Genomic DNA, 72,089 nt, shown 5'->3' on the forward strand with positions numbered 1-72,089 from the left:
CATAAACAAGAGTTGTTGGTGTAGGCCTCTACTTCTCAATGCTTGGAGAAGGAGATGGAGTTCTTGCTCAACACATGAGTTGTGTCTGTGTGTAGCAAAGTTGGTTAGTGTAAAATGCCAAGCTCTCTCTCTTCTTGGTCGACCCCTCTTCCCAAAAGCTCTTGCTGGCTTCCAATTGGTTCCTGCAAAGCTTAGCCAATAGGAATTAAGAAGCATAGTTGATAGCCTTGTGACATGTGTCCCCCTTTCCCCTTTTGTGAGAGCTTTAGGTAATTAGAATAATTTATTTAAACTCTCATTGGACCTTTTAGTCTTACCGCCTCTCAATACCTTGTCTTCGTGTCGAAGAATGGACTCGGGCTGTAGCACCTCTTCTTGGTCCTCAATCTCCGATGGGTCTTCAATGGTTGCGTCTTGAGGTGGCTCTCCTTTGTAAGGCTTTAGTAGGCTCACGTGGAAAGAATTGTGTATGAGCCAACGGTTGGGCAACTTGGGTTGATAGGCCATCTCATTGATGGGCCTAAGAATTTGAAAGGGACCATAGTACCTTTTTGCTAACTTAGCATAGTACTTTTGGTGTCCCGTAGGATTCTTGCCGTTGTGTGTCTTAAGCAAGCCTTGGGAAACTTAAGCAAGACCCAATCATTTTGTTTAAAGTCTAGGGCTCTTCTGTGCTTACCAGCAGCAACCTTTTGCCTTTGCTGAGAGATGGATATAACATCCTTAATCTTTTGGAGAGAGTCTTGCAGGTCTTGGATATATTCATCTGCAGCGAAGATCTTCCCATGTACCTTGAGTATCAAGGGACTTTTTTATCTTCCCTCCATCACCTCAAAAGGTGATTTTCCCATGGAAGTATGTACAATGTTATTGTAAGCATACTCCACTAAAGGTAAGTACTTCTCCCATTGGGACTTTTGATCTACTTCTGTAACATGGGCTTTTAGTAGATCGAGAATTTTCAGGTTAGCTATTTCACTTTGGCCATCCGTTTGGGGGTGATAGGCCGAAGAGAAGTTTAGCCTTGTACCTAAATTCTCAAAGAGACCCTTCCAAAAATTACTGGTCATTCTAGGATCTCTATCCGACACTATGGACATTGGCAAGCCGTGGTACTTGAAGATTTGTGATATAAAGAGGGTTGCCATTTGATGGGCCTTGATAGTCTTTTTGATAGGTATAAAATGTGCTTGTTTGCTAAACCTGTCCACTATCGTCCATATTCCTATATTCCCATGGATAAACTTGGGTAATCCAAAGATAAAATCCATGGATATGCTCTCCCATGGTGAATTGGGGATTGGCAAAGGTTGAAGCAATCAAGGTTGCTTCCCTCTATCAAACTTCATCTTTCGGCATACCTCACATTTTGAAACATACTCTTGTATGTTTATTTTCATGGCAGGCCAATAGAAGTATGTTTCTATCCCTTTTAGGGTAGACCAAATCCCTCTATGCCCCACATAAGGAGGAGCATGAGGTTCATACGTTACTTTTTCACGTAGTGAGTTAGCAATGCATAGCCTGTTGCCAGAGAGAAGATAACCATCTTGTAGGGTAAATGTTTCTTCCTTCTTCCTTAATGCAAGGACTGAAATCACATCTTTAAAATCGGTCAATAGCGTACTCATCTATCATAGAAGATAGATCATTGTGAGGTGCTATGGATACCGCATTCACTCTCAGTCATCTTGAGAGTGCATCGGCTACTTGATTATGCTTGCCAACAATGTGAGCAATATGAAAATGGAATTGCGAAAGGAAATTCGCCCACCTCATTTGTTTGTCAGAGAGCTTGGTCTGCATCATGAAGTACTTAAGACTTTGGTGATCCGTTCGTAGAATGAAAGGAGTCCCCAATAAATAGTGCTTCCATGAGTCTAAGGAATGTAGAACTGTGAGGAGTTCCTTTTCATATATGCCTAGAGCTTGCTCAACAGGGTCGAGCCTTCGACTTTCATAGGCTATGGCGTGCCCTTCTTGGAGCAAAACAACTCCAAGGCAATCACCACAGGCGTCGCATTGGACCTCAAATAGCTTTGAGAGATCCGGCATTGTAAGCACAAGTTGAGAGATAAGATTATCTTTAAGATTTTTGAAAGCATTGTTCTCCTTGGTGGACCATATATACCTAACATTTTTCTTTGTTAGGTCATGTAATGGTCCCGCCATTTGTGAGAACTTTTCTATGAAGCGTCTATAAAATGCACACATACCTATAAAGCTTCTTAGTTCATGCATATTTCTTGGATTATGCCATCCTTTTATTACCTCTAACTTTGATGGATCCATTTGGATGCCATCTTGAGAGATAATGTGACCTAAATATTGAATCTCTTGTAAGAAAAAATCACTTTTCTTTCGATTTATAAAAAGTTTATTCTCTCCTAAAACTTGAAATATTACCTGGAGGTCTTGCTTGTGTTCGTCTAATGAATTAGAGTAGATGATTATATCATCAAAGAACACTCCAGTAAAGCTTCGGTGAGGCCTAAATAGCTTCTCCATCAGATGGTTAAATGTGGTTGGTGCATTGGTCAAGCCAAAAGGCACGACAATGAACTCGTAAAGACCAAATGTAGTGCGAAATGCCGTCTTTACAATGTCTTGATCGACTATCCTTATTTGATGGTAGCCACTTTTTAGGTCAATCCTATTGAAGTAGGTCGACCCTTGTAGCTTATCAAATAGGTCTTCTACCTGTGGAACGGGAAACCTATTCTTGATAGTGATCCTATTTAGTGCTCTATAGTCGACACACATACGATATGTGCCATCTTTCTTTTGCACTAATAAAACTGGTGAACAAAATGGAGATGAGCTAGGCCTAACCATGCCTTTCTCAACCAACTCATGCACTTCCCACATAATCTCCTCATGTCGAGCTTGAGAAACTTGATAAAAGGAGGTTTACTAGGCGATGAACTTCCTGGAAGAAGTTCAATTGTATGGTCGTCATCCCCTCGTTTGGGAGGTAGCTCACAAGGGATGTCGTCAATAAAAACATCTTGGAATCCCTTGAGGAAATTGAATAACTCTAATTCCTTTTGATTGCCTATATCTTATTTTGCTAAAACATTAGGCTCATTTGGAGAATCTTTAACAAAAATCATGTACACAAAAATAGAGCTCTTTATTGACTTATTGAAAGCTTGCTTATGTACAATGGGTATGGTGCTACCCGACTCTTATCATCTATGTACATATCTTTTTTCTATGTACCTAAAGTAGATTTGTCTTTCAGGGAATTTAACATTGGTAGCCATGCAATCAAACCATGGTGCCCCTAGGATTACATCCTCATGTTTTAGAGGAGAGGTGAAGAAATCCTCCTTGTCCACATAGCTTTGGACATGGAGCCTCGATTTCCCAATTAAAGAAGTGACCGAGGCTTCTTGTCCTTGAAAGCACCATTGGTAGGTAGGACATCTCCCATCTCATAGGCTTGGATGTCTAGCTTGGTGGCCAAATCTGTGGATATGAAATTGTGAGTAGAACCAGAGTCAAAGAGAATGAAAGCATCATGTTCTCTTACTTTACCGAAGAATGACATAGAGGAGATCGTTTGTGATGAGCATCCTCTTCTTGAATTACAATCAAGGTAGCTCTAGGAGGCTCATTACGTGTATTCTTGTGGGGGCAAGCACGATAGGCATGCCCTTGCTCCCCGCACTTGAAACAATCGTTATCTTTTCGATAACGCTCTAGCTCTTCAGGAGAGAGTTTATTTTTGCCTTTATAAACTCCCTTCTCCTTGGCTTTGTTGTTGTTGGAGATGCCTTTGGGAGACTTTTGGACATTTTCCTTCCCCTTAGGCTCACTACGGTCCTTGTTTTAAATGGGCTTAAGATTTCTCTTATCCCCTTGTTGGAAGTTGATTCTTGAAGCCACCATGGTATGGTGTATGACCGCAGACATGGTGCGAGGCCTTTGGAGTTAACATACTTCTCCATATCCTCAGATAAACCCGCACAAAATTGTTGTTTTTACTCTCCAAAATCCATCTTTTTGTAGACAGTGGCTTTGAGATGTAAATCCCAAAACTTGTCTACATATTTGTGAATAGATTCATAGGGAGAGAGCTTCAAGCTTCTCCATTCGATGAGTGCTTTGTCTTTGGCATTGCGAGCCAAAAACTGCTTCATGATGAAAGCTCTTAAAGCTTTCCATGTTCATGGAGCTTCACCGTTTGCTCGTAGGCTAGACCACCATTGCCTGGCGGACTTTTGAAATGCATAGCTACATGATGTAGCTTATAGGACTCCGTGAAGCCCTCATCTCCAAACGCAGCATCAAATTGTGGATAAAGGCCAAGACTTTTTCCATAGCACCAAAGGTGCCATCGTAGGTAGAAAGAGATGTTCTTTCCTCCCTCTTTGAACTTTTTGAGCTTGGACGACCTTTTCCAGGCGGCATAGCATTTCTTATGGCCTCTTCTCTTAGGCGGTTCAAGAGCTGCACCATCACTTTCTTCAGAAGAGGAAGAGGATGAGGAGGATGGAGAAGAGGGTGACCTCTTTCTTGGCTTTTTCTTCACTTGTTCCTCCTTTTTTGCACCATCACTTTCTTCAAAAGAGGAAGAGGATGAGGAAGATGGAGAAGAGTGTGACCTCTTTCTCGCCTTTTTCTTCTCTTGTTTTCTCTCTTCCCTCTTTGAATTATGGTGAAGAGGAGTATGCGATGGTCTTCTCCATTTAGGGGGTGTTGGAGAGCGTTTTGGCCGCCGTCTTCGTGGATCCATCTCCGCCAAGGTGGCAAGAGACTCGCTTCTTTCTCGTTCTTTTGGTGGGGCCTCTATCATTGAAACTTGGGCTCTCCTTTGAGAGGGAGATGCCTCATCGAGTAGTAAGTTTTTGAGCCCTTCGTACGGATCCTCCTCTTCTTCCCTTATCGGAGAGAGTCCTCTTTTGGAAGTCTCATTAGGAGCTTTCCTAGGTACTCTCTCTTCTTGGTGGGGAGTTTGGAGAATACCATGGGTGCGTAATTGTTGTAGCACTTCACTTTGGAGGGATGGATTGCCCAGGGCTTGTTGAAGCCTAGAAACAAGATAGTTTACAAGCATAGGGGCATCATTAGTTTCTCTCTCATTAGCAAAATCAAAGCTATCAACATTCATTTCAGTCTCTTTTCCCTTGTCAGCCATACTAGAAAATTTTAGATGTAAATTTTTACTTGTACTTTGGCACTTCAAGCCCTAGTTGCTACTGAAGGAGTACGAGCGGAAGTGCGACGCGAGAGAGAGTGCGAGAAGAAGAGCACGACGATATGGTGAACTCGCTCTACTGTAATGTGTAGAGCATAGTGAGTTCTTATTAGGTTTTAACAAAAGAATATGTGTACATACCTGGCGGCCCGCCCACTTACCTGGGCGACCACATTGGGCTTTATACCCCGACAACCTCCCACTTAAAGTCCAATGTGGTACTTTAAATGTGAGAGAAGCTACTATACAAGCTAATATACAAGAGATGTAGAGAAGTGATGTACTACCCTACACCTAACTGCTTGCGAAAATGCGCAAAGCTCTCTGAGGGAAGTCCTTTTGTAAGTAGATCAGCAGGATTTTCTGTGGTGTGAACTTTGACAAGCTGAAGTTGCTTATCCTCGAGCATTTCCCTGATGAAATGATACTTCACATCCACATGCTTTGTCTTTGAGTGATAAACTGGATTGCGAGCCAATTGTATAGCACTTTGACTATCACAATATAACACAGGCATCTCTTCTTTGATTCCCAAATCTATTACTAGTCGATTAAGCCAAATTGATTCTTTGCATGCCTCTGATGCTGCAACATATTCAGCCTCTGTAGTAGACTGAGTAACACAATCTTGTAATCTAGAACGCCATGATACTGCTCCACAGCCAATGTAAAGACATACCCTGACGTAGACCTTCTATTGTCTAAGTCACCTGCATAATCTGAGTCTGTAAAACCCTTTACACTTAGCTCCTGACTCCCATAGCATATACGCATACTCTTTGTAGCTTTCAGGTATCTCAATATTCCTTTCACTGCCTCCCAATGTTTCTTGCATGGGTTTGACATGTATCGACTTACTACTCCCATTGCAAATGCAATGTCTAGGCGAGTAGCAATCATTGCATACATCAAACTACCCACTGCAGACGCATATGGAATCTTATCCATTTCAGCCCGTTCTTCCTTAGACACAGGACAATCTTGTTTGCTAAGTTTCACATATGGTGGCAATGGAACACTCAGTGCCTTTCCCTTCTCCATATTGAAATGTTGCAAAACCTTGTCAATATACTCTGTTTGAGATAACCAAATCAACTTCTTTGATCTGTCTCTCTCAATGCGCATACCAAGTATATGACTTGCCTCACCCATGTCTTTCATGTCAAACGATTTTTCCATCTTTGACTTCAAAGCTGAAATTTCTTCCAAGTGCTTGCCAGCAATCAACATGTCATCCACATACAAAATAAGGCCAACTGCCATCCTTAGCCTTATTTGTATATAGACAGTGATCGAACTCACTACGTTTGTAGCCTTGAGAAAGCATAAACTTGTGGAATTTATGGTACCATGCCCTCGGTGATTGTTTTAAGCCATAAAGACTCTTTAACAACTGGCATACCCAATCTTCCTTGCCTTTCTCAACAAACCCTTCTGGCCGCTGCATGTAAATTTCCACATCTAAATCACCATGCAAGAACGCTGTCTTGACATCCATTTGGTGCAACACCAAATCTAATATGGCAACCAATGCAAGAAAGCATCTCAATGTAGTCATCTTGACCACCAGAGAGAAGACTTCATCAAAGTCAATGCCTTGTTCTTGCTTAAAGCCCTTGGAAACAAGCCTTGCTTTGTACTTTGGCTGACTATCATGAGCGGTGATCTTATACCTGTAAACCCATTTACAAGGTAGAGCCTTTTTGCCCTGTGGTAATTTAACTAGCTTCCATGTCTTGTTTTTATGCAGAGCTGTCATCTCTGACTGCATGGCCAATTGCCAATTCCCGGAGTCCTTCATTTGCACTGCTTCCTTGTAACATGAAGGCTCATTGCAATCAGTCAACATGACATAGTTCATAGATGGAACAAACCTATCACGAGGTCATGTGATACGTCCAGATCTACGCACAATAGGTGGCTCAGGCTCAGCCACAACCTGTGGTTCCACTCTATCCTGTCCTTGCTCCTCTTGAGCCCTGACATTTTGTCTTGCACGTGCAGGTCCATCTTCTTGGAAGACAACTCTTCTAATCTCCTCAACCCTCTCTGGTTTAGAATGATATTTGGATTCATTAAAGTGAACATCATTGCTGCGGACAACCTTTCTAGATTCGGGATCCCAAAGTTTGTACCCCATCTCACCAGAATTACCATAGCCTAGAAAGATGCACTTTCTACTCTTTGGCTCAAGTTTGTTCCTAAATTCCTTTGGAACGTGAGTATATGCCTCACAGCCAAAGACTCTGAGATGCTTGTATGAGGGCATTTTGCCTGACCGTACCATCTCTGGCACTGAATCCTTCTGCAAAACCTTGCTAGGAGATCTATTTACAAGATGAACAGCTGTTGATACAGCTTCAGCCCAAAACCCATTTGGCAGCTGTGCATTAGACAACATACTTCTGACCTTCTCTTGTATGGTCCTATTCATCCTCTCAGCAACACCATTTTGAGGAGGATTGTAAGGAGCAGTAAGTTCACGTTTTATACCTTTTGACTCACAAAAGTTCTGAAAGGCCTTTGAAACATACTCTCCACCATTGTCAGTGCGTAAGCATTTAAGCTTCTTGCCACTCTGATTCTCCACAAGTGTCACAAACGTTTTGAAAACACTAAACGCTTCATCCTTGTGCTTGAGAAAGTAAACCCATACTTTCCTCGAGTAATCATCTATAAATGTCATAAAGTAAGAAGCTCCCCCTAGAGATAGGTTAGGCATAGGTCCACACAAATCACTATGAACAAGTGCCAACTGTGTATCTCTTCTACTACTTCTATGCTTATGTGGCTGCTGTGTTTGCTTACCATACAGACAATGTTCACAGAATTCAAAATCATTAAATGAAAAGCGAGGCAAATAACCAGAACGAGACAAGATTTCCATTCCCTTCTTGGACATATGTCCTAACCGGCTATGCCACAAAGAAACGTTCGGCTGCTCGGTTACATTGATTACATTTTTAGAGACATTTGATACATAAATCATGTAAAGTCCTCCAGAGTTTACTCCATGTGCTACTATCATAGAACCCTTGGATATCTTCCACATGTTCTGTCCAAAAGTGGTGACGTAGCCAGCATCATCAAGTAAACCTGTGTTGATCAAGCTCTTTGTAATTGCGGGAACATGTCTCACATTCTTCAGCGTGAAAGAAGAGCCATTCTGAAACTTCAATTGAACATCTCCAACACCTAAGATCTCACATGTCTGCCCATTGCCTAGCCGAACATGATCTTTAGTGGTCACATAAGAAGTAAACCACTCCTTGTTTGGAGACACATGAAGTGATGCCCCAGAGTCTATTATCCAGTCACTCAGTGCATTTCCATCAGATGCTGCAAGAAGAGCTGAGTCCATTGTATTCTTCAAGAAGTAGACGTCTCCTGACACCAGACTGTCATCCTCTGCAACAGTGTTTGTCACATTTATTTCTTGAATCTTTACTGAGGACTTGTTCTTCTCACCATGGTCTTCAGCTTTCTCTTTGCCTTTTTCTGCTTTCCATTCTCTGCAGTCTCTTTTCATGTGACCCTTCTTGCCACAATGGTAGCATTCTATGTCACTCTTGCCTTTAGCACTGCGGGACTTGCTACGAGACTGGTTCCTCTTTCCACCTTTGTACTTTTCTTTGGTCCTTCCCCTGACAACTAAGGCTGTTCCTTTGCCTTTGTCCATTGTCTTTCTATTGGTTTCTTCAATAAGCAGACTTCCTTCTACACCTGCTATGTTCAAACCATCTGGAGGTGCAGAATTACTCAAAGATGTGCGAAAAGTGTCCCAACTTTTCGGCAATGTGATCAACAGGAACATAGCTCTAACAGGTTCATCAAACTTGACACCTTGAGCTGACAACTGACTGTAGATTGTGTTGAATTCATTCAGATGATTGGACATAGGTGTCCCTTCTTTCATCTTCAAGTCAACAAGCTTCTTAAGCCAGTATACCTGTGAAGCTGCACTCTGCTTCTCATAAAGATCACTTTGCTTTAACCATGCTTGATAAGCCGACATCTCGTCTACTACATTGAAGTAAACGCTTTCTGCCAAAATCAGCATAATGATAGAAAGTGCCAATTCATCCATTTCGCTCCATTCATCTTCGTCCATATCTTCTGGTTTTATCCCCTTGAGCTTTATAGGTTTTATCTGCTTCTTTTGTACCAACACGTGCCAAATCTGCTTCTTCCACAATGGGAAATTGGTTCCATCCAGCTTCTTGATATTGTAAAGAGCAGTGTCCTGTGATCCAGCCATAGCTACGCTTCACAGTGGTTTACTTTCCTGGGAAAAATTCGGCAGAGTTTCCCCTGTAAACTGACCTCTGAACCAATATCAACCTGCAAATGAACCAAGAAAGCTTCAGATTCTGCATAAATTTCGGCAAAGTCTCCTTTGTAAAATGGCTCTGGTGTACTCAAAAACAGACCAAAAAACAGCTCAAAAAACATTGTCTCTCTGACACTGTAAGCTGCGGGTAAACCTGTCTTGCACCTGTACTGTCTCTCACTGTCCTGTCACTGTCCTGTAAGCATAGACTGTGACAATGTCTCAATGGCAGTAAAGCAAAGATGCAATCCCAACTGTCTAACTCACAGTCAATACATCCTAGCTGCCTATCTAAGGGTGCTCGAGGGATCGCTCCAAGACCTGTATCACCGAAAGGATCTCAACATTCGAGAATCCCCCAGCTCAATAAAACCTCACTCGACCCTCAACAAAGGCTGTAGTAAATCTGACAGTACATAGACTTCCCACAAAATCATACATCCACAAATTTCCCACTATATGCTGTAACTGCTGCGGCGGTTGTTTGCTGCGTGACTCATAGCTAGCAAACCCTCAACAAACATACATCATCTCTGACAATACATCCCATGTGGAAGTACCTGCAATGTCAGGATGAAAGCTGGAATATCAAGCAGCAAACACAAGCTACCTGATGAACTAGTGGATGTCGCCTACAGTCTGTGTGTAGATGCGCCCTTGTCGTATGTGACACGCCTCCAAGAACTGTGAGCCATCCTTCGATGTGTAGACAGCCACAAATCAACACTCTGGGAGTGTCGATATCCTCAGCACTTGCAGTCGTAGGCCGAAAACCCCAAATTTGTAGAGTCGGATTTGCACCCGCCGAGACCACGTAGTCGAAAATGGCCTGCGTAGACCTTTGTCGAAGCCGAACGGTGGCCGAGATGACCTCAGAATGAAATTCTGACAACACCAAGCCGTTCGGATTTTCCCACGAGATTTGGGGCCGTGTCTTCGCCTGTCGAATTTCACTCCAATCTGAGCTGGTGACTCTAGCCTCCTGCAGTGCTGCCCCGAGCCTTGATCTAAGCTCTGATACCAGTTGAAGGAGTACGAGCGGAAGTGCGATGCGAGAGAGAGTGCGAGAAGAAGAGCATGACGATATGGTGAACTCGCTCTACTGTAATGTGTAGAGCATAGTGAGTTCTTATTAGGTTTTAACAAAAGAATATGTGTACATACCTGGCAGCCCGCCCACTTACGTGGGCGACCACATTGGGCTTTATACCCCAACAGCTACTCCTCTTTACCTTCAAAGATAAGAACTCAAGCATCTATACCCATGGCTCCAATATTATTAAGTGCAAGGAATAGAAGAGAGGGTTTCATAGAGCCAAGACAACACCAGTTCCTGTCAAGCTTCTAATAGCTCAATAATGGTTAAGCCATAGGCAAGCCCCGTAGGACTCCATTATTAAGACCATAGCTCTCGATGGTATCCCCGTTAACTGCATAAAGCAGGCATGCTTCAAGGATAAACAAATCCTTATTCTACTTACTCTTTTGCAATAAATAATACCAACCATTTGTATCAAGCTTGAGGGCCTCTCTTCTTGAGAAAAAAAAGAGAAACCAATAGCTCTGATACCAATGTAACATTTAATGCACTAGTAACTTGTGTGTAGCGGAAAATGATAACATAGTGAGCATTTCATTAAGAACAAGTTCCTAATGAGCATAGAAAGAGTACTTAGTTTGAGAAAGCAACTTAGCAATTTACATCTAGCTAGTTTGGCATAGACAATACTTGAAAAGAGAGAGAAATAGAACAACTGACAACAGTTGAGGACCGGATTTACATGGAGCCGCCCCCCCTCCAAAAAGGCTTTGTATTATAGCTTCTCCCATCAAAGGAGACTTTTATACAATACAATATTTGTGTTCCTTGACAAAAACTTGTTGGTGCAATGAAGATGGAAGCTTCATGCACCAATTATGCTTGAAAAACACACCTAGTGGGCCTAGCCTTAGTCCCAAGACCTCACACACTTTCAAAGATGGTGAGAGCTAGCAGGGAATGAGGAAAGATTGAGAGAAAGAAGATGTATCTTACGAGAAAGAAGTATTCTCCTCACATAATCATTCTAATAGCATAGCTTAGCTTAGTAATTAGCATGATGGAGGAGATGAGCATGCTTTTGAAGCTTGGCTCTTGGTTGGATTTACATGCCATAAACAAGAGTTGTTGGTGTAGGCCTCTACTTCTCAATGCTTGGAGAAGGAGATGGAGTTCTTGCTCAACACATAAGTTGTGTCTGTGTGTAGCAAAGTTGGTTAGTGTAAAATGCCAAGCTCTCTCTCTTCTTGGTCGACCCCTCTTCCCAAAAGCTCTTGCTGGCTTCCAATTGGTTCCTGCAAAGCTTAGCCAATAGGAATTAAGAAGCATAGTTGATAGCCTTGTGACATGTGTCCCCCTTTCCCCTTTTGTGAGAGCTTTAGGTAATTAGAATAATTTATTTAAACTCTCATTGGACCTTTTAGTCTTCTAGCCAATAAGAATCAAGCAAGCCATTAGACTATTGAATGCTCATTGGACCCTTTGGTAGAGTGTCCAATAGTCTTCTAGGGAGCTTAAATTCTATTGGTTCTTTTATCAAGCATTTTTAAATTGATTAGACTAATTTTACTCTAGCCTAATTCTCATTGGTCCACCTCTATGGCCATCCAATAGGATTTGAGGGGAGATTGGGGGCATCTGGGCTAGGAGTCTTCCATGTGTCCATTATTCCCTTTGTGTAAAGGGGGAGCTTGGGAGTGTGTGTGTGTGTGTGTGTGTGTGTGTTTCTCTCTCTTCCCCTACCATTAGGGCTCGTCCCCTCCTTCCTAGGGATGTGGGAAGACTTTTTAGTCTTCCCATAACCATCCAATTTTCCCCCACTTATGGCCATTGGACAATTTAATTAAATTTAGGAACTTTAGCCTATGGAAGTCTTAATGGAACTGAACCGTAGGTCTTTTAAGCTCCATTGATGCGCATTGCTCTTTTGCAGAATGTCCCCCTTTGGATCCCTATTTTCTCTCCTTTGGATCGCTGCTAAGACCGGTATGGCAACCTTACCAATATTCTAGCTTTTACTCCCCTGGTACCTCCCCATATTAAATGATCAGTTAACATGAGAAAATCATTTGGAAGAATTAAATATTAGTTTTATGACAGAACACCTCGAAGTTCTACCTCAAGGAGTACAAAGCCTGGCAAGGTCTCACACATGATGATCTTCTTATTTCTAATGTTGACTTTTCCCCTAGGGGCTTTGTGTTGATTTGTAGGTTTTGGAAATCCTAGGGAGACAAGAAAGCTGGCCGGGAGCCCCCTTTAGGCCAGACTCTTTGCCATGCAGTGTGGTTGCAAGAATCTATTTGGTATGGCTAGTTCTCAAAGGCATATGGGTGGCACCTATCAAGGAAAGCTCACAAATATTTCAAGGCAAGTTTAAGAAACTAGAAAGATGTGTACAAGGATGGGAATTGGCTCATAGTTGAGAAAATGATGCAATAGTTCAAGATTTCTCAAGGCTATGCTGATTTGGTTTGCAGTAGAATCCTCAGAGTTAAGCAGGAGTTGCAGTGCATCTATAGGGAACACCATAACATTCTTCTAAAGTTTTGCAGAGATATCTACCACTCAAAAGTTTCAGCTCCATTAATGGACCCACAACTGGTGGTAAAGCTTAACAACAGGTGGAAGCTATCTTGGAATGCCAAACAGTGGTCCTACAGGTTCCAATGCATTTGGGCCTTCCCAATGTCTATCAAACATAGTTGTTTATTGTGGCTTATCCTACACCCAGGCCTATGGACAGGTTCCAAAGCAAAGGAACTGGGTATTGCTCATGGGAGGTGTAAAATATGTATGGCTCAAGAAGAATCATTGGCTCACTTATTCATCACATGTAAACATAACTTGTGCTTCAAAAATGTACTGCAGCAGGCTGCGGTTGTTAATAAGTCAAAACTCCCTTGGAGATCTATTCTTCTAGAAGAGTGCAGCTTACTGACATCACTTGTGGACATGCTTAAGAGGTGAATACTTATGGCAAATTTTGGTTGAAAGGAACAAATCCATATTTGGTGGTTCTTTCTCTTCTTCTACGGGTTCTCTTACTATCAGGTATAAAGCTATTATGGAGGATATGATTAGGCATGTTACCACAACTGAATCATTTGATGTAAAAGCTATACAGAAGTCCTTTAGATGGCAAAAGTGGAGAGAGACTATTTTATCTCATTACAGTCCTCAGAGAATGTATGCCATTGCCAATTTTCTATCCTTCCCTTTGTAATGTTCCCCCTTCCCTTCGGTCTCTCTTCTGTAGACTAGGATTGCTCCTATCCTCTCTCAGGAGTCTTTGTACCTTCTTTCATTTTGCTTTAATATAATTCAATTGTTTTTTTTTTTATAAAAGGGAACTACTCTAAACTAGTCACATCAGAGTCACATCTTAACATTGAATGCTAATGATGATTCCCCGTCTAGCCACGCAACCGGTTCCGTTGAGAAGGTTGGTAGGTACGCATGAGCATATGCGATCCTCGCCTATATCTCACACGAGCATGGGAGGAGATGTGATCTACGGTGGGATGATTGAGCACTATAGATCTCGGGCTTTTGTGGACAATGTAAACTCGGGTACAATGTATCCGAGTTTACAAAAATACCCGATTTTACTTTCGCGACAAGATCTACGGCGGGTGCCTAATGTGGGGGCCCAAAATTGATGGGAGCCTTTGATCCCATCTCCCATGCCCGTGTTGGCATACATCTCCCATGCCCGTGTTGGATATGCCAGTGACCTAGCCCATAAAGGACACTTCTTCATTGGATGCGATGTGTCACGTGTCCGCTAGCCGTGCCTCAGCTTTATTTGCAAACCTCGTGGCGAGCCGTAAAGGGCCAACTTTTATAAACGTTGCAGCATTGCAGATTCTAAGCCTTAGCATGTGAGTTTCTCAAAAAGCAGATGAGGCGGCTGCTGTGTAGAGCCTCTGCCTATTCGCGCTCTTTTTCCTCCAGCTCTTCTCGGCCATCTTCCCACGGTAAGTTCCCCTGTTTCTCTGCATTACGTTCGAGGTGTTGCTTGTTTTGTAAACGGGCAAAGCATCGAAAGAGTGGTAAACAAGAAGCTGGGCCAGAATTGTACACACAAATTGTAATCATTGCCTAGGAGGTTAAGACTAGAGAGCTAGCAATGCGTATTGTAAGAGGCTTTTCTTTTCGTCTAGGTTTGTGTATATGAGCTACCGTTACTGCGTGGGCATGAGAGGGTCGGATCTAGGGCCTCAAATAATATCCGGTGCCGACACCAATTGGGAGCCATAGATCTTGTTCGAAAAAGTAAATTTGGGTACTCAAGAATCAAGATTGCTTCTTGCGTATCCTGTTCACACATCAAAGGTATATATGATGGCTTACGTGGGCAATGTGGTCAACACAGAAAGCCCACGTGGTGGGCTCACGCCTTAGGGTCATAGAGAGGTGATGACAATACTCTAGTCGAATGGAGCCATCCATGGTCTTCTCATGAGCAAAATAGTGCTGTAACTCTATATGCCTGGTCTGGGTGTTGGAAAACTGGGTTCCTCGCAGTGGCTATATAACTCTGGTTGTTACAGCGGCGGGGGATGAAATTCACACCCCCTTTCAGCTCGTGTTGTTGAAACAACACAAAGAAGTTGAAAGTGTGATGACAAAATTCTTTGAGGAATAGGCTTCATGTAGATGTCTTTTGTATTGTTCACCGTAGAACGATACTCCAGTTATAGATCTCCTTCCAAAACCTGCCCTCAAACATAGCGGTGCTCAATGTGCTTCATCCGAGCATGAAACATTGGCTTCGTAAAATCTGAAGCCATATGGCTCCACATGTAGCAAAGCTACGCTAATGAAAGTGTAACCATAGGTTGCCGCTTGCTGTTCCATGACAAGAAGTAGCGTAGACTCTGATGGTCTGTAAAGACAGTAAAATCCGCTCCGAGTAGGTAGTGCTGCCACTGAGTAAGAGCATGGATAACCGCCAAAAGCTCTTTTTCATAAATCTGTGCTCTCAATTCCGGCCTTGAGAACAATCGGCTCTCGTAAGCAATGACATGGCCTTCTTGCATTAAGAGCGCACCCAGACTACGACCACAAGCATCACAATATACTTCAAATGACTTCTGCAAGTGTGACAAAGTCAAAACTGTTCCCGTAGTCAATTTCTCTTTCAAAGTCTGAAAGGTAGTCACCTCTGTGGGTCCCCACGAGAAAGGGACTCCTTTCTGTGTCAAGATATGCAAAGGGGAAGCAACCTCTGCAAAGTTTCTAATGAACCACCTATAGTACCAACACAATCTCAAGAAGCTTCTAACTTCATGGACATTCTTCAAATCCGGCCAATCACGGATAGTCTCTATCTTGGCCGGATCCATTTGCACTCCTGTTGCTGACACAATGTGTCCCAAAAAGTTATCTCTGGGAGAAAAAAATTCACTTTTCTTCGCATTAATCTCCAACTTGTGATCTCGTAATGCCTGAAAGACTTGAAGCAGATGATCTCTATGTTCTGCCTCATCCTTGGAGAAAACAATGATGTCGTCAAAGAAAGTGCCAACGAATAGTCTGTACTCTTGAAAAATCTTGTCCAATTTCCGGTTAAATGTCGTAGGAGCATTGGTTAGGCCAAACGGCATCACCAAAAACTCAAATAACCCAAAAGTCGTTCGAAAGGCTGTCTTGTAGACATCTCCCGGTGCGATTTAGATCTGATGATATCCACTTTTCATGTCAATCCTGCTAAAGCACAGGATCCCTGAAGTCTGTCAAGTATATCATCGATTCTAGGAATAGGAAATCTGTTCTTGATGGTGATTTTGTTGAGAGCTCTATAATCAATGTACATTCTCCAAGATCCATCTTTCTTCAATACCAACAACACTGGAGAGCAATACGGTGAAGTACTAGGTTGGACAAGACCCTTTTCGAAGAGGTCTTTCACTTGGTTCATAATCTCTTCGTATTGGGCTCAGCTCACATGGTAAGGCGGTGTGCTTCCAGGTATCAGATCAATGGTATGATCTTCAGGACGAGCGGGTGGTAAATCGGCTGATAGGCCTTCTGAGAAGCAATCGGCATGAGCGTGGAGAAAATCTTGGCGTTCTTTATCAAGTTCAGATATAGTTGTCCTATCTTCATCACTCAACTCTTTCAAAAAGATCGAGTAAACAAACAGATTGGATTTCGTCAACTTTGGAATGGCCGAAGCCGATACAATAGGGACAGACTCGCCCTTAAAGTTTAATGTCAAGTTCTGCCCTTCTCTGTGGTCAATGTCACTTTCCTCGCCTGATAGTCGACCACGGCGTCGTTCTTGTGGTACCAGGGAATTCCCAAGAGGACATCACAACCTTCCAAAGGCATGATGTAAAAGTCCTCATGCGCCAAATACCCCTGACAATGCAACCGAAGTTTGCCAATGACAGGCCTTTTGGCTACGTCCTTGTCGGGTGCCGCTAGAACAGCCTCCGCAAGTGATCCCATCCGATTGGGAGTGATCTCGAGCCCCGCGCCCCCAATTCTGGTGAAATGAAGTTGGCCTTTGCTCCTTCATCAAAGAAGATCAGGGCTTCTTGGTCTTTCACTTTGCCCCAAGCTCGGCAAAATTTTGTACTCTCGTCCATCGTGCTGGGATCGGTATCCACGCAATCTGGAACAAGTTGTGTTTTCATCTTGCCTTTTCATCCACTGGAATTGAAGCTGATCTCTTTAGATAGCCGATTCCAGTGTTAGAAGTTTACAGCTACTGGTGATGTGTTAGTTCAAACAGTAGACTAGACAAGGAAATAGAAACTAAACTGAAATACATCTACTGAAATGAGAAACAGACTGAAGTACTGAGAATGATGTTCAGATTCAGATTCAGATTCAGACTCAGAGAGAATGAGTACAAAGTATGTATGACTGGAGTATACTGTATTGTTGTATTTAGGATTATAGATGAAAGATTACAATAAAGATGATGTAGCTCAAGAACAGCTCAGGAGTTAAGGATTATGAATCAAAAGCTAAGCAGATGTACAGCCGACAAATGCCACCCGATTAATGCCAACCCCATTACAATGTAATGGGTCCTATTTATATGCCTTGGGAATTACTGTGGTAATCGTCGTGGTAATTACTGACTGATCCATTGTTCGTCTCACAGAAGCCGGTTCCCACCCAGTGAGACTGTCTTAGCATTCTACATCCTTCCCTCTTTTCTTGAATTTTGGCAAGATTCCAAAATTTTTGAGGAAAAATCCACCGTCTGAGTTTTTTGATATTTTGCTCATTGAGTACTGAACGTCCTTATAATTGTAATTCCAAGGGCCGTTAGCCAAATGACACCAACCCCTGAGTGGAAAAATCCATCGTCTGCTGTAAAAACTGATGGAAAAATTCACCGTCTGATTCGAGGACTCAAAGTCTGTTCCAGTTGAGAAGAAGGAAAAATCCTTGACTGACTTTTGAGATAGAACTACCAAGTATCCTTCCATTGAACCTGTTTCCGTTTACCCTTTGGCCTGGATGGCGTCTGAGAAGTTCCAGTGCCAGCATTCTCCTTCTGATTGAGCCTGTAAATGGCCTCCTGCTCAAGCTGATCCCGCCTTTCTGTGGTCATCTCAATTTCATAAGGCGTGAGAGGATGATAAGTTTTGGTGTCGGGATCATAGAGCGTGCGTTTGCCTTTGGTGATCTGAGTTCTGGCCAGTTTGTGACAATGCGAGGCTGTATGGATCCATCCTTCTGGGAGAGGCTAATTGGTTTTGATCTGAGCTTCAAAAAGAATCTGAGGCATCTCTCTGTACTGTGGTCCTAGGCCTGGTTTAGCCGTAATGTCCTTTTCAGGCAGTTTAGAGGACTCAACAGTGAGTTGCAGCAGTTGGTTGGTGATCTTAGTGAGGCCTCTGATCTGAATTTTTCACTGGTCCATACACAGTTTGATCCTCTACATCTCATCTTTCAGCTCCTGGAGATCATTCAGTTGGAGAGCATCGTTGAACAGTGTTTGCCAAGTTTTCCATTCCACAGTCGATCGCTCATACCAATCCTGAAGATCATAGTAATCTTGAAATATGTGAGTCGATCGACTGGTTCTAGATGTTGAAGGTAAAGTGCTGGAAAAAATCTTGGCAACTCTGCCTCTCATGTTGGTAAAGCATACAAGAGAACTCGAAAATCAGGCACAAATTCCAAGAAGCTAAGGACAGCCTGGTTCTCTTGCTGCATCATCTTTCTGGTTACTCTAACCAGCTGAAATAGTCGCCGGAGAGCAGTTGCGTGTTCTCCCACTGACGTTCGTGTTTGAGGTCCCTTGCTGGTGGCAGTTTGGTCTTCAAGAATGGTCCGCACCCTTTGATCCAAAACTCCCCTAGCAATCTGCATTTGCACTAAGACCTCTTTCAATTGATTCCTGACATCCTTCATGCATTTATATGTTGCCTTGTTCCCCAACAGAAGCTCTTATTCCATGGCCAGAGAGTGACAATCTGCAGTAGACTACCGTTGCCAATGTGGATTGGTTACTCTCTCTTCAGCAGTTAGTATCCATTCAGGCATCCTTTCTAACAGCTTTATTGTACTGGGATGCGCAGGTAATTGGGAGGCCTCTTAATCATGGAAAACAACTGATTTCTAATGCTCAACCATTTCCCTGGCTCCGACATACAATCGCTAAAAGGGCTCCAGATCAGAGATAAGATCATCATCCTCCAGATACCGCTTGGTTGTAGGAGCCTGCTGATGTCTCAATCTCTTGTTCAACGTGATGAGATGTAATGAATGTTGCTCATCATCTGCTGGTCCCTCAGTCACAGCTTTGCCTTTCCCTGCTGTGTTGTGACTGGTGTGCCGGTGGATTCCTAGTGTTGCTGGGTTGTTGCTCTCCTAACTTCTGATTGCTCGACCACTGCCCTTCATGCTGGTCTGGCTGGTCTGCCTATGACTGATTTCCTCCAGTTGGCCCTGTACCACCAGTACCAGGTCCTGGAGGTGGAGATGGAGGAGAGGCATCATCATCATCATCATTATGCCCTTCGTTTGGTTCATCCTTCTCCTTCTCTGCTTCTTCTTCCTCCTTATCCTCATCTTCTTCAATGGTAGTCTGCTGTTCAATGTAATCAAGGATAGCTTGATTTGTCAGAGCACTGTTATATTCAGTAAGTTTATCCTGCAAATTACTCTGTATCATTTCCATAAGAGACTTCAATATCCGTGTCGAAAACAGCATTGCCTGTTGGATTCAAGATCTTGGCCAGATTATTATAGATATATCTTTCTGTTAATGTGGCCTTTAGAGCATTGTGGCGGATCAGTAAAGAGTTGAACTCAACTCACTTCATTCTTAGCATGGTTTCGAACCTATTAGCAGCTCGTTGTGCTCCAGCCTTTTCTTCCCGCATGGTCTGCATCTCAGACTCTACCTTGGCTAGCTTACTTTGTAACTGCTGAATGGTCCTATCTGAGTGAGCCTCAAGGAGAGTGTGGCGCAAGTTCTGGGCTGCTCTCCCTTGCTCCAGTTTTTCAATCTGCTCCTCAGCCTCCCTTAATTCAGTTTTTATCTTAATTAGTTCATCTTCTGATCCTATAGCATCCAACATTTGTCCCATACAATTGACAATAGTATTCCGTGATGAGTGTATGAGTACTGAACAACCGTCATTAAGTGTTGCTGGGTTAGAATCAGTTGGCTCATAGATTGTGATAGGAGCCATATAAGTAATGCAGCATAATCAGATTTCTGCAATAGAAGACGTCCCTTGAGCAGATGAGTCTGCAGCTGTTGTAACCTGTCTTTCTTTGTTAAGTGCAGGGCTTCTTCACTGTATGGGATGGAGACTCGGCCAAGTGGATTTGGAGAAGCTGGGCCTTTGCCCTTATCAACCTGGTCTGCTGATTGCTCATGACTGGCTCTTTCTGACTGATCTTGGCCAGTATTGGTGGTTACTTAAATCTGGCCTGCTGGCTGGTTGATTCCACCAGTGGTCTGGTCAGTCTGTTGTTCAGTCTGGCTAACTGGAGTTCTTTTAGTAGACACTGTTTTGACTTGACTTTCCAGTTGCTTCAGTAGAGCAGTGCTCTTAGTTAGTGTCGTCCTTGGCTTCTTTGAATTGCCAGCTTCATCTTGTGCAGCCTTTCTTTTCAGTCCAGTGGGAGTTGACTGACTTCTGGCTCTTCTTCATCCGAGGACAAGTCTATATTTTTGGAGAGTGGAAACGGCTTCGGACTCCAAGCCATTCTCACATGATCATGGGTGTCTAGAGCAGTTGCCCAGTACAGAAACTGCCAAACATACCAAGCTTTGAATACACTTTGAGATTTCAGCGTGGCAGTTTGTTGAAGCACATTGTGCGACAATATCTGGCAGAGGTCGAGAGAGACTTTGGAATCTAGTCTTTTTGCTAAAAGCATGGCAAAAAGTTTCTCTGACACATATGTCGGGTTATTCTTCATATGTCGGGTTATTCTTCAGCTCACAGCTTCAGCCACAAATCGATAGGCAGCGGGAGCTTCCAGTCCTGCAACTGGAATCCCTTGCGCACTGGCTTTCCTTTTCCGCTTAGCATCATCCTCCTCCTTCTCCTTCAGAGCTGCATTGATTTGCTCTGCAGTTGCCACAGATGGCATGGGCCAGTTTGGCATACAGAATACGAATGCTTTCTAGTGTGACAGACACCTTCTGGCCATAAATCACAGCATTGCCATCTTCAGCATTGAAAGAATCGAGGACTTGCCTTATGATGTCTGTGTTAAACTCAATCCTCGTGGCTTGCAAAACCACATGCAAGTCCCACAGTTGGAGTAGAGCTTTAGCTTGCTCAGTAAACACAGCGCTGAATTTTGCTGCACGGGATGAGTGGAAGAATTGTCTTTGTAGCAGTAATAAGAGCTTGGGTTTCGTCGATAGTGTTCTGCATCTTTTTTGACAGTTTCCTCCTACCCATGCACCGTGAAGATGATAAAGCAGGTGAAGAAGAAGATGATTTACTTGATTCTTCGAAACCGTATCCAGGTGTGGGTGGCAAAGTCAGACGACAATCCACAGTCTCCTCAGAGGATGAGGTTTGCGGCTGCAGTGAAGAAACTTCAGAGCTCGGCGATGGCGAGTGGACAACAGGAGGTAAGCGTCGCGCAGGGGATTTGCGAGGAAAAACGCCTATTCGCCTTACTGTTATACGCGTTCGCGCCATAAAAGCTCCACCACTTACCGTTCCTAGACTTCTGTGGACCGCAATTGACGTGGCAGACATGCATTGGACAAGACTTTCACCCCTCATTGAAATGATTACCACTAATATTCCATCTGACCGTTGGTCGCCTAAAAACTGATAACTTTGTCCCCACTGTTCTGGTCCTGGTAGGTTGCACATGAAAAAGTCCCAAGATAGCTGATTCTGGAATTTCTTGGTCTCCATCGCCCAGATTTTTAGTACCCTGTTCCTGGCAAGGCTCTCTAGCTTCCAAATAGTAGAGCTTGATTTTGGCTCCATTATACACCCCTGGCAGCAGTAATCCAGACAGTAATCCAGACAGGTCTTTCAGTCTTACCGTACCGTTGGAGAAAACCCTGTCCACTTCGAATGGTCCTGCCCAGGCTATCTTTAGATTCGACTTCTTAGGCCCCAATTTGGAATGATATTGGAGTACCAGATCCCCTTTCTGAAACTCCTGGACCTTAATCCTTCGATCATGCTAGTGTTTCCTTCTTTGCTGAACAATCTCCTGTTTCAGCATAACCCTTTGTCTCAGTTCATCTAACTGGGTAAGTTCCTCCAGTCGCTTCTTAAGATTGTGATTAAAATCTAACCCATATTCTACAGCCATTCTAAGACTTGGAATAACAAACTCCATAGGTACAACAACTTCAATGTCATATACCATTCTGAATGGTGTTAATCCTGTAGTGACCTTATAAGCTTTCCTGTATGTCCATAAAGCAGTCTAAAGCTTCAAATCCCACTGGTCTGGCTTTTTCTGCACTATCTTAGTGAGAATAGTCTTAATGGTCTTGTTACTGCTTTCGGCCTGTCCATTGCATCTAGGATAATAAGGTGTGGATTTTCAATGCTTGACTGAAAGCATATCCATAAGGATCTCCATAGTATCATTGATGAAGTGTGTCCCTTGATCCGACACAATCTCCACAGGACAGCCATAGCGACAGACAATATTTTCAAATAGAAATCTTGCAGTGGATTTGGCTGTGTTGTCAGGAAGAGCCTTAGCTTCTACCCACTTGGTTACATAGCAGGTAGCCATCACTATACCTATTCTTCCTGGGAGTAACCTTCTTGAAAGGTCCCATAAAATCCAAACCCCATTTCATGAAAACACCCAGTGGTTGTACTGGTGTTAAGGGAGTCATGTCTGCAACTGTGGGTCTACCCATTCTTTGGCATATGTCACAAGTTTTGCAAAAACTTCTGACATCAGATATCAATGTTTGCCACCATAAACCAGCTTGTAGAATCTTCTTGTAAGTAACATCAGTAGAGAAGTGCACCAGATTCTCCATTATGCGCCTCTAAGATAATTTGCATTCTCTCCTCCATAGGCACACATAGGCGAAGAATACCATCAACACCTAATCTGTAGAGTAAGCCCCCAATGATGGTTAACTTTAAGCTTTTGATAACAGAGCCTTCATCTGGTTTTGCTTCCAACCATCTCGGAAACCACCCTGAGAAAGAAATTGATATACTTCATATAATTTAGGATCAACTGATTCTGTCGCTTCAAGCTGAAATAATTCAGCATCCACTGGTTCGTCTCTTAAAGACACTTCAGAATAGCCCTCCGTACTCCTAGAGAGGAAATCAGCGCCACAGTGGTTCTTGCCAGGTTTATGGAAAATCCGAAATTCAAATTCCATAAGCAACATCATTCACCGTATACCTGCCTTGAATAATGACTTTATTAATCAAGAATAATAGGGCCTGATGATCCACATAGAAATGAAACAATTTGCCTAGCAAATAATGCCTGAATTTCGTAGCACTAAAAACCATCCCTAGAGTTTCTCGTTCAGTGGTAGTATAACTTTGTTCAGCCTGGATAAATCTGCGACTGGCAAAGTATACAAGATATTCAGTTCTTCCATCTGGCTGGGCTAGTATCGCCCCCATTGCCATCCGCGAAGCATCCACATGTACATGGAAGATAACATCCCAATTTGGTTGTCAATGACTGGTTTACTAATAATGACACTTTTTAAGTTCTAGAAACTTTCCTCTCACTCAGCAGTCCAATTGAACTTACTGGTTTTCTTTGTGAGCTCATATAGTGGTAAAGCTTGGGAGGCAAATTTATGCACAAATCTTCTGTAAAAGTTAATATATCCCAAGAAAGAACTTAACTCAAATGCATTCCGGGGCGCCTTGGCCTGCTGAATGCACTGGATCTTGTCGTTGGCCATTTCTATTCCATCGCGGGATACATGATGTCCTAGTAGCTGGCCTTTCCAGACTAGGAAAACAGATTTAAATGGATTTAGACGAATCCGCTTCTCCTGACTTCGCTTAAAAACCATTTCCAGGAATAATAAATGCTGTTCCTCAGCTAAATATACAGTGAACTTGTCCATAAATATGGCGATGAACCGATGAAGAAACTCATTGAATATCTTCATCATACACCGTTGGAAAGTGGTTGGTGCATTGCATAGTCCAAATGGCATTATTAGATACATAAATGCTCCCCACTCTGTAATGAAAGTGGTGGTCTTTCCTCGATCCTTAGGAGCAATTTGTAATTGGTTGTAACCACTATATTTATCCATAAAACTGTACATCTCATACCCTGCAATCTCATCAAGCAACATATCTGTAAAGGGCAATGGAAATGGATCCTTGATGGTTTGAGCGTTGAGTTTCCTATAATACACGTACTCTCAACTTCCCATTCTTCTTGGGAACAACTACAATAGGAAACAACCAATCGCTACTAGCTACTTCAGTGATGAACCCAGCTTTGAGAAGGTTATCAATCTCTTCTTTGACCTTCTTAGCATAATTGGGATTCATTCTGTACCGCTGCAGTCTCACTGGCCTTGCATCTGGCTTGAATAGTATCCTGTGCTGGCAGACCTCTGGATCCACCCCTTTCAGATCAGTGTGTTCCCTGGCAAAAACATCTTTGTAATGCTGAAACATTTTGCGTTCTTTCTCCTTCATTGTAGGGTTGAGATGTTTGTTAACTTTGATCATTCTAGGGTTGTCTTTAGAGCCTAGGTTCCATTTCTCGATTTCTTGGTCATCTGGGAGTAACTAGTTAAGCCCGCCGCCTTTTCTCTTGATTGACTCTTCAGCGTAATCCCAAGACGGTCCTTTTGAGTTCCAAATCACTGTTTTGATTTCCGTGTCCTCAGAATGTGCTGGCTCATTTGGCGTGCTGGATTCAATTGATCCTTCCGGCCTTCCAGTTAACTGAACTGATCATTCTCCTGAATTGATTTCAGTAAACTGGTCTAGAAACTGCTTCTTCTGTTTGTCAGCTTGTTCCTTGTTCAATAGAACTGCATTAAGATCAATTTCTGCTAAGGGAAAAATATTTAGAGTTGCTAACATCCTTTCAATCTTCTTGATCTTATACTTTTGGTATAGTTCTTTAGGTCTCAGCTCCTTTCTCCAGCTTCTAGTGTTGTTTGTTTGAATCTGGATTCTGCCACTAGCTCCTTGTAGAGTCAGAGTTTGATTAGCATAGTCGTGAATAGCTTGTGCCGTTCGCAACCATGGGCGCCTCTTAGTAGCATTCCATATGCTCCTTGCACATCGAGAACTAGAAAACTGGTCTTGAACTTCTCCTTGCCCACTCGTTTTGGCATATTTTCGATCATACCAGTAGCTTGCACTACTCCATGATCTGCCATCCGCACTTTGAAAGGTGCTGGCTTCAAATTTGTGATGCCCATCCTTTGCTGAAGATGTACTCCCATGATGTTTACTCCTGCTCCTCTATCCAGAATGACACTCGAAAGTGGTTTCCATTGTTTCCGAACTTTGTAATCTATCTGAATTAGCGGCACTTCATCATCTCTAACAGTCGTCAAGTCAACTGTCCTGGTCTCCGCCTTAGCCTTTCTTCGCTGTCTGATGAATTTCGTTGCTTCAAGCAAAGTTCTTCTAATGTCTTCCAACTCCACAATGAGTTTCTGGATTCTGTCACAGATTTTGACATGAATTTCCTCTTTCTCATGGTCAGAGTTGTTGTCGGAGCTCGAAGAACTGGTAATATCTTCACAATGCCATTCCTTCATTGTAGTGCTTTCAGCTCCTCTATGAGCTCCCAACTCTTCAATCATCCCTTGTACTGCAGCCAACATGGTCTCAGGTATGCCAGGCTTTGACTGATCTGTCTCAATGATTGGGTTGGTATCTTTTGAATGACCTGTGCTTCATAACTCTGTGGTTACTCTGGTAGCTTCTTGGCTAAATCCTCCGTGATCTTCGCCGCTAGTTCTCTCTGTTTTTGCCATTCATCAACCACCTTTTCTTTACCCTTGGTCTTTCATACCTCTCTCTGTTGAGCTCATTTGTTGCTTTCAGTAGGGACTGGTTTTTCTGGAATTTCTGGGATTTCCTCAATCACTACTCCTTTGCTTCGTGTAACTGCTCGTACTGGAACTAGCTCTGGTACTTTCACCTCAGTAGCCACAGTCCCAGGTGTATCTGGACATTGAGCCACAAAATGCCCATACTTTCCACAAGTATAGCAATTCAGACTTCGGCTCTGGAAGTTACCACACCCCTGGCCCCGGCCAGTACCCTCTTGGTATCTGCCGCGCCTTGGACCAGTACCACTGGTACCTGGTTTCTCCTCCTGAGAAGGCGTTGGCAGTTTCCACTCTTACTGGTTCGGCATTGGTATATGCCACCACTGACAAGTCTTTGCCCTTTTTGAAATGATGAATCCTAATGCCACAGTTATTCCATAAATGGCCATAGGCTTTACAATAAGTACATTGTGGGCATTCGTTGGAAACATGGTTCTTAGATTTACATTTTGAACACCAAGTCTCCATTCTTCTCACTGGTTGTCTGGTCTGGCTAATTTCAATAATTTGCCGAGCCATCTTTTCAATCTTCCTAGCTCAAGACCCCTTTTTATACTTATCCTTAGTCTTCTCATCGGAGCTACTCTCAGAACTGCTGGAAACTCGGCTTGAATCAGTCATCAGTAGGAGAACTTCTACTATTGGACCTCCTCTTCTTATGACCTTTTTCCTTAGTTTGTTGTTCCAGCTGCTGCACCAAATCATTGAATTTCTTCGTCGGTGCTGGCACCTCCTGCTCCCTAAGCTTCTTGCTGCGAAAGCCATTCAAGAACCATGTTTGCAGTTGCTTTTCTGATGGTGGTTCCTGCAGCTGCCTTGTCAGCTCCTTGATTTTCTCAACATAGCTTCGGATTGACAATTTTCTCTGCTTAATCTTATCCAGTTCACAAAGAATATCCTCATCACCTCTGTTGTCGAAATATTCCAGTCTGAAGGCTTTAAGTAGTTTATTATAGGATCTGAGCTGGCAAGTCGGATAATGGTAGTACCACTTTCTCGCTGCCTCCTTCAGTGTTTGCAGAAAGTATTCACCCCAGTCATCCTCATCAATATTTTTCAGCTCTGCATACTGCTCAAAAGCTTGGATGTGAACATCCGGATCATCCTTCTTGCCTCCTTTGAACACTGGAAAAGAGATTTTCAACGAGGATGTGTAATCATGCCGATCACCGTTGGTCCTTCCTCTTCTCATCTTAGAGTCTGGACGCCTCTTTGGAGTTTTCTTACAATTGTCTGTATCTGCATCCCAATTAATATCGGCTTCTGTCTCAGTTTCTGTGTCCTCCCTGGCCTGTCTACTGGAAGTACCGCGACTTCCTTTACTGCCTTTGTCGCCCTCGTCCCCTTGCCTGGAGCAAGAACTTTTAGCCTTGGTGTGCATCCCTTTCTGCCCTTTTGCGTCTGGACTGATTGGAATGCTGTGAGTCCTGCGCCTCATCAGCCTGACTGTGCTCCTCTTGAGCCTCAGTGTCAATCACCAGCTCAAGCATGAGGTCAGAGTCTCTTTCTGACTCCTCAGGAATAGGGTCAACACGGTAGGATGGTTTTCGACCACGATTGGTTTTGGGTGCCATTACTGCAGCTGAGAAACTTCCAACTGGGAGATGAGTTTTCTAGTCAACGAGCAACAGCTCTAGCCATCGTGATCGCCAAAATGGAATTGGAGATGATCTCTTTAGGTAGCTGATTCCAGTGTTAGAAGTTTAAGCTACTAGTGATGTGTTAGTTCAAACAGTAGACTAGACAAGGAAATAGAAACTAAACTGAAATACATCTACTGAAATGAGAAACAGATTGAAGTACTGAGAACGATATTCAGATTCAAATTCAGACTCAGAGAGAATGAGTACAAAGTATGTATGACTTGAGTATACTGTACTGCTGTATTTAGGATTACAGATGAAAGATTACAATAAAGATGATGTAGCTCAAGAACAGCTCAGGAGTTAAGGATTATGAATCAAAAGCTAAGCAGATGTACAGCCGACAAATGCCACCCGATTAATGCCAACCCCATTACAATGTAATGGGTCCTATTTATATGCCTTGGGAATTACTGTGGTAACTGCCGTGGTAATTAGTGACTGATCCACTGTTCGTCTCACAGAAGCAGGTTCCCACTCGGTGAGACTATCTCAGCCATCTACATCCACGTTCCTCAGTTGCTCTCGAACTCTCAGGCCTTCCATCGTCCTTGTCGTTCTGTTCTTTCTGTGCCTTTTTAGGGCACTTCGCGGAGATATGTCCAGTTTTCCCGCATCCAAAGCACTTCCCTTTCCTGAGTAGCGAGCTCTCTCCTGAGAAGTGAGTTTGGGTCGTGTATCTTTCTTTTTTGGATTGCTCTTCCTCTTTCTACTTTCATTTGTCGAAGTCGGTTCGGCTCTTTCTGTCATGATCTCATCAATAAGGTAGGTCAAACTGCCAGAGTGAATGGCAAAACCCCGTGTCGCATGACTCATCAACTCCTGAATGGAAGCTGACTTTTGTTCCAAGCAATGATCTCGGATCTCTGTAGGTAGACCCAAGGTAAACCGCTCAATCTGTTCCTTGAACGAGATCTTCTTAAACGAAGAGGCGGGTAGAAAAGAGCTCCAGAATCTCTCGCAATAAGCGTCCATTGCATCTTTCTTGGTCATCCGAAGATTGTTCCAAGCAGTTCGTATATCGCGTTCATACTCTCGAGTCAGCCAAGAATTAATAAAAAGCCTCTTGAATTTCAACCATTTAACTGGCACAGTCTTGTTTAATAGAAGCGTGGACCACCAAGTTCGAGCATTCCCCTTAAAGTAAGAGGCAGCTCTCCGAATCTTAGAGTGCTTTGAGTAAAGCCCTCCCGCGAAAGCGATGTCAAACTGTCGTACAAAAGATAAAGCCTTCGAAGCAGCTCTATAACCAGAAAACGTGTCAAATTTAATTGACTGTCCACCTTCCTTAAACTCTTAGACTTTCTTGCTTTTGTCTTCCAGAAAGTCAAAGTCATAATGGTTGGCTTTATAAAAATTCTTCTTCTTTGCATAAAAGTTGCTGTCGTCAGAGTCTGAACTGTCTGTAGACGAGTCCTCTGTAGAACTGTCACTCACGGGGCGAGATTTAGACTTCTTTGCCTTTTTCTTGCCCTTTCCGAAGCGTTGCTTTTTGCTTCGCTTTTTGCCTTTTCTGTCTTCTTCGCTCGAGTCAGATGAGCTAGAAGACCTGTCAAAAGAAGAAGAAGAAGAAGAATTGGGTACTCCTTCACATCAGACACGCTTCTGTTGCTTTCTTGTCTTTTCAAAAGTAGACTGACGACCCAAATAGCCCGGGAAGTTAGTGCCTTTCTTCTGCTTTTTGTCGTGCTTTTTAACTTTGTTCCGCGCATCAAAAAGCTGAGCAATTCGTGCATCAACCACCTCTTCTAATTCTTTCTCTATATACTTCCTAGGGGTAGGAGGTTTCTTGAGAGCGGGTTTGGGGGGTGATTTTGTGGTCTTCTGCCATTGCGTGTGCACCTCATCGAAAGAGGTCTCGCTCATATATTTTGCAAATTTTGGATCCTTCACAAAATTGAGCATCATCTTTGTTGCATCGCCGATCAATCGTTGACGCTCCATCTCTCGACGCTCCGCAGGAGTAGGCCGAGGCGGGCCATACTCCTTCCCTGAATGTTCATTGTGATCCCTTCCTGCATCTATGGATGCAGAGGGAGTCGACTGATCTTTGCCTGAAGCCATAAGTGCCACGGATTTTTTTTAAAAAAAATTAGGGATCGGATTTCCCGTAGAAGAGAAATCGGCCGTGCTCTGATACCATTGTAACAGACTTGGACACTCCCAAGTCGAGAATCTACCGCGACAGCACAAATAATCACTTCAAAACAGTTCATAGTTTACAATTGATTCGACACTGGCCCGACGGAGTTCCATGCCTAGAGATATTGGCCCCAAAGACTGGCGCCCCTTTTGGTATTTCTTTTTGTATTAATCTGTGTTTAAAGTACAAGAGTGCGGGCAGGCGCTCACGCTCAGACTCTGCGTCCAGATACTCCGAGTTATGAGGCCTTGCCTTCTTATTTAAAGAATACAAGGGATGCCAAAAGCAGAGCCCAAAAGCTGAAAATCAAAAGCCCAAATAAAGCAAAGGCTCTTTCTCTCTCTTGCTTGTAAAATAAAGCAAGTTCCAAAAAGCTGTCCATAAATAGCTTTTAAAAATAAAGCAGAAGAGTTTCTCTCTCTCTCTCTCTCATAAAATAAAGCAAGTTCCAAAAAGCTGTCCATATTAGCTTTTACAAATAAAGCAGAAGAGCTCTCTCTCTCTCTCTCTCTCTCTCTCTCGCATAAAATAAAGCAAAGGAGTTCTCTCTCTTTCTCAACTTGCGTGGAATAAAGCAAGATTCAAAAGCTTATCTAAAAGCATTCAAAAATCTGCCGCAAAACGTTGCCACGTCAGCAGTATGGACCTCCGCAAACTGCGCCGCAATTTTCGGGCCTGCCCAGTGCCCACGGTGCAGCCACGTCATCACTTCCGCTTGCCACGTCAGCCTGCAGCCGCAGCTTTCTGTGAGCAGGCAGCAGAGAGTGTATGTGTGTGTTGTGGGCACGCCACGTCACAGGTTTGTGACAGCTTTTGCCTGTTTCAATTTGACTTGGATAATTGCACTCACATAGTGATTTTACTAGATGAGGCTCGTAAAATGCTAGAATATAGTGGCACATGTTGTGCACTTAGTGTTCTCTTGGTGAGGCAAGCAAGTAAGTTTCCGCAATAGCTTAGACTTGGTATTAGTAATTACACCTCCTATTTTGGTCACACTGGTCCAAGTAGGAAATGTCAACACTTTGTTTATTTTGCTGGTATGATTGAGGTGTCGGGAATTGGCTGGCTTTGTGCCTCTGTGATTGTGCTAGGATATCAACACCTCCGTCTGTAATGGCTCGTAGAAAGTACGTAGTGGGTTCAAAGGAAAACAATGACACTAATTTTGCTTCTGTGGTTCAGTACCTCTGCCTGTAATGGCTTGTAGAAAGCTCTGTGTGGGTTAGAACATGCTGGACTCCAGTGAAAAGAGTTGATGGATGTAAAGTTACAAACGGGAAAATTTTTCAATAGGTTGGATCAAGGTCTATTGCTAAATCTGGTTTGGTGGATTGTTCTGGTTCTTAAAACCAATGTTTAATCAACTAATGGCTGACCACATTTTGTATTGTTTTTATTTTCCCGTCTTAATTTGTGTTTTGTGCAAGTGTTTTGGCCACTGTTTAGCTTGAAAGTTCAAACCATTTTGACCATGCAGGCGAGGAAGCTATTATTATTGATGGAAAGTCTGTAGCAGATGAAATCAAACAGGTGGTTGCCAAGGAAGTTGCAACGTTTAAAAAATCTGTTGGCAAGACTCCTGGATTGGGAGTCATATTTGTTGGCACCCGAAGAGAGTCTGAACTTTATGTTCACAACAAGACGATTGCCTGTGCCGAGACTGGAATAGCATCCTCATGTACTAAACTCTCAGAAAATGCTTCTGAAGAAGAGGTTCTTGCAAGTGTGATGAAGTATAATGAAGATCCATCTGTTGATGGAATACTGGTGCAACTTCCTCTTCCTAAGGTTATTACAGACCTTCTGTTAAAACTTGTCAAGGTTGCATGATGTTGCTTGCATACACACTTTCAGCTCATTGCTCACGGCTCTACTTTGGGAAGTATTGCAATTCAATGTTTTGTTCAGCCTTTCATAGTAGTCAGGTGCTCAGAAATCTATATCCTTTCAGTTAATTGCTTGCCCTGTATATAAATTGTGTGGGTCCTCATTCTTTGGCTAATGTCCGACTCAGGTCCTTTGTTCTTTCTTTTTTTTACTTTGTTGGATGGCCATTTTCTAGTGCATTATTCAGGGTCCTCTCTGCATGCAGATGTTTGCCTATGCTTGAACATTGTTCTTTCTCTTTTCCTCCTCGTTTCTCTGTAGGGCCTGGCTATTTCTTTTTGTTATCCCGTATCTTTGTGCTCTAATATCTCCCATGAACGGATAGGAAAGAGAGAGGGCTGTTTTGGTTATTGGGGCTGTGCCCGGTCTTGAGTGAGATATGCATCACTAGGAGGCGTGTCTTGTGAGAGTGCGTGCAGCATCACGCTTTGGACCATGTGGAAGGCTGGATGTGCTCACATTCTGAGCGCACAGTCCTCCACTATATCCATTTGGACTGAGCTGCTGCATACTCTTCGGAGTCAGTGGGATACTTCAACTAGCTCCTCCAGGGTAACACATACGCCTTTTTTCACACATGGGCGAGATCATCAGTTCTTTTGAGTCGGGATCATGCTCACATCACATGGCATTGTGCACCTCCCGAGTGGTTCATTTTACACTCATCGTACAAACAACCTTGATGTTTACATAGCCTACACATCGTTCTCTCTCTTTTCTACTTTCTCTGGTGATAGGCCATTGAGCATCTCAAGAGGTCTCTTTTGTACTTAGAATTCAGTTGTACTTAGAATACAGTCCCCTTTGTGTGTGTGTGGAGAGAGAGAGAGAGAGAGAGAGAGAGAGAGAGAGAGAGAGAGAGAGAGAGATGAAATGAAATGATATATTATGATCTGGTAGTGTTGAAAACGCTAGGCTGAACTGTAGCAAAAAACGTTGGCCTTGATCTGCTGTTGGCTGGAAACGCTAGGTCACCTGTTGGTCTTGCTGAGAAGGTGCACTGTAAGTTGGTGAACTTCTGTTGCCTCTTCTGCCAGATAGTGCTAGCGCTGTTTTCTTTTATAGAACTTAGCAAATTTGCCCTACCCAGTTACCCAACGAAGTCACTTATTAATAATAAGTGAAAAATGGATAAAATAGGGAAAATGGGTTCTATGCACTGTAAAATGCTCATGATGGGTACTGACTATAATGCTGATGATCATGCTGTGTGCAACCAGAGGATATGCAACTACTCTTAAGTGGATGGACATGCACGGCCTGCGTACAGGCTCACAAAGGTGCCAGAACACTTCCTAAGCTGACCTGAACCCTAGACCTGAAGTAGCTTGTCCACATGCACATAGGGTTGATGTGCACGTGACATCATCGCCCCAAATAGGGAGCGCTAAGCCACGCAGACCAACCTGTTGTGAAACCAAGAATTTGCTTATCGGCTCAGCATAGAATAGAAAGAGGAAGGGGGCTAGAGGACAGCCTTGTTTGACCGAGCGTGTGAGCATGAAACGATCTCCTCTACCTCTTGCCAAAATCACTTGATTGTGTGCACGTCTATAGAGAGCTGACACACCTCTAATCCAAGCATTTGAGAAACCCATCTGGTGTAGAGTGCCTTCCAAGAAGTCCCAATCAACTCTGTCGTAGGTCTTCTCAAAATCGAGAAGAAGTATCACCAAATCCTCACCTCGGAGGTGCGCGAGGACAAACGCCTCTTAAAAAGTAAAGATGTTGTCAAGGATACTGCGCTCCTTGACAAAACCTGTCTTGGTCCCATGTATAATGCTTTCTAGAAGTGGCTGAATCCTCAAACTCAGAGCCTTGGCTAGAATTTTGTAGGCTGAGTTGAGGATGGTGATGTGTCGCCATTGCCGAATCTCATCCAAGGAGCCACCCTCCTTGGGAATGAGGTAGATCAAGCCCTCACTCATGGTGTGAGGCATCTCTCTTGTTGGCAAGATGTATTGGAAAGCGCTGCAAAGGTCTAAGCCAAGCAAGTCCCAGTACTCCAAGAAAAAATTGGGAGAGTCAAACCATCCTCACTGGGACAACTACCTCGGGGAAATGCTCTGAGGGCCTCATGGAGCTCCTCTAGCTGAAGAGGCAGCTCAAGCCTCTGGCACATCTCCTCAGTCACAAGACAAGGCATCTGTGCCCAAACCTGCTCTCTGCATGTATCGTGACGCTCAGACTGAGGCTCTGTTGACAGCAGGTCATGGTAAAAATCAGCAGCAACTGCTCGCATATCCTCTTAACTCTGAAGAACCCTGACTCGTCGGGTCTCCTCAATTGGCTGACCATAGTGTGCGAATGACGGGATCCCACTGTCTCAAAGAACGCCCCAGTCACTTTGTCACGCACCTGGGTCCACTAGGACGCTTGTCGATAAAAAGCAAACACACGGCGCCTCTCCTCTATGCTGGCTAGCTCCTGGTGACCTTGTTGCAACTACTCCTCCAACCAAGGATTGTCTGGGTTGCATCCTCTGGAAGGAAGCAACACCCCGTCGGAGACGCTTCTCCTTCTCCTCTCTCGCTGTAGCCAGGCGAGCCCTAGACTCCTGGAGAAAGAAGCGACTAAGCTGAGCAAGTCCAGAGGCCACTCTGTCAGCAGGGGAGTCCTGCGTGTCCAAGCCCTGTGTCCAAAGAGCCACCACTTGCTCTCTGAGCTTTGAGTCCAACAAGATCCTCTCAGGGATGTGTAGCATCGTGCTCCCCCTCCTTTGTCTATATGTCACAGTGAGGATCACTGGTGCATGGTCTGAAAAAGATGTCCCAGCTAAAATGCAAACTGATCCACCCAAGTCACAGATGTGGTCACTAGCTTAGAAGCGATCTATCCGAGATAAATTCACTCCTCCCACTCTACGGTCCAAGCGAGAGAAGGCCAAGCTGTCTGGGGACCTCACAAAGCCAGAGTACTGCCAAACATCTGAAACCCTGAAAGTCATACATAGCTTCTCCCAAGCTGCCAACTCAGCCCCGTGCACAGTAGGATGGCTACCTCCAATCCTGTCAGAGGGGTCCTCCAACATGTTGAAGTCACCCCCAATGAACCATTGCTCTGCATGCATTAGAGACTTGACAATGTGAGACCAAAACTCTGACGTGCACTTGCCACATTGGGCGCATAGATGTTCAGGAAGCCCAAGAGGCAGTTCTGAACCTGCTTAGTAATCCATTGAGCACTGCCAGGCACAATAATACCTCTACCCACAATGGCCTGCTGCCAAGAGTCCGCAATAGTTATACATAGAGGAGGAATAGAGGATCCTATGTTTAGGATGGTAGATCATTGGAGGATCATACCTTCTCAAGTCCAAAAATGTATTAACAAGGAATATTTTGGAAATAGGGATCCAAGGGACCACGTGGCCGCCTTTGTGCGTGTCATCAAGGTTGAGAAAGTACTGGACTTTCCATGAACTCGGAAACAAGCTGCCTCAAAGTCTGGTGAAGAGTCACCAAGAAACCATGTGAAGTCGTAGGCAAAGAAGTCCCACCTACGACGAATGTCGAAGCTTGTCAGTCCATGAGGAACTTCTGCAAAGGGAGACGTCTGCACTAGAAGGGGGGATCGCAAGAAAGGCTATCCCTCTCTCGCCAAGCGACTCGTGGCAAAAGCGCTGCCAAGACATCTCCTAGCAGCCGAGGAAGGTCCTGCCCCATGGGTCGGCGGGGGGGGGGGGGGGGGGGGTAGGAGCGGGAGGAGAAGTGGAAGTAGTGCGGCTAGTGGGAGGGGGGGGGGGTGGGATGGGGGGGGGAGGAGGGTCTATCGGTGGTGAGGGTGAGGTGGAGGGTGGAAGTAGGGCCTCGTCCTGCTCGCTTGATGGCCACCGCCTGTCGTCCTTTGCTACCTTCTTGCTTGATTTCATGGGAGTGTTCGATTGAAGTGAATTCCCTCTCTCATATGTGAACATGAGGAGGGAGTGTGTGTGTGAGCTAGTGCAGGTGTGTGTGAGAGACGGTACATGTGTGTGAGCAAGTGCGACTATGTGTCTCAAGGATGAGTGGGAATGAATGTTGAGAGAGAGAGAGAGAGAGAGAGAGAGAGAGAGAGAGAGAGAGAGAGAGAGAGAGACCATACTCTAAAGCTTCTTACAGGTCATCCTTTTTGCAGCATTTGAATGAGGATAAGATAATGAGTAGCATAAGCTTGCTAAAGGACGTGGATGGTTGCCATCCAATGAATATCGGAAGTTTGGCACTGAATAGAAAGCAGCCTTTGTTCATTCCTTGCACTGCAAAGGCTTGCTTGCAAATTCTTTTAAAGAATAGCATCCAACTAAGTGGCAGATATGCTGTAGTCATAGGTTGTGGCAATATTTCCGGTCTTCCCATTTCCTTACTCTTACAGGTAAAAATTTAAACACAACTGATCTGAAGCATATCTTCTCCTGTATAGAAGGCAGGCAACGGTTGAATTAGAAGGACATTTTGTTAATAGACAGGCTTTCAGTCAGTACATGGGCAACCATTTTCTCTAATGTCATCACGGCTTTAATGCCACTTTGGAATAACCACCTTTTAAGATAACACCATAAAATTTTCTGAAATTGATCATTTGCAACTTTCAGAGTATGCTTTGTTTCTAGTACTCCTGCTATTTAAACTGAGCTGTTGAATACTTTGACGAGAGTCCAATGCCTAAAAGCATGATATTACCTGGTATCCATTCTCTATTCTTTGATAGTGGAAGCCAATAGCTTATACGCCTCATAACTCCCCTGTTGTGTGAGCTTCACTCTGTCAAGCATGTACATTGTGTTCGAGTAATATAATGAAGTGGGGAGGGCGGCTGATGGGCATCTTGACTCGCCCAATACTAGCTCATAAATTAAAAAAAAAAGGACAAATCTTGGTTCCTTGGCCCCTTGAGGGTGGCAAATGGCACAGGTCTGAGATTTCTCATGCATGCTTGTGGCCTGGTTTTCAATAATTCAAAACTAATGGCTCAAATGTGCAATAGCTTACCGTGCTACATGGGTAATTCTTCGTACATTCACAACTGAAGAGAATTGTCTGGATTAGAGAGTATTTAACAGAATTTGGGAGAATAACTGCTGCAAGTTTGTATAGCCTTCCTAAATTTCTAGTGTGGCACAATCTGTCGCAGACATGCCCCTGAGCCTACTTTAAGCTAATTTGCTGTCATAAAAAGGTTTTTGTTTTGCGGAAAGAATATCGGTGGAAATTCTCCGGAGGTTTGATTTATTCTGCTGTCTGATGCAGAAACACAATGCGACAGTAACAAGGGTGCATGCATTGACTGAAACTCCCGAAGATTACACTCGGAGAGCAGACATAGTTATCTCAGCGGCTGGCTGTCCAAACCTTGTGCGAGGAGACTGGCTAAAAAGAGAGGCAGTTGTTTTGGATGTAGGAATCAGTCATACTCAGGTATACTCACGCCTTGCTTTATTTTACTAGCATGTTCAGTTGCATGCAATTGTATCAGAGAAGGCTAGAAATTCTGTATATTGTTCCTTCCTTGCCTGATAAGATCTTGTTGTCTACATGCTTTGGATTCGTACTATCTAGATAGAAATTATTTTTTGAAGAGCTTTTGAAATGCATGCCGTGTATGAGGATGCTTGTTGTGTTACTTCATGGCATTCTTATAGAGAGCAGCATCACCAGTGAGATCGTTAGCGGCACACAAGTAAGATGGTCACTAATATAGCATTTGGAGATTTATTTGATGTAGTGTTTTATAGGTGTATAATGAAAGTCATGGCTGACTTCTCATCTTTCCAAGGTTTAGTATAGCACAGACTTTTGGCGTATGGTATGGTATGATGCCAATCAAGTTCTTAATCGCTTACAGGATCCATCGTCAGGAGATTTGCATCTTGTTGGCGATGTATGTATTGAGGAAGCTCGAAAAGTGGCATCTGTTATCAGTCCTGTCCCTGGAGGTGTTGGACCAGTGACAATTGCTATGCTGCTCCAAAATACTATGTTGGCAGCTAAATCCAGACATGGTTTACACGACTTGCGGGCTTAATCATTCATTTAATGGTCTCGATGCAAATACCCACAGTTCACTTAAATTCTTTTGATGTATACAGAAAATGATTATAGGAAGATCTCATAAATGTATAGAGTTCCCAAATAAATGATACACCTGGAAAATTGACAGCAAGGTCTGAAACCGATAGTGACAAATTTGCCGTTGGGAACAATTTTGGATGTCTTACTGTTTTAAGGATTAATTTGAAAATAGAGAAACTTATTTTAATGGTTTGCAAGCGTAGATATGTTACCTAACCATGATTTTTGAGCACATCAAGGGAATGCTTCTTGCTTATAGAACACTACATGTTAGTTGCTTGGGGTGCATAAAACCTGTTTTTGTGTTTTCTTTTCTTTTAGCGACTGAAAACTTGATAGAACAATTAGAGGCTTTGTTGGCACTGCCTTTTGGCAAAAAGGGAGGGTACAAGTCGAGGAAGTGTACGGCGGAAAACCTTCGTGATGACCTTAAGTACGGTCTTTTAGTGTTCTTTCTAGTTTTGTCTCTTGTGTGGTAGGTTTGTTATCCTAGTTTCCTGTTGAACAATAAGTCTGGAGTTTAAGACTCATCGAAAATAGGTGTTTAAGGTCTCTTGGGATTGTTCCTTCAATGTTAAAACCTCTTTATTGATAGGACGAGAACTAGGAGAGCATATGATCATGCCGGCTTAGTGGCTGAGCATTTTATACATGCCAGGGATTTGCTTGCAGAGCTTCTAGCAGTGATGTTCAACCGTGCCATGTGTGAGGGTCTGCCTGATACTTGGGACTTTATCTACTATTGTACCTATATTCAAGTCAGGAGACCCTATGGAGCTTGGGAATTATTGCACCATCATGATTGGACACATTGGCACGGTTGTACACATCTTTCTTGAGCAGTAGGTGGGCAGAGAGGGCGGGTATAAGCGTAGCCGGGCAGGCAGGGTTCAGGAGAGGTTTTTCTACTCTTGACCACATTTTGACACTGAGAGCCATTATTGAGAAGGGCAGATCACATGGGAGACGGATCTATTGTAGCTTTGTGGACTTTCTCAAAGCATTTGACACAATGCCGAGAGCTAGATTGACGTAGACTGCAGGAGATGGGAGGACCCACAAATCTGATTTGGGGGGTCATGGCATTATACAGGTCAGTAGTGGGGCATGTACGCACTCTAGAGGGGTTTTCTACATTAGTTCACTCCACTATCAGGGTGAAGCGGGGCTACCTGCTCTCTCCTACTATATTTGGTATGTATGTGGATGAGGTTTTTGATTATATTGAGAGGGATGGTGATAGAGGTGCACAACTGCAGAGACAAGGATTCCACTGTTGTTATATATTGATGATATGGTGTTGATCTCCGACTCTCTGGAGGGGATGCAACGTCACTTGGATGCTTTGCATAGGTTTGCTTACAACATTGGGTTTGTCTATCAAACTTGGTAACTCCACCCCACAGTGGATTGGGAGATCAGCACCTGCATTCACATACGACCATGAGACAACGGAGTGTACAGATGCTTACACCTACCTTGGGGTGGTCTTTAGTGGACCAACATATTCATTAAGGAGAGTAGCAGAGACTAGACTGACCAGAGCCTATGCAGCATTGAATGGATTGAAGAGGATATGTCAACAGATTTAGTTTTAGGAACCTCGGATGAAGCTTTGGCTTTTTGACATTGGTGGCTTCTGCATTGCTCTATGGAGTTCAGATATGGGGGCCTTCATTGGACCATATTGGGAGGTCAGGTCGCATTGATGTATTGAGAGACGTGGAGAAACCTGTGGTCTCTATGATCTCGCGGCTTATTAGAGCCGAGGCTTCAGTACCACATGACATTCTTCGAGCAGAGCTAGCTGTCTCCCACTAGTGGTTGAGGCACTCCCCAGGTCAGTCTCCTTTATACACCGCTTATGGGACCTCCCCAAAGATAGATATGCTCACCTAGCACTTCAGTAGTCCTCTCGACAATTAGCTGTGCAGGGAGATACATCATGTTGGTATGAGGATGACATCATGGTTTCAGATACATGGGTTCAACATTGACAGATTGCCCCTCCCCTTCGAGTACTCATTGGATGCACCTCTCTGACTCTTATACAGTCTGAGATCACCAGGCTCATCCGCTAGGTCCTGACTCAGGTAGATACCAGGAGGACTTGGATACAACCGGCACAAGAGCTGGTGACATATGGCTGTCTATAGAGAGCATCTTCTCCAACTTACTGAGGATGGTGATAGTCGTTTTTTGGCTATCCGGAATTGTCTTAGTGAAGTATTTCACCCTACCAAATCACGTAAACACCGTGGCTATCCTACCATTTCATTGTACATACGCGTGCGTGAGTTAGAGGACTTTTCTCATATCTTCTTAAAACCCTCAGCTAACTAATCACTACGTTAGTTGAGTCAAACAAATAAATTAAGACGAAAATAACAATATATAATGGTCCATTTGTGTGAAAATATTTTATTGTATATAGGGTTTAAATATAGGAGATTTTTATTCTAACTATTTTAATATTTATTTAAATATTCTATCTATGTGCGTTATTTACTTAAGTATGATATGTACATTTACTCACCATTACCATGATATTTCTTATCATATATTCTATAAAAAATCATCTTATGCAAGTTTCTTTTATTTTTGGTGTGAATCTACTCCAATGGAAAACCTCAAAAAAATACCTTCTACCATCAATCATTGATTTTCACTTAATTTTTATTTTTTACATGTATTTTTTTTACCTCTTGTAAATAAATATATATCAATAAAACAAATGAGGAGGACAGTCCTCCTCATTTGATTCTCTATATTTTCATATATTTATTTTTATATAAAACTCATACTAATTTAGATTCCATGAATTGTTTATATATATTAACTTGTCTTTTTTCATCATATCCATATATTATATTTATGAAAAATTCACAACGATGAATATTTTCAAACTCTTAAGAATCAATTAGGTCATACTCTTATGCAAGGAAGGGTTCACCTTTGGAGCCATATGTAAATTCAACAAGAAGGTGGTCACTGAAGATTTTTTTTGTGAAGAAAAATATGTTTTTTAAAAAATTTTTATATCCATCTCCATTCCGAATTTGAAGCGGTGGTTAGAAGACAAAATGTGGATAAAGAGCTAAATAATCACCTCAAAATTTTTGATAATTTTTGGAGCTATCATCGATGAGATGATTTTTTGAGTGGACCTTAGTCCGTCCACTTTTCTCACAAGTAGTCCATAGTCTTTTTTCACCTCTTTCCACACTTATACACACACACATACACACATACTCATTCTTCTCAAGCACTCACTCAAATCTGCACCTTCCATGGTTTCTTTCACATTCTTCACCATTAACTTTTCCTCTTACTTCCATAGCTCTCATATGAGTTCTACATGTACATACACCATCTCTATGCCTCTCTGTTACTTCCAAAGTATAATTCTATCTTACCCTTTCTCTATATACATAAAATTCAGCATGTAAACTATGTTTAACCTCTGCAAATTGAGAGATCTCAATAACCGAATCGTCATTTTCATCGCCATGAAGAAGAGGATCGATAGTCATTTTGAGAACCGACACAAGTAAATCTAAAACTTCTTCAAGCTTCATCATCACAAAGATTTCCTTACTTCATTCAACTATCCATCTTATTCCATCCATTGTAAATATATCATTAACTTTTTAGTAATTATTAACCACTAACATAATAACACAAAAAAGCCATTAACTTAACCATAAAAGACATCTCATCTCAAGACATGTGCATAGTAACTCTCTCTCTCTCTCTCTCTCTCTCTCTCTCTCTCTCTCTTCCCTTTCTTAAAAACTCAACTTTCACTTTATCTACCATTAATAATGCTCTCCTTTGAACCCAATCCATGACTCAAACAGACAAAGAAAGTTTGCAATGTTTTGATATTCAGAATAAATCATAATCTTAATTTGTTAGCTTGTAAATTAGGATTTTCAATAATTTTTAATGAGAGGGCTCCAATCTATAAATAAGTCCCATCTCCTTGCAAATAATCCCCAAATGTCACATAGCACCCTAACACTCTATACGTGAGGAAAACCTTAGGTGTAGCAACCACTTTGTGAGCTTCACTTTTGGTGTGAGAAGCTTTCAAGCTACACATTACGAGTGAGAGAGTGTGAGTTCAAAATCTCAAAACCACTATTGTATATATTTCTCCATCATCAACAAGTTGAGGTTTGGTGTATTAAAGGTGTGAATCGACGTTCAAATCTTTATTCTTTCACTTGTGATATAGGTTTAGTGAATTCAAGGTGACTGTGTATTTTAAGTTTCTTTCATTTGATCTTGTTTGAGAAAGTGTTTTAATGTGTCTTCATTGTCAATTTTGTGTTCATTGTAAGTAGGTATTGCGATGAAATCTCTTACACCCTAAGACAGTGTGTATGTTGGCAATGTTTAGCATTCACTAAGGATTGAGTTAGCTTTGTACAAGCTCTACGATAGCATCATAATGTTTTTGTGTAGGTTCAACTTTTAGCATAGTCAAATAGTTTGCATGAATCACGAAAATCTGTATGATTCTTTCATTCCCATTGCAAGGCAAAAGGTACACATAATTGTTAGTACTAAGTTGTAATATCAACGTTTAATTCGTAGAATTTTAGGTCCTCTTAGGTTGAGTAAGATAAACGCTTCGATAAAATGTTTTATTCTGTCTCTGATTAGGTACGATATTAGCTTAGACGTCTATATTTTTGTGTTATTTTAAGTATTAGGACATTCATAGGCCATGGATGATGGTCCATGAATAGAGGTTTTTTCCTTTTATTTCACTCCACACATTAGAATAAACGTTGCAATTAGTTAAAAAATCTATTTTCAACAGTGTATGGTGTTCAAAGAGTATGAGAAATTCTAGCGTCACCAAACCCTGTCATCTTGTCTCTTGTTGACTATCATAGATCATTTGGTGTGCATATTTTTATTTTGTTGTAGAATAGATTGAAATTTAGAAAACATTATTGTGTAAATTTTTTTAAGAAAGAAAAAAACGTGTTGTCACTTTGAAATTGATTTAATGGAGGCCCATTGCCAAATGTTGGGATATCCTCTCTTTTTGGAGAGCTGGCGAGGATGTCGAGTTATTTCTAGTAAATTTTAAAATGGCTTGCCACATAAAAAAGGCGATAGGAGATGAGGAATGCTTAGAAATGTTTGAGGCAGTTCTGAGAAAGGATGCTAGCACTTGGTTTGACTCTCTATCTCAGGAGGTTAAGGGAAACTATAACGAAGTAGTTGCGCATTTCAAGCGATGCTTCTTTGACCCCCAAATCACTCAAAAGCTATGGCCAGACATTGTTTCTCACAAGAAAAAAGACTTAGATGACTGCTATATGTATAAACAAGAGTTTTTACGTCTTTGGGCTGTATGGGTGAGAAATGTTGCTAACCCTGGTGATGGTGTAAAATTCCTGAAGAAGGAGAAGTTCATAGTCGGTCTCTTTCCGACACTCAAGATAAAAGTTGAGGCAGGTCCACCACCTGCTACCTTTGATGCAGCTGAAACTAGGGTTGTTGAGGAGAAAACTCAAGTGCCTAAAGGGAGAAGTTCCAATAGAGGGTCCAAGACCCAAGAAAAAATTGCAAGCATCAACATCTAGAGAGATTCTTGAGGTAACGACTGAAGTGATTGAGAAGTTGAATCCTTAAGCAACTTGTCAATTCACCTTGTACAAGCTATAGGTCCAAAGGGACAAGCAAAGAAGTTAGAAGAGCGAGAGCCGCCACGACCTAGGAGAGACTTGCAATGTTGAAATTGCGGAGAGTTTGGACATGGGATGTATAATTGTCCTTGGTCCCGTGGGGAGCCAGGGAGACCTAACTTGAATTACCCAATGATGAATGCAGGTGAAGAAACTAGTCAACAACCAAGGCTTTCAAATGGAGCAAGACCACCTCCACAAGGAGTGGAAGGAGTTCCACCTTTGCCATTCCCAAATGCGCATGTGATAGAGGTGACAAATTCAAAAGAGGTTGACATAGAAGCAAATGGCATTAAGCGTGGCTGAGAAAAAGGTAAGGAGAAAGAAGGAGTTACGTCACAAAGTGACCATAGACGAAAAAAGAAGGCGAAGGAGACCAAGGAAGCTAAGAGGACTCGACGTCATATCAATCTCTAAAATTTTTCTCTTGGACATGGTATGGCTCCATACAACTTGTTGGAATACATGATAGGTAAGCGTCTTGATATCTCATGGTCTCAATTTCTTGCATTATGTCCACAAGTTAGAAGGGATTTAACAAAGGCAGTGAGGCGGTCCGGGGCGGGCAACAAGAAGAGCAACCTCTAGACACCCTTCACGGCTTCCGTGCTGCTCAATGGGGCTAGGGCACAACACAACACAAACCAAAACAACAAACCCACAGCCAAATCCCAACTACACAAGGGGCACCACCTAGTTTAAGAGTGAACTAGGACGCAAAAGAGGAGAATCGTTAGAGCAACCCACAAACAAGCAAGGAATTTACACTAACCCTAACACCAATGGAACACTCTCACACACTCATATGCTGCTTCTCTTTTCCACTCAAGCTCCACTAACGTAAGAAGTCGATCCATCCATACCTCTTGATCATCTTGTGCTCCTTTGCCATGAAGTCGCATTGTTGGAATGTTGAGCTCGATAGGCTGCAAAGCCTCTTGACCATAGACCAAGTGAAATGGTGTGAACTCCGTGGATTCCCTATATGTGGTTCGATATGCCCACAAGGCACCATCCAAGAAGTCATCCCATAATTTTGTCTTGTTTTGCACCATCTTTCTAATGATTCCTGCAATGACACCATTAGCCTTCTCCACCAAACCATTTGCCTGTGGGTAGTATGGTGTGCTATGACGACGTAGAATGTGAAGCTCTTCACAAACTTCTGTGAGCAAGCCCTTCCTAAACCCTGGACCATTATCAGAAATAATCTCCAAAGGTGTGCCAAAACCGCAACAAAGGTGATTGTACACAAACTTGCTAACTGTCCTCTCATTCACTCTTGCCACACTTTGAGCTTCCACCCACCTAGTCATATAGTCTACAGCCACTAGAATGTAGAGTTTACCATTTTTTGTCCTAGGCAGAGGACCCATAGCATCAATGCCCCACTTTTCAAAGGGTCCATTTGCAAGCACTATTTGCCTCGGGCCATGCACCAACCTTCTATTTCCATTTATCTGACAAGTGTGACAGCTTTTACACCAATGTTGAACATCCACATGCAAACTTGGCCAAACATACCCCGAAAGCAAAATCTTCTTCACAGTTAATTCTTGGGCAAAATGACCACCACATGCCTCTTCATGCAAACCTTTTAGAATGGCTGGAATTTCCTCGATAGTTGGTACTCTTCTGCACACTTGATCCTTCCCTCTTTGATAGAGGGAGCCTTCTAGGAAGAGATAGAAACTTGCCTTCTTCATGAGTCTCCTCTTCTGAGCCTTCGTGAAGTCTTGTGGAAACTCACCCTCCAAAATGTAGCCAATAATGGGAGCCAATGACTCCAATCCCTGGTATCTCGGTTGCTTGACAGCTGCTGCCACTATGATGACCTGCACTTCTCTCTCAACACATGTAACTGCTTGTTGTGCAAGTAAATCGGCATCTTCATTTTGTTTCCTCGGAATATGATATAGTTGCACTTCTTCAAACTGATTAAACATCCTACGAATGGCATGAAATTTTGTCCTTAAGCTTTCATTCTTGCATGCCGAAATGCCTAAAATCTGTTTAACAATGAGAAGTGCATCTCCCTTTACCATGAGACGTTTTATCCCTTGGCCAATGCACATCTTCAAACCATGAAGTAGTGTGTCGTATTCTGCTTCATTGTTGCTAGTTGAACCTGGTAGATTGACCTTCTCTTTCATGACCACCTCTCCACTTGGGTTGAGCAACACTAGCCCTCCCCCTGCTTTCCCTGTGGCTCGTCGAAAAGCTCCATCAAAGAACAAGGTAAAAGCATTGGGAATACTTTTTGGTGGTGGCAATGGTAGGGTCTTTACTTGAGGCACCTTAATTTCCTTCTCATGTACCCTATAAGTGAGAATCCCTGCCAATTGTGCACGCACACTATCTTCTACCTTGAAAGAGTATTGGAACTCTTGCAACTCCATAATCCACTTTGAGATCCTAGTACTAAGATTCATTTGAGATGACACCCAAGGGAACAAATTTTCTGTAGTGAGAATTACAAAAGGTTTTGGTAGCAGGTAGGATCTAAACTTTCTCACCGCAAACATGAGAGAAAGCATCATGAGTTCTGCTTCTGTGTAGTCTCTCTCCAAAGCATTCATGACCCTACTAGCAAAGTAGATGGGTCGCATCCTTGTCCTGTGGGGATCTTGTTGTAGCAATACAACACCAATTGTTTCCCTTCCAACACTAGAGCTAACAAAGAATGTGTACTCCCAACAAGGAGGCATGAGTGTTGGTAGCTCTGACAAAATGACTTTAATGTTACAAAAATACTCTTCAAGCTCATCAGACCATGCAAATTCTACTTGTTGTGTCAACTTTTGCAAAGGATGAAGCAACTCCGAGGCTAAGTGAATGAAGCGTGACATATACTTCACCTTCTGAATGAAAGAGATGACCTCCTTAAGACTCTTTGGTGATGGGAGCTCAATAAGAGCCTTTGCCTTTGAAGGATCCACCTCAATGCCTTTATAGGAAACCTTGTGACCGAGCAAGATCACTTCATCCTCACCTATGTGGCACTTGTCGGGGTTGAGTTGACCTCCCATGTCGTAGAGCTTCTTTAAACCTTCTTCTACCCTTTGTAGATGCAATGATTTTGAGCTATAAATGTAGAAATCATCAATGAACACCCTAATTGACTTTCCAAAGAATGCTTGAAACACCATGTTCATGAAACGTTGGAATGTTGCAGGAGCATTTGTCAGACCAAATGGCATGACTCTAAAAGCATAACAACCCCAAGGAGTGATAAAGGTTGTTTCAATTGATCTTCCAATGCGATACCTATTTGAAAGTAGCTTGAGTAGCCATCACACACAGTGTACTTCTCATGACCAGCTACCTTATTTAGTATCTCATCTTGAAATGGGAGGGGAAAGTGATCTCTTTTTGTTGCCTCATTGAGTGGACGGTAATCCACACACACCCTCCACTTTCCGTTTTTCTTAGGAGTGACAACAACGGGAGAGACACACTCTGAATTCTCCACTGGATAAATGAAACCTGCTGCTAGAAGCTTTCTTACCTCCTTGAGTAAAGCCTGCTCCTTGATGACTCCTAGCCTTCGTAGCTTCTGAGCCTTAAGTGTGGCCTCTGGCTTCAACTCAATTTTGTGTTGAACAGCATCTACTCCACGCACATCGGTGTTGTCTCTAGCAAAAAGCCTAGGAAATTTCTTTAGCACACATTTGAACTCCTCTCTTTCATCCTTTGTAAGTGTTGTAGATAGCATACCTTCTAGCATTCTTTCATCTTTCACTTTTTGGTTCTCTTGGGAACCTACCTCCTCCAAACCTTGACAAGAGGTCTCTTGGTTGGTTGGCTTAAACCTTACCCCCATGACTTCGATGGAAGACTCCTCTTCAGTAATGCTACCGCTACTTTCTTCTTCTGAAGTGTTATCGGTCCAACCTTTTTCCGTCTCACTTTGAGATGATTCTTCATGGAGCTCCTCTTGGCGTTGCTCCTTCATGTCAAAGACAACCTTTTTATGATTGTCGTTCCTGCAAATTAGCTTTCCACTCTCCCAATCCTGCAAAGCTCGCATTTTCATTAGCCATGGTCTCCCTAGGATAAATGGGTAACCATTTCCTTTGGTAGACATGACATAGAAATCCACTGCCTTCTTAATGCCAAAGGCCTCCACAAAAACATTTTTACAAATGCCTACGCACCTAGCCTTGCTATTGTTTTCCATCTTGACCTTAATTTCAGGTGTCTCATGGATGTGCATGCTTAGTTTTTGCATGAGTCCCTCTGTCATGATGCAAATTTGTGCACCCCCATCCACTAGACCTTTCCTAACCAATCTTCCTTTTATGTAACAATCTAGCACAGGTGTAATGTCCTCATTCATTTCAGCTTGTGCAATTTTTACAACAGGCACACTCTCTTTTACCTTTCTCCTAGTGCTAATTGCCCTTGTTAAATCCCTCCTACTTGTGGACATAATGCAAGAAATTGAGGCCATGAGATATCAGGACCCTTACCTCTCATGTCTTCCAACAGGTTGTATGGAGCCATTCCATGTCCAAGAGGAAAGTCTTGGAGGTTGATACGACGTCGAGTCCTCTTAGCTTCCTTGGTCTCCTTTGCCTTCTTTTCTCGTCCATGGTCACTTTGTGATGTAACACCTTCTTTCTCCTTACCTTTCCCTCGGCCACGCTTAATACCATTTGCTTCCATGTCAACCTCTCTTGAATTTGTCACCTCTACCACATGCACGTTTGGGTCTGGCAAAGGTGGAACTCCTTCCACTCCTTGTGGAGGTGGACTTGCTCCATTTGGCCTTTGTATAAGCTGTGGTTGCTGACTAGTTCCTTCACCTGCATTCATCACTGGGTAATTCAAGTTAGGTCTCCCTGGCTCCCCACGGGGCCAAGGACAATTATACATCCCATGTCCAGACTCGCCGCAATTCCAACATTGCAAGACTCTCCTAGGTCGTGGGTCTCGCTCTTCAGACTTCTTTGCTTGTCCCTTTGGACCTACATATTGTGCAAGGTGAATTGACAAGCTGCTTAAAGATTCATTTAACTTCTCAATCACTTCCGTCGTTACCTCAGGAAGCTCCTTAGATGTTGATGCTTGTGACTTACCTTTGGGTCTAAGACCTTCTATTGGAACCTCTCCCCTTAAGCACTTGAGTTTCCTATATTTCTCAGCAGCCCTAGTTTCAGCTGCATCAAAGATAGCAGGTGCACCCGCCTCAACTTTTACCTTAAGGTCAGGAAAGAGTCCGGCTATGAACCTCTCCTTCTTTAGAAATTCTGCACCATCACCAGGGTTAGCAACATTTCGTATCCATAGAGCCCAAAGACGTAGCAACTCTTGCTTGTACAAGTAGTAGTCATCTAAGTCTTTTTGCTTATGAGAAACAATGTCTTGCCATAATTTTTGAGTGTTTTGGGGATCAAAGAAGTATTTCTTGAAACGATTCAAAACTTCCGTGTAATTCCCTTTAACTTCCTCAGACAAAGAGTCAAACCAAGTGCTAACATCTTTCCTAAGGACCACCTCAAACATTTCTACACGTTCTTGATCAGTTACTATCCTCTTGATACGGCAAGACATCTTGAAATTCGCTAGAAATAATTCTGCATCCTCTCCAGGCTCTCCAAAGAAAAGAGGATATCCAGACATTTGGCGTTGGCTCTCCATTGAATTGATTTCAAAGTGACGCGTTTTTGTTTTTTCTTTCTTTAAAAGATTTACATAATAATATTTTCTAAATTGCAATCTATTCTACAACAAAATAAAAATATTCACATCAAATGACCTATGATAATCAATAAGAGGTAGAATGACAGGGTTTGGTGATGCGAGAATTTCTCCTACTCTTTGGGCACCAAACATGAATACCATACGTTGTTGAAAATGGATTTTTATACTAATTGCAATGTTTACTCTAATGTGTGGAGTGAAATGAAAGGGAAAAACCTGTATTCCTGGGCCATTATCCATGGTCTATGCATGACCTAATTCTTAAAACAAAACAAAAATATAGACGTCCAAACTAAGGTCATACATAATGAGAGGCAAAATAAAAGGATTTACTGATGCGTTTATCTCTACCAACCTAAGAGGACCTAAAATTCTATGAATTACTCGCTGAAATTGCAACTTAGTACTAACAATTATGTGTACCTTTTGCCTTGCAATGGGAATGAAGGGATCATACAAATTCTCGTGATTCATTCAAGCTACTTGATTATGCTAAAGGTTGAGCCTTCACAAAACATACACAAGCCTGTCCTCCATGGGGGCACCAAAATTGAGGCGGTCCGGGGCGGCAACAAGAAGAGCAACCTCTAGACACCCTTCACGGCTCCCGTGCTGCTCAATGGGACTGGGGCACAACACAACACAAACCAAAACAACAAACCCACAGCCAAATCCCAACTACACAAGGGGCACCACCTAGTTTAAGAGCAAACTAGGATGCAAAAGAGGAGAATCGTTAGAGCAACCCACAAACAAGCAAGGAATTTATACTAACCCTAACACCAATGGAACACTCTCACACACTAAAACACGAGAGAGAGAGAGAGAGAGAGAGAGAGAGAGAGAGAGAGAGAAAGAGAGAGAGAGAGAGAGAGAGAGAGAGAGAGAGAGATGGTGTACAACTTAGCTTCAACTTTATATTTTGCACAAAAAGGAACTTAGAGCTTGCGGAATCAAGTGACAAGATTTGGTTATAGCATCACTAGCACATTGTCTTAGGGTTATGGGAGCCCTCTCACCATCCACCCTCTTACAATGGTAGCCAAACAATAGCCAATGAATCACAAGCAACAAAACAACAATATTCAATGAAACAAGTCACCTTATGAAGCTGAATGAGTTTGCCAAGCCAAATTGGAGGAGAAGCGTGAGCCTTTGGACATGAATTGCACCCAAAACTACCAATTCATTGATGTTGGGGTAGATACAACAATGGTAGGAAGAATATCTTCTACTCGCACTCACTCAAACTAGCTCAAGCTTTTCTATGCACCAAGGTGATGGTGTATAGAAAGCTTACTCTCTCTTTACAACCAAGATAGAACTGGCGTGTGGTACGCTCAATCTAGTGTGCAATGGTATAGTCATATCTTTTACAAGGAGGAATGGGTTCTATTTATAGGTTTTAGAAGCCTTGATTAGGATTAAGCCTAATCAATTTTATTAGGAAAGATCAAGGATTATGAATTTTTATGAATTTCAAATGAGAATGGGGTCTCTCTTTTCTCTTGAGTCACATGGATGTGGGCTCAAGTAAGAGAATTATTGATGTGGTGAAAGGAGAGAAAATTCCATGGGAGTGAGTGAATTTGGTTTACTTGTGCGGTTGCCTACTTCATATGTTGATAGTGTGGGTGCATTTTTACAAGAGAAGTTAGTTGTTAGTGGTAATAATCACTAGAATTGTTAGTGATACATTTACAATGGGTAGGATGAGTTGATTTGATGAAGGAAGAGGAGTGAATTAAAAGAGAATCATTGAGATGGTGAAGCTTTGAAGAAGCTTGAACTCACCCTTGTGTAGATTGTGGAAAAAATGACCGCTGGTCTTCTTCTTCTTCTTTGCTTCTTTATGCCGCCGCCACGGTTGACCACCACGATGAAAAGAGGATTTGTTGATGAAAAATCCCCAATTTGCAGAAGTTATCATGGTTAAGATGATGAATTTTAGATATTTTTAGGAGAGGTAAATGAAATTGTAACATAGAAGCAATAGAGAGAGACATGGAGAGGGTGTATGTATGTAGAGGTTCATAAAAGAACTATAGGGATGAGAGAGAAGGGTAATGGTGAAGAGGGTGGGAGAAGTCATGGAAATTGCAGGTTTGAGTGAGGGAAGGAGAGGGAGGGATGTGTAAAAGTGAGTAGGTGTGTGGAAGGGTGAGAGAAGACTAAGGGCTACTTGTGAGAAAAGTGGACAGACTGGGGTCCACTCAAAAAATCATAGCTCACCGCTAGTAGCTCCAAAAATCATGAAAAAATTTGAGGTGATTATTCAGAGCGTGGGCTACATTTTCTCTTTTGACCGCCGCTCCAAATTCGGAGTGGAGATAGGTGCCAAAATTCTCACCAAAAAGCCTGTTTTTATGCCTGCAAAAGTCTTTTAGTGGCCCCCTCCTTTGTTGAATTTGTACAATGCATCCAAGAGTGAGCCCCTCCTTTGTCATATTATAATACAAAGCATCCAAGTTGCCCTTGACTCATGCACGGAGGAGGATTATTTGTGAATAAAGAAATATATACATGGTGGGACTAGTGTATGGACTATTCATGAACTTTAGCTCAATGAGCACATGGTGTTAGAATAATGAGTAAAAATAATAATAAAAATATGGAGGAGTTATGGATATGGAAAGATATTGGAATCATATGATATGGTCCCTCCTTGAATTTTTTTGGGTGAAAGAGGAAAAGGTATGCAAGTAAATAATATAATAAACGTAACCAATGAGTAGAAATCAATTTTTTGTTTTCACGAGGGTGAGGGTGAAAATGTGGGAGTGATTTGTATAAAGGAAAAATATGAGGTTAGAGTATGTACATATTGGCAAAAAATATAATTATGGTGTAAGAGGATGAAAGAAGGTGTACATAGGTTTAATAAAACACACACCTAAGTAGAAATATTTAAATAAAATACCAAAATAATTATAAAAAATCCCTATATTTAGGCCATATATACAATGAAATATTTACACACAAAGAGGCCATAATATATATATATATATATATATATATTTTTGGCTCACTAGCCTAGTGACTAGCTAGCTGAGGGTTTTTAAGAAGATATGGAAAAAGCCCCCTAACTCACACACGCCTATGTACAGTGAAATGGTAGGGATAGCCATAGCGTTTGGGTGAATTTGGTAGGGTGGAGTAACTTACTATGGCAATTATGGAGAGCTGAAAAACGGCTATCAGCAGTTAGCCCTAAGAGAACGGCAAAAGAGAGTGTGCTTGTTGTAAAAATTGCAGAAGCTGAAATGAATGAGGATATTACAGATGTGCTAGATTGTTACATCAAAGGAAGATTGGTTAGGAAAGTTCTAGTGGATGGGGGTGCACAAATTTGCATAATGACAGAGGGACTCATGCAAAGACTAAGCATGCACATCCATGAGACACCTGAAATTAAAGTCAAGATGGCAAAAAATACCAAGGCTATGTGTGTAGGCATTTGTAAAAATGTTTTTGTGGATGCCTTTGGAATTAAGAAGGCAGTGGATTTTTATGTTATGTCCACCAAGGGAAGTGGCTATCCTAGAAAGACCATGGCTAATGAAAAATGCGAGCTTTGTAGGATTGAGAAAGTGGAAAGTTGATCTGCAGAAATGACAATCATAATAAGGTTGTCTTTGACATGAAGGAGCAACGTCAGGAGGAGCTCCATGAAGAATCATCGCAAAGTGAGACGGAGGAAGACTGGACTAATAACACTTTAAAAGAAGAAGGTAGTGGTAGCACTACAGAAGAGGAATCTTCCAGTGAAGTCATGGGGGTAAGGTTTAAGCCAAGCAACCAAGAAACCTCTTGTCAAGGTTTGGAGGAGGTAGGTTCCCAAGAGAACCAAAATGTGGAAGATGAAGGAATGTTAGAAGGTATGTTGTCTACAACACTTACAAAGGATGAAAGAGAGGAGTTCAAATGTGCGCTAAAGATGTTTCCTAAGCTTTTTGCTAAAGACTACACCGATGTGCGTGGAGTAGATGATGTTTAACACAAGATCGAGCTAAAGCGAGAGACCACACCTAAGGCTCAAAAGCTATGAAGGCTAGGAGTCATGAAGGAGCAGGCTTTACTCAAGGAGGTAAGAAAGCTTCTAGCAGGAGGTTTCATTTACCAAGTGCAAAATTCAGAGTGGGTCTCTCCCGTTGTTGTCACTCCCAAGAAGAACGGCAAGTGGAGGGTGTGTGTGGATTACCGTCCACTAAATGAGGCAACAAAAAGAGATCACTTTTCCCTCCCATTTCAAGATGATGTACTAAATGAAGTAGCTGGTCACGAGAAGTACACTGTGTGTGATGGCTACTTAGGTTACTTTCGAATAGGGATTTCATTGGAGGATCAATTAAAAACAACCTTCATTACTTCTTGGGGTTTTTATGCTTTTAGAGTCATGCCATTTGGCCTGACAAATGCTCTTGCAACTTTCCAACGTTTCATGAACATGGTGTTTCAAGCATTCTTTGGTAGAAAGTCAATTAGGGTGTTCATTGATAATTTCTGCATTTATAGCTCAAAATCATTGCATCTAAAAAAGGTAGAAGAAGGTCTAAAAAAACTTTACGACATGGAAGGTCAGCTCAATCCCGAAATGTCACATAGGTGAGGATGAAGTGATCTTGCTCGGTCACAAGGTTTCCTATAAAGGCATTGAGGTGGATCCTTCAAAGGCAAAGGCTTTTATTGAGTTACCATCACCCAAGAGTCTTAAGGAGGTCATCTCATTCATTCAAAAGGTGAAGTATATGTCACGCTTCATTCGCTTAGCTTCGGAGTTGCTTCATCCTTTGTAAAAATTGACACAACAAGTAGAATTTGCATGGTCTGATGAGCTTGAAGAGTACTTCTGTAACATTAAAGTCATTTTGTCAGAGCTACCAATCTCATGCCTCCTTGTTGGGAGTATACATTCTTTGTTAGCTCTAGTGTTGGAAAGAAAACAATTGGTGCAGTTTTATTACAACAAGATCCCCAACACAGTACCAGGATGCGACCCATCTACTTTGCTAGTAGGGCCATGAATGCTTTGGAGAGAAGCTACACAGAGGCACAACTCATGATGCTTTCTCTCATGTTTGCGATGAGAAAGTTTAGATCCTACTTGCTACCAAAACCTTTTGTAATACTCACTGTAAAAATTTGTTCCCTCGAGTGTCATCTCAAATGAATCTTAGTACTAGGATCTCAAAGTGGATTATGGAGTTGCAAGAGTTTCAATACTCTTTCAAGGTAGAAGATAGTGTGCGTGCACAATTGGCAGGGATTGTCACTTATAGGATACATGAGAAGGAGATTAAGGTGCCTGAAGTAAAAACCCTACCATTGCCACCAGTGTGTGAGTTAGAGGACTTTCTCCATATCTTCTTAAAATCCTCAGCTAACTAGTCGTTGGGCTAATCGAATCAAATAAATAAATTAAAACAAAAACAAAAACATATTATGGTCCATTTGTGTGTAAATATTTTATTGTATATAGGGTCTAAATATAAGGATTTTTTTATCATAATTGATTTGATATTTATTTAAATATTTTATCTAGATGTGTGTCATTTATCTAAGTATGGTATGTATATTTACTCACTATTACCATGACGTTTCTTATCATATATTCTATAAAAGATCATCTCATGCAAGCTTCTCTTCTTTTTAGTGTGAATCCACTTCAAAGAAAAACCTCAAAAAATAACATTCCACCATCAATCATTGGCTTTCACTCAATTCATATTCTCTACAGGTATTTTTATTTACCTCTTGTAAATAAATATACATCAATATAAATAAATGAGAGCCCTCCTCATTTGATTCCATATATTTTTATATATAAATATATATATATATATAGCTCACACTATTCTAGATTCCAAGGATTGTTTATATATACTAGCCTATCTTTTTTCATCATATCTATATATTATATCTATGCAAAATTCACAACCATGGATATTTTCAAACTCCTAATGATCAATTAGATCATGCTCTTATGCAAGGAGTGGCTCACCTTTGGAGCCATATGCAAATTCAACAAGAAGGGGGCCACTGAAGACTTTTTTGGTGAAGAAAAATAGATTTTTTGGTGAGATTTTTTATATCCATCTCTATTCCGAATTTGAAGCGGTGGTTAAAAGACAAAATGTGGAGCAAGAGCTGAATAATCACCTCAAAAACTTCGATAAGTTTGGAGCTACCACCGGTAAGATATGATTTTTTAAGTGGATCTTAGTCTCTGCCCACTTTTCTCACAAGTAGTCCATAGTTTTCTCTCACCTCTTTCCACACTTCTACACACACGCGCGCACACAGACACACATTCCTCTCAATCCCTCACTCAAACCTGCAACTTATATGGTTTCTCTCACCTTCTTCACCATTAACCTTCCCTCTTACTTCCATAGCTCTCATATGAGCTCTACATGTACATACACCATCTCTATGCCTCTCTTTATTACTTCCAAAGTACAATTCCCTCTTACCCCTTCTCTATATACATAAAATTCAGCATGTAAACCATGCTTAACCTCTGTAAATTGAGAGATCTCATTAACCAAATTTTTATTTTTATTGCGATAATCAACCATGGCGGCGGTGGTATAAAGAAGAGAAGAAGAAGAAGAAGAAGAAGATCAATAATCATTTTGAGAACCTACACAAGTAAGTGCAAAACTTCTTGAAGCTTCACCATCACAAGGATTTCCTCACTTCATTCAATCATCTTACTTCAACCATCCACCTCATTCTATCCATTGTAAATATATCATTAACTTTCTAGTGATTATTAACCACTAACATACTAACACAAAATAGCCACTGATCTAACCATAAAAGACACCTCACCCATATTAACTCTCTCTCTCTCTTTCTCTCTCTCTCTCTCTCTCTCTCTCTCTCTCTCTCTCCCCTTTCTTAAAACTCTACTTTCACCTTATCTACCATCAATAATGCTCTCCTTTGAGCCCACATCCATGACTCAAGCAGACAAAGAAGGCCCGCATTTTTGATATTAAAAAAACATCATAATCTTGATTTGTTAGCTTGTAAATTAGGATTTCCAATAGTCTTAATGAGAGGTCTCCAACCTATAAATAGGTTCCTGTCCTTCTTGTAATGATCCCCAAATCTCACATAGCACCCCAACACTCTATGTGTGAGGAGAGACTTAGCTGTAGCAACCACTTTGTGAGCTTCACTTTGATGTGAGAGAAGCTTTCAAGCTACACATTACAAGTGAGGGAGCGTGAGTTCAAAATCTCAAAACCACTATTTTATATATCCCTCCATCATCAATAAGTTGAGGTTTGTTTGATCTTGTTTGAGAAAGTGTTTTAGTGTGTTTTCATTGCCAATTTTGTGTCCATTGTAAGAGAGTATTATGGTGAGAGATCTCCCACATCCTAAGACAGTGGGTGTGTGTTGGCAATGTTTAGCATTCACTAAGCATTGAGTTAGCTTTGTACAAGCTCTATGATAGCATCATAAGGAACCATCTCCATTTGCAAGTCACAAACAAGGTATTACACAAGTTCCATTCCTCTCTCTCTCTCTCTCTCTCTCTCTCTCTCTCTCTCTCTCTTCCCTTTGCTTTAGCTCTCTCTGCTCCATTTGGTGTGTATCTTGGTGTGAGATTGCTTGTGTGTGTTTTGTGGTGCATCTTCTTGGGTGTGACAAAATCTCTCTTCTTGCATCCTAGTTCGCATACTATAACTAGGTGGTGCCCCTTCACTTGTTTGGTTGTGGGTTTGTTGCTGTTGTTTTTTGGTTGTGGTTACTTCAACCCCAATTGAGCAGCACGGGGGCCTTGAGGGGTGTTGAGAGGTCATCTCTCTTGTTGCCCGCCCCGGACCGCCTCAATGGTTTTGTGATGAGGCCCACATACATGGGCACCCACTTATCTCATGGATACGATATCCTCACACCAGAGGCACACTTATCGATCAAGCGACTGAGCTAGGGAGATCTAGAGGCCCACGATTGCGGAGGACTACACAACATCGATGGAGGCTGCATCATAGGATTTGGATCACTCAGGCCCAACATGCACGAGGCTCGGTCATACTACTGACCATGGGGGAGATTAATGAGATCTGCCAACGACCGATGATGGATCTCCTGTGATTTAGCTCTTTTTGAGGATACAGCCACATTGTGTTGTATTAGCCCTCATTCACTACTCTCACTCCCTACTCATATCCTACACAATTCCAACTAGCTGCTTAGTTCGCATCTAGAAGTTTAGGATTTTACCTTTTAGTTTTGGTACTCTTGTATCAGATTCACTGTGTTTTGGTCTCATAGGTCATTTTGGTGTGTTAAAGACGTTAATATAACATTTTATTTCATTTCATCTCTCTCTCTCTCTCTCTCTCTCTCTCTCTCTCTCTCTCACGTGGAGTGAGAGGGAGTGCCCGTGTCTGTCTGTAGACGTCTAATTTTGTTTCCCACTACTCAATTGGCCCAAAGGAGTCGAAAAAGAAAAGAAAACCTCTAGCTTAATTTAAACTTTGGGGATTAGACTGTTTTGCATCAAACTGTGGTCAAGGCTAATTGTTTTGTGGGTAGTACCACCCACACAAGATACTCTAGAGGATGAGCTCCACAAACCATAGCTATTAAAGCACATTCTTAATGTTCAATTTCATACTTTAATTAACAATCACCACCTGTACCGATGTCAGAAAATTGTGCATGTGAGGGGGAAAGAAGAGGCTCGCTTTTTTTTTTTTTTTTTTGGGGGGGGGGGGGGGGGGGGGGGGGGGGGCAACCATGTGAGGCATGTAGGTTTTTTTTATAAAAAAAAGCTTTCCAAAAATCTCTCTGTTGGGAAAGTATAAGGACAAAGAAGAAGAGAAGTTTTGATGGCATCAAGACACCTCAAAGATCAGCCTTGAACTCAAGACTTGATATTCAAGAGGGTTGATGGAGGGGGAGGGGGGGGGGGGGGGGGGGGTTTGGTTTATGTTCTATGGATAAGTATGCCTGCAGCCCATCATAGTAATCCTTCTGTTCTGACATGCATTACACGGAAAAGGTTATTGTTTGAGCCAACTCTCATTGGCACAACTCTATCAAACATATTTTGAAAGTCCACAAACTATCACGAGGTGTCCATGCAATTTAGATAAGAACATCATGGTGACCTTATCAATTGAGTTGAGAGAAATGTTGGTCAACACGCTCAGCCACACAAAAAATCAAGAGGGGTGTGAAGACACAGGCCCGGGCAAGGCATTTACCTATCACAAGAAGATTTACAAATTTTCTCATGTAGGAAAAGGGAGCCTTTTTCAGTGTTTTTCATACAATACATAACATCATGAGCTTCTGTTCGGGAGGCACCACATACCTGGCTAGGTATGATTGGGGGCAGGGGGGGACCGGACCGCCCCCTGCCCCCAATCGTGCCTAGCCAGGTATGTGGTGCCTCCTGAACAGAAGCTCACGATGTTGAGGTAAGTCATAATGTGGGAATTATTGTGAGAATCTATCCAAAACTTCTTGTGTATATGACTTGGGAATGGGGGCTTGTAGCAAGAGGCTAGGGGCTTGGTCCAAAAAAAACCCATCAATTTTTCTTACCTATACTTTTGGAATGTTCTCTCTCTCTCTCTCTCTCTCTCTCTCTCTCTCTCTCTCTCTCTAAGGAAGCACCATACTACCAAGTGCTGCCCTGCTCAAAATCCTCCACTTTAGTTTTGCATGGGAAGTTTATAGTGTTTGACTTATTTATTAGTCATAGCAAGGAATGGGGGTTGATTGATTTATTGAGATCTACAAGCATGTGAATGAAAACAATGGGGCAAGGAGAACTCTGTGTGCACCACAAATGCCCTTCACCCCCAATAAAAAAGACCAATAAAAAGAACCACCCCCACAGAAATGACACCCCAATAATAAAACAAAGTTGGATCCACTTTGTGCAATCCAAAAGGATTCTCAACATTCACTTTATTTGAAACGAAACCTTTTCATTGGGCAATGGGTGACTTTAAGCTTTGTTGGCACCCATGTCTTTCTTTTGGGGTTGGTGTGTCTTCTTTTTCACACCCATTTTTGTTACACGCGAATGCACAAATGGAATTGTAATTTTTGGCTCCGATTGTCAAAAAAGTTGAGATCAAATTTTTTGAAAAGCTCTTGACGAGGCCAATCGAATGAGCTACTGACTAGTTATAATTGAGCTCGGAGGCCGGAGATCTAAGCTCCCTCTCTTAGGTGGCCTTATATTGGCCCCTTTATCTATGATAAAATCTTATCCGAAAGTCTTACTCCATCACAAACATCGATTGGAGTAGCTCGATTTCAAGGATGCTTAGCTCCCCAATGTGATAATAAGCCCCTTGATAGCATCTATCTTTGTCCATTTTTAGGTGTGAGTCTAAGAGTTTCAAATTAGTTTTTGATAGTATCGATGGTTATAAAAGTTTCCAACTAATTTTTCATGTCTTGCAACTTTGCCATAACTATTGGAAAAGTAAGAATGTCATTATGTAAGTTAGCACGTAATTTCATTTTATTCGAGGTACAAAGAGATTCATTAAAAAAATTATCATCTTAGAATGAAATATGTCTTTTGGATTTTTCTAGCACAGAATTACAAAATCATAAAGGCTTCACTAAAGTGTTTCCATTTAAACAAGGTGAGAACTCACAATGGTCTGCAAAAAGCAAGAGAAGGTTAATTTTTGGCAATGACGAGGTATGTAGTGGAGTGGTCGGACCAGTAGTTGTAGTTGGTGTCAGACATGGTTTGCGCAGGTCATTGCTAACCCATATGTGATCTAGCGTAGAGTTGTGTACTGTGGTTGGATGGTGTATCAATTGGTGGAGTCCGTACTGGAGAATGAGGGTGGAGAGGGTTCTATATGTGCTGGTTTCCTCAAGTGCGTTAATGTTGAAATCTCCCATTATGATTAGTGGTCGCATGGTGCAGGTTGAATCGAGAAGATTGGAGATGCTCTATAGGAATCGTGGGAGTGATGATGTTGGTGCCCTGTAGAGTGAAATGACTATCGCCAGGCACTTGTTAGAGCATTGAAAGGTTGCATGGATCGTTTCAAGCGTTTGATTTATGCAGACGTGTATTTGTATAGGTATTAGGTTGCTTTTATGGAGAATGGAGATGCCGTGTAGTTGTGTTGAGGATATGCTGTGGAAGCCTGGAATGGTTGCCGCATGTTGTCGAGTCTCTTGCAGGTAGAGGACATCGAAGGCCATCAAGCTTTTGTCGTGGATGATATCGTTTGCATGCTTTCCAAGGGAGACGACGTTTAGTGATTGCTTAATGTAATGTGTATCTTGGTGGAGATGCAACTGCTTTTGGATGGGGGAATAAGTTGCTTCTTCTCTCAACCTGTGGAGCTCTTTGAGGACAAATGCGTCGGTGCGAATGTTGCAGGGTAGCAAGCTCTCTATCAAATATAGATTTACAGTGTCACGAATCCGTGTGAGAGCAGTGTATGTGAGGCCGTGGGACCTAATTCCTTTGGGGTTGAAAGCCAGTGTGTTGAGTGTAAGCCCTAATGATCGGTGAATTGTGCGAGATGCAGCAGGCTGAACTGGGAATTGCTTGCGTGTGAGGCTGTTGAAGTAGTTTTTTCCAATTTGGAATTCGCGTGCGATGCGGAGAATTGGCGTCCAACCAGGTAATCTGAGTGGGTTGCAAAGATGACAATGGTCATACCTTTGTTTTTTCCCTATACTGGGGTTGGTGAAATGAATCCAAAGGCATGTCGTGTCGGAGAATGTAGTGCAGATCTTGTAGACGCCTTCTGCGCCATTGACGAGGCCGTTGAGAATGTCTAGGTTTCCAGCGCATAGCTCGACCACTAGCCCTGGCTTCAGACACAATGTTGCTTGGAGACCCGTAGTTTGCCCGACATCCAATGGAATTGCTATTGTTTTGTTGCAAGAAGCGGCACGCCTATCAATCGCTTTGAATATGTGTGGCTCACCAGGCAATTGTGCAAAGACCTTTTCATTGTGTTCATCCTTTGCCTTGTTAGAGTAGAATAGGTGTGATATGGTTATGTCAACAGGCAACTCTCTGTGGAAGGAGTTGTTAATGTATGCAAGGTCGCTACTGGTGTGCGAGCCAATTCTCATTCGGGTAAGCACCTCTATAATCTGTGCATCGGTTTGTCTCATTGTGATCGTTAGTTCATAGCACTTAGGGAATTCATGCCAATACGAAGGTGCGTCCGCCTCGAGAAGAGCCTGCTTGCTTGTGAATATCCAAGAGTCTTTGACTGGGCTAGCTTGGCAGAGGTCACCACAAGTATGACATCAAGGCCACCAAAAGGTTGGTCGTGTTTTCTCTTGATGGCACAAAGACGTGAATCAGCCAATGAGAAGACACTTGATCCTATCAAGGAGACTTCATAAAAAACTACAAGCTCCAAATCTTGATAAAGTAAGGACAATGCATCTAACTTTTCTGCTCCGAGGCTTGTGTGTGCCGTAGTTATCAAAGGCAAATGTAAAGCTGAGTGTATAGTTGTACCACCAATGTTGAATGCTGCCTTGCCTGTATATGCCATCAGGAGTGCCTTAGAAAAGTCAGGATTGTGGCCCGACTTATGTGTGTAGAAACGAATGAGGGCTTCGACTAGCAAGAGCAGCGTGAATGTTTTTCCAGTGCCCGCTTCACCTGTGAGGAAGAGATGTATCTTTTCTGACGGTGCTATGCTTTTTTGAGCATGACATCATCGAGGATGAGTCGCTTTTGTGGGTTTAGCTTCTTTATTGATGCGTAGAAATCCTCATTGGTCATGCCAATATGTTTGGAAAAATGCAAAGCAAATGGTTTCTTCGTCGGTTGCTTTGATGGGGTGTTGATCATCACGTTGGCATTGTCGGAATCGTTCAAGGAACTTACACTTCTCGTGTTGCGTGAGGTTGTGACGGCTGTTGCGAATTTGTCGAGTAGAGCTGGTTCGACAACGAACTGTGATTCATTGTTTTCAACTGTCTCAATGTTCGAAGTGTAGACATCGATCCAAGACGAACCTTCGGGCAGGTGCTCATTCTCATGGCTTGACCACGGCAAGAAGAGAAGGCATTGTTCTCTATAGTGGTTGTCAGGGTCTTTGGATTTATTGTATCTAACGTACCGTATGATACGTGCCCTCCGTAGCAACGTGTCAAGCCTGGAGGGATTTTTTGTTGTGGAAGCGAACTGGGCCAAGCACATGGCAAAAAACGGGTGTGGTCTGGAGGCATATTTGTCAATGATGGAGGCAGAGAAGATTTCTGTCATGTCAGGGTGCATTTTTTGCAAGGCATTCTTTTTTTAAAGGACTAGAGATCGCTCTTCAGGTGGATTAGTATTTATGTATATGAATTCTCTAGACAAGCTATGCAATGGAAGTGAGAGGCATATGTAAGAAGCTTGCTATGAACTAATTTGCTATGTGTTAAGGATTATGCTACCAACTTTTCGTAGTCTCTCCAACATTGTTGCATTGTTTGCGACATAGTGATCAACATGTGCCTTGATTGCTCCTATTAATGTATTGTCCATTTTTGTCATGTATGAGGTACAGTAGCTCACAGCTCCATGTGCGTTTAGCACGAACTGTATATCTGTGTTTGCATTTCAAAGTGAAGCTATTGACTTGTTGAAGTTGTTTGTGAATATATTGCTTGGTTTGCGCTTGAGGAAAATAGTGGGTCCTGAGATAGTTGCTTGCAATGCAAGCAAGTACTGTTCCATGGAGAGTTGTACTTGTTCTAGCCATTATTCAAATGTAGGGGCATTTTGTAAATCAATTTGGCTGATTTGTCTTTCGACTTGTTGCAAGTAAAGCTTACCTTGTCTAGCTATGTTCGCCTCAAGTATTCCTTGCCGGATAATAGTTGTGAATGGCATGGGGAAACGTGGAAATCCAAAATGACAACTTTTGCTCTTCTTTAGCAAGTCTTATGGTGCTTGTGCTTGTAAGCTTCAGAAAGGTCATTAGGCAAGATGGATAAATCTGTGCTAATGTGGGTATCTACAAACATTACAATATCTTGATCTGAGTGCGTTGTGAGTGATGGAGCATTTTCTAGCCACAACAAACCATGATCATGTTGGCTACCGCAACTTTGAAACTCCGTGATGAAAAAGAAGTCTCCTATTTTGTCACATACGGAGGAATCAGTCCGCAAGAACCGTTTCATTGTGTTGAACCTATTGACGTAGAAACGAGCAGTTGTAATGGGATCGGCACGAATGAGGCGACGTTGGTACAAGCTCGGGCTCTCCTCGGACTCTTGGCTCAGCGGGACTAACTTCTCTAGTGCAGCAAGAAGCTCTTTTCATCTTCGCTCTGCGGAGGAGAACGTGACAAAAAATGCGGGTGGTCTAAGTTGTCGGATCATTGCGAAGACATTTTTTTTCATCTTTTCCTTGTAGTCGGGGGATGTGCGCAGTGCCTCGAAGTCTCTAAAGCCTAACCTTGAGTTGAGAAGCCTCTCTATGTTTGTGTCTTCTACAACTTGCCTTGCAGTCAACACTGCACCTCCTAGATTTTCCTTACGCATTCACACCCAAATATCCCAACATGATTTTGATAGACTTGAAAAATAAATTCTCAATGTCCAGGGCGAATATTCTGTCGATGTTCAGGAGCTCCCACTTTGCAATCGTTTGATAATCTTTGGTTGCGGTTTCTCTATATCTTCTAGGGGACCCAAAGAAAAGAGTTGGGAAGCTCAACTCCTCGCAATACTCGTCCATGAAGATGCTCAACGGTGAGTTTACCTCACAAGGTGCAACATGAAGAATCTTTCCACTGTAATCGACAACCTTTGCAGCAATTGTGACCCCATGGAGCATGACATTAGTCTGTTCATCCTCAAGCTCAACATCGTGCGCAGTGTCGTTAAGGGTATTCGCAAGAGCCATACTTAGACTAGAAAGGTGTGCAAGACACTTGTTGTTGATGGTGACACCTTCTCTCGTAGTGGTGTGGATAACAGCGTAGTGGTTGCACACACTGTGAGCAGGGGTCGCACAACGCCGCTTAGGTAACATCTATCATATTCAAGTTTCCATTTGATTCCCACAAGGAGAGAGGCCTCATCCTCAATGAAGCGAGGGAGCACAGCCTGGCTCTTCTCCAAGTTGGCAAGCACATTGAAAACGCTACCTCTAAGCCCATACTGACCATCATATGTCAGTTCGCGTATCTTAGCGAAGGGGATACGAATGGAGACCAAGCTTGACTCTATGGGGTTTAGATCTGACACAAAGGGAAGCGTTGGATTGAACCCTGTCTCTTGCAAGCTCCATAGGCGATTGCTATCGCTTGTCAAGTGTTTCTTGCACTGCCTGTAAACATACACATCCCCATAGCGTCTTCTCTTGCTCGAAGTGGATTCTGCAACTAAAGGCAAAAGGTGACGTGTTAGCTGGCATCGGAATTGCAAGCGTCCACATTTTTTGCAGGGTGTAATGGGCTTGTTTCTTGATGCTTTTGTTGTATCTCTTAATCGGCTTGCTCAACCTGGCATGGGTGCATCGCATCTGAGCACCAGTGACCAAGCCCTTCTCTTTCTTAAGGCGTGAAAGCTTGCATTTCATGGCCTGGGTTGTGTGCAATGTGTGTGGGTGCTTGGCCTGGAACATGCAGACCACCTCAACATCAAGCAAAGCCTCATGCAACAAGGATAGCCAATGCAAAGTGGCCACCTCATCTTCTTTCCATCCAACACGTGCACAACTTGAGCACATTGTGAAGGTGGGAAGGTATGCGATGCCATTGCTTGTTTCGGAGAGCAGAATGCCCTTTGCAAGAAATGGTTTTGATGGCATCCCCAAGATGATTGTTCTCACGCTTCCATTTCTTTTCAAATACACTTTTAACCTACAGCTCGCAAAGCAAGAAAAGGCCGTTAACACGTCGAGGCTAAGAGCAAGTGAATTGGTGCATGTTGAATACAAAGATGAGAATTATGTGGCCGTCATTGCGCTAGTGGCCCTGTCAGTAGGGAAGAAGAGGCATGCACCTGGGACAACATGTCTTTCAAGCAAGAAGCTCTCAAACAAGTCATTGAGCAAATTTGATCTAAGGTCATGCGATGCACCTGTTGAGTTTTGGAGATGGTGTAGCGCGAAAAAGATGTCTGAATTGTTCGGAAACTATGCCGTAAAAACGGTATCGACATCGCGTTCAGGCAAGTGAGTCATTGCAAAGGCACACGAAGATTGTAAATATTCAGCCGTCTTGTGTGTTTGTTTGTGTGTGTGTGTGTTAGAGAGAGAGAGAGAGAGAGAGAGAGAGAGAGAGAGAGAGAGAGAGAGAGAGAGAGAGAGAGAGAGAGAGAGAGAGTCTGTGCTTTGGAAGGTTGAAAAGATGGAGAGGAAGGAAGAGTAGAAAGCGAGTTATGGAGAGACACCACGACAACAAGGCTCAAAAGCAGGATACCATTTTCTTATGGAACTCGACATACAATGGACAAGCCAAAATTTAGTTCATTGATTGTAGAGGGGTCTAGGTAAGGAAGCATAGTTATTCGTGGTGAAAGGCCAAAAGCTATGGAAATCCATGCTCTCAAAGCATCTAGGTTTCCAACAGAGGAGTGAAAGATATCATAGACCCATTTGTGCCAATTTTGAACACACCCTCGACAACAGATGTCGATAAAATATCCCTCGCCTATGGAATGCTCTCAATGTACACCTCCTTAAAGCTCCTTGGCAAGGCCAGAAGGCGATCCACCATAGACCCTGACACTTGAACTACCACAACACGTCTGTCAATGCTGCTTCGGATTTGTGCCTCTAGTCTGAGAGTCGTGTTGACGACGTGATCTTTATCGAAAAGAGAACAATGCAGTCGGCCTTCAACCTTCTTCACCTTTGGTGAGTCACAAACTGAGCACTGGGAATGCAAGAGAGCTCTATTGAAGTTCACAAAGTGCAAAGTCCCCACAACCTACAAAAGAAACAAACGTGTAAAGACCACTAAAGATGTCTTTATCTAGTTGACTACAAAGCATGCAAAGTCACCTCTCTATTGTAGCTGAGAATCTCACACTGTCTATGAAATGATGTGGTCAATTCTTGTTTTAAGCGTGATCCTCGCACGGGGACCAAAGTTGTGACGTCTAGAACAGACAATGTGCGCACCTTGCCAACAAAGAGGCCAATATTCCTAGCCACAAACATAACAATGTCCTCCCTAGCCATCTAGGCCATGACTTGATCGTAGTCATGCTTTCTAGAGTCGACAAAGCTCACCTACATATAACAAAAGGTTTGTCAACATAGAGAGAGAGGAACATTGAAGCCAATGCTTTTGATATGTACAACTGCTTTGTCGTCTGGGGTCGGGCCATCGGCACAAACCAAATCCCTGAATGTAGTGCCAATTCTCTCGTGGAAATTACGACTTTGCAAGACAACAAATGCCAGTGTCGCAAGAGCGGATGTCGGCTAGTAGTCTCAAAAATTGCAGCGTCATCAAGAAATGTGCTTATCTTTGTCTCGGGATAGAAAGCTAAAGAAACAGGGAATGAGTCACAAGGTCGAATGGTTGTCGACGCATCGACATGCAAGGAGAACGAAGCTAAGCCAACATCATTATGGTTTTTAGCCCTCACAAGAGGACAATCAATCCTGACGAACAAGCCGATCTTGAGCTCCTTGGTGTTGCTCTCAATGAAGGGATCCACAATGACGACCGTGATCGTGTCGGTGCAATCGACATCGACGATGTCGAACTTGAAGTAACGTGCATTTTTCTTTTGCCCAGGGGAGATGGAATGGTATGTGTCGTACCAATTCAAGATTTTTTCCTCTATGGAGAAAGATTTACTACTCTCATCCATATCGCTAATCACGAATAGCATCAAGGTTTCCTTGACTATCAGGCTTTTCCTTTTTCCAGTAGCTTGCCACTGTCCAAGATATTGTGAGCAGCTGAAGATTGGCCAGTTTCAGAAAATGAGGCTGCAGCTTTGCTTAATTCGCGAGCTGGGCAAGGAAGTTGCTGTTGAGACGAAGACGGTGCTTGTGCGCACTCCTCCCCTAGTGGAGAGTATCCTTTGCCTACAAAAAAAGCAGAGCACCATCTTAATGCAGCTCAACACTCAAGAGTGCATTGCAACAGAGAACATCACAGACACGCCAAGCCTGTTCCACAAAGAATGAATGTGCACACTGGCCATACCTACACTACTAGCGTGATGGCTACCAGGGATTCCTTGAAGCAAGGCACGCCTACACCTCTTCCCAACTGCGGTTTCCTCGAAGCTCGGACTTAGGGGCGACCCAACAGAGATCGATAGCACCAGCTGCGATGAACGTTTGTTTGCAGGACATGGAGGAGACTCAACAAACTTGTGCAGCTCTGCAAGAGGACAAGAAAAGGAAGCATCCAATTAAGCGTAGCATTGACTAGTTAAGCAGAGCAAAGAGGACGCTAAAAACGTCCAACAAGCAAGACACTCGGAAAAGACAAGGAAGAATGAGCCGCAGAAACGAAGCTCTTGAGAGGATCCGGAGAAGCTTGCACCGGCACACGGGGATGCTAGTCGGAGAATCCCAAGTGACAAAAACAAAGGGCACTAGCTGACTGCCTGCTGAAAAGTACAAGATAGTCAAAGCACAACCAAAACATGGGAGTGAGCATGGGAAATCCCGCATAACAGACCCTATGCAAACGACCCCAAGTAGGAACCGTAACAAAAAACGCAGACTAATGCTCCAGATGTGGCACATGGATAATATTCCTTGAAAGGACCTACTGACACATAAGGTAGATGATGGTCAATGAGCTGAATCAACTTGCGAGAGCCATGCTACCCGCTGGACGTGGGACCAGAGTACTGACTGTGTAGGCTTGGAACAAGGATACTTGATGCCAAAACTATGCTCAGCCAATCGGAATACGCCACTCCACAACGACAAGCAAAGCAATCTGGCTCCTACACACATCACCATAATGCAGCAGAACAATAAGACACTTCCCCACCATGCACGCAAGCGTTGGCTACACCTATCAATCAAAGATAACACCTGCACGCTTCAGCTCAAGAACAAAACCTGCAAAAGAATGTTGTGTGACAGCAGGTTTGTGAGCAGAAAAAGCATTCCTCGAGTGCGAATTTCAAATGAAACACAGCGTCACTACATGCCAAAGCTGGTTGCAGAGAGGGGAAAAAATAGCCAAGTCAATGGTGCTCCTAATATGACAGAAGCAAGCGAACAACACTCAAGCATGGCAGGCAGGACCACCTCACAAAAAACAGGGAATGATGTCACAACCAACATCTCGATTCCATCACCTATAAAGCAGAAAAAAGCCAGCACCATGAGCCAAGATGACAATACGAGCATAAGGAAATGTTCTCGAGTGCATTGCACAGAAGCAGAAAGAAACTAGGATCACCAATCAAAAAACAATAGTCACAGCCAACATCTCGATTGCATCACCTGCAGCAGGGAAAAAATCAGCAGCAGGAGCTAGGACGATAACACCAACACAAGGCAATGTTCTTGAGTGCGTCGCACGCAAGCAGAAAGAAACCAGAACCAGCAATCAAAAACCAACAATAGCATCACCTGCACAACAGGGAAAAAAACTAGCACCAGGAGCCAAGACAACAATACCAGCATAAGTCAGTGTTCTCGAGTGCATCGCATGGAAGCAGAAAGAAACTAGGACCATCAATAAAAAAAAAACAGTCATAGCCAACATCTCGATTTCATCACTTGCAGCAGGAAAAAAACCAGCACCAGGGAGCTAGGACGACAATACGAGCATAAGGCAATGTTCTTGAGTGTGTCGCACGCAAGAAGAAAGAAACCAAGACTAGCAATAAATGAACAACAATAGTGTAGAGCAAGTAATTCAATTACCACCACAGGTAAGCATTGCAAGAGACCGACGAGGCAATGATCAAACACGCATTTAAGCTCAAAAATAGGGTCAACACATGCCAAACCTAGCCGCCAAGGGAGAATACAACCAACTTAATCAGTAGTGCTCCTAATGCAACAAAAGAAAATGGAGCAACACTAGGCCGCTGTAGGTAGGACCAGCACAAAAAAGCAGCGAATGAAATGATGTCACTGCAACCGTCACGAGTACATCACTTGCAAGCAGAACACCGGGAGAACAACACCAGCGCAGCAAACGTTTTCGAGTGCGTCGCTCGCAAGCAAGAAGAAACCAGGACCGACAATGAAAAACAACACCAACATAGAGCAAGTAAATCAATTGTCGCCATACATAAGCATACAAAAAACTGTCGACGAGCCAGAGAAACAAACCTCCAAAGAAGTTCATGCTCTCACTATCGTTGGGTGAGGCGTTGCTTGCACTCCCTTCACCACCACCAGCAATGCCACCATCAGATGCCATGATAAAGAGGATCTCCAAACAAATGTTGATGCAACTACTTTAAGGCACAAGACACAAACCCTCAAACTAATCTACAGCAGACGCTTAGCAAATTTCAACTCCTCACAAGCGACGACAACTTCCTCAACAACATTTGGTAGAAGAAAACATTAGTTTGCATATGGTGACTCGACTGATTTAAATTTGGAATTGCAGCATATCAGCACAGACAAATTGAATAGCAAGAGAGAATCTTCCACCAAATAATGATAGGTCAAAGCTCAAACGTCAAAACAAAGATTGAGACTTGCTGGCACATGTACAAAAGCAGGACAGAGAGAGAATCTTCCACTAGATAATGTAGCTCAAAAGCTCAAACATTAAAACAAATCTTCAGACTTGCTGCCACATCTATAAAAGCATGACACAATTTAATGATAACCAGCTGAGACAAGGGCTTGTTACACTGCATTTTTCTGGCCTTTCTGGCCTCTTATATAAGCTACAATAAGCACATGGATTCTTCTAAGAATTACATCTCGCGTGCCTTTCAACATGTGCACTGAAGCATAAAGAACAACACGAGCAGTGCTTGTCACCTGAGCCTGTACAACGACGCAGTCGCCTTCAACAATCTTGAGAACCCCTCCTTCGACATTAAACGAACAGGAATGCGTATCAAACACCTCTTGGTGCCACGTCCCCGTCACCTGAGCCTGCACAAGAACACCATTGAATGCAGTCGCCTTCAACAATCTTGAAAACCCCGCGGCATTAAACAAGCAAAGTTGCGTATCAAACACCTCTTGGTGTTCTGGCAGGAGCAGCACGAAAAGAGCATACCTGCTGTGCGCCATTTTCTCGGAAGGACGACGCCCACTGCATTTCCACCTTCTCTGGTAGGAGCAGGGCAAAAAGGGACGAGACCCGCCGGGAGCAGCACGAAAAGGGGTTGCAGATTGTGTCAAATGAACCTTTAGAAAACCTAATAACACGTGGCAATCATCCAGCAACAATATCAAACGGCCTGACATTTGCAACAAGTTTGCACCTAAGACCCTATGGCCTTCCGCAGACCAAAAAACTATCTAACACATGCATACTATTTGGCAATTCTCATGTGTTAGTAAAGGTGCACAGGGTCTTACCGTCTAGCCGTTAGTACTCCGCATCTTCACGAAGAATTCAATTTCACTGAGTCCATATTGGAGACAGCGGGGCAGTCGTTACCTGTAAGTCTTTCTAAAGTTTCTAGTTAGCTTGGGCTAGAGTAAAATGGTGATTGCTGATGTCCTTTGTTGGTCGAACTATACATTCTACACACTTTGCTTGGGCACTACTAGTGAGATTTGCTCCAAATAAAGTACAATGACATCTATAAGTAAGGATGTGATGTGGGGTTGCTAGAAATGTACTATGGAATCTTCCAGGAAAGGATGTTTCTCTAAAGTGAAGAGTTGCATGTTTCTTAGAAGTATGTGATATGTACAACCAAGGAATCAAGTGAATGAATATGAGGGTATGCTTTTAGATGCAAAGTAAAGCAAGTTGTCGTGTATTTAATGCTAAACATTGGGTGTGAAGACTATGAATATGAGGGTATGCTTTTACATGCAAAGTAAAGCAAGGTGCCATGTATTGAATGCTAAAAGTCATTGGCTATGAAGACTATGAATATGAGGGTATGCTTACAAAGCAAGGTGTCATGTATTCAATACTAAACATTGAGTGTGACGACTATAATACATGTTCACAAGCTAATTGAGAGGGCTCTAGATTATAGGGAATCCAGTGTTGCTTCAAAATAACTAGTTAGGCGATTGTTGAGAGAGGTAGAGAGAAGCCTCAACTTCTTATGCAAAATACACTTGGGAGGATTGCATTTAAGGTTTGTGAGAGGAGAGGCTATAAAGCAATAAGCACATTGAAACTACATTTTGGAGGTTTGTGATAGGAGAATAGGGAGTTCAAGCATAGGTGGAAGTGGATCCACGGCACTAAAGGGCACGGGTATAAAGAGATGGGATCGACGGCGCAAGTTGAAAGGGGGGATCTCGAGGAGGATTGAGGGTGGTAAAAAATGGGCATCCATCGCGGGCATGGAGACTCGAACCCTCGCCACCACAATGAGATCCCAATGCACTAACCGCTATGCCCGTGACGGGAAAGTTGACATATGGGCAAACTATATAATGATAAATAAACTTGGACATGCTCCCTTGCTTGTCCATGTTTACTTTTTGGTGTCCTAGTTTACTCCAACATCCTACGACTGCGCGCGTCTTGATTTTCGTGTCCTAGTTTCGCTGCCGTGGATCCCACCGCTTGGGCTTCATTAAATGGCCCGTGCCCTTTAGTGCTGAGGGAAGTGGAGGGTATGCAACGGAGTGTGCATGCAATGTTGCAGGTGAGGAGAGCCACATGGCTAGGATTAGGGGAGGTGAATGTGAGAGTGAAACAACGGTGGTGCACAAAGTGTGCATGAAGCGCCTCATGCTGAGAAGTGGTGGTGGGGTGGAGGAGCTCCATGTGAATGGGCTCC

General features: G+C 42.7%; 1 protein-coding gene across 2 annotated transcripts; it reads left to right on the top strand.

Moving 5' to 3' along the window:
* The first annotated feature begins 14,380 nt into the window (after window positions 1-14,380).
* On the top strand, window positions 14,381-37,993 carry LOC147442417 (bifunctional protein FolD 4, chloroplastic-like). 2 transcript variants are annotated; one of them, XM_086528590.1, is made up of 5 exons: window positions 14,384-14,552; window positions 31,347-31,657; window positions 35,873-36,109; window positions 36,985-37,152; window positions 37,580-37,993. In XM_086528590.1, exons 1-5 carry the CDS (start codon window positions 14,477-14,479, stop codon window positions 37,757-37,759), a joined length of 972 nt encoding a protein of 323 aa, XP_086384716.1. In that variant the 5' UTR covers window positions 14,384-14,476; the 3' UTR covers window positions 37,760-37,993. The 2 variants fall into 2 exon arrangements, with proteins under 2 accessions (XP_086384717.1, XP_086384716.1); XM_086528591.1 differs by lacking the exon at window positions 35,873-36,109 and having other exon boundaries at window positions 14,381-14,552.
* The last annotated feature ends 34,096 nt before the right edge of the window (window positions 37,994-72,089 follow it).

This window comes from Adiantum capillus-veneris, chromosome 14 (assembly GCF_014529385.1).
Source record: "Adiantum capillus-veneris isolate H3 chromosome 14, ASM1452938v2, whole genome shotgun sequence".
Lineage (NCBI taxonomy): Eukaryota > Viridiplantae > Streptophyta > Polypodiopsida > Polypodiales > Pteridaceae > Adiantum > Adiantum capillus-veneris.

What these genes read in the sequence shown, in the direction of transcription:
- LOC147442417 (XM_086528590.1), top strand. Translation starts at nt 14,477, where the DNA reads ATGAGGCGGCTGCTGTGTAGAGCCTCTGCCTATTCGCGCTCTTTTTCC. An exon ending in TTCTCGGCCATCTTCCCACG is followed by an intron (nt 14,553 to 31,346) that starts GTAAGTTCCCCT and finishes TTGACCATGCAG; the next exon opens with GCGAGGAAGCTATTATTATT. An exon ending in TGCAACTTCCTCTTCCTAAG is followed by an intron (nt 31,658 to 35,872) that starts GTTATTACAGAC and finishes TCCTTTTTGCAG; the next exon opens with CATTTGAATGAGGATAAGAT.